Source organism: Triticum aestivum, chromosome 2B, assembly GCF_018294505.1.
Source record: "Triticum aestivum cultivar Chinese Spring chromosome 2B, IWGSC CS RefSeq v2.1, whole genome shotgun sequence".
NCBI lineage: Eukaryota > Viridiplantae > Streptophyta > Magnoliopsida > Poales > Poaceae > Triticum > Triticum aestivum.
In genome coordinates, this window is record NC_057798.1 from 45,105,264 (window position 1) to 45,177,352 (window position 72,089).

The window sequence follows — 72,089 nt, forward strand, 5'->3', positions numbered from 1 at the left end:
AGAAATCAAGAAGGAGCATCAATTGTTGATGGTTGGTGAAACCACTAGTTTCAAGAAGGGCAAGGGCAAGAAGGGATACTTCATGAAACGACAAATCAGTTGCTGCTCTAGTGAAGAAACCCGAGGTTGAACCCAAACCCGAGACTAAGTGCTTCCGTAATAAGGGGAACAGTCACTAGAGCGGAATTACCCTAGATACTTGGTAAATGAGAAGGCTGGCAAGGTCGATAAAAGTATATTGGATATACATTATGTTAATGTGTACTTTACTAGTACTCCTAGTAGCACCAGGGTATTAAGATACCGGTTTGGTTGCTAAGTGTTAGTAACTCGAAATAAAAGAGCTACGGAATAAGCGGAGACTAGCTAAAGGTGAGCTAACGATATGTGTTGGAAGTGTTTCCAAGTTTGATGTGATCAAACATCGCAAGCTCCCTCTACCATCAAGATTAGTATTAAACCTGAATAATTGTCGTTTGGTGTTTGTGTTAAGCATAGACATGATTGGATTATGTCTACGCAATACGGTTATTCATTTAAGGAGAATAATGGTTACTCTATTTATTTGAATAATACCTTCAATGATCTTGCACCTAAAGGAATGGTTTATTGAATCTCGATCGTAGTGATACACATTTTCATGCCAAAAGATATAAGATAGTAATGATAGTACCACTTACTTGTGGCACTGCCATATAAGTCATATTGGTATAAAACGCATGAAGAAGCTCCATGTTGATGGATCTGTGGACTCACTCGTTTTTGAAAAGTTTGAGACATGCAAACCATGTCTATTGGTGTATACGCATGAAGAAACTCCATGCAGATGGATCATTTGGACTCATTTGATTTTGAATCACTTGAGATATGCAAATCATACCACATGGGCAAGATGACTGAAAAGCCTCGTTTTCAGTAAGATGGAACAAGATAGCAACTTGTTGGAAGTAACACATTTTGATGTGTGCAGTCCAATGAGTGCTGAGGCATGCAGTGAATATCGTTATGTTCTTACTTCACAGATGATTCGAGTAGATGTTGAGTATATTTACTTGATGAAACACAAGTCTGAATTATTGAATGGTTCAAGTAATTTTAGAGTGAAGTTGAAGATCATCGTGACAAGAGGATAAAATGTCTATGATATGATCATAGAGATGAGTATCTGAGTTACGATCTTTGGCACGCAATTAAGACATTGTGGAAATTGTTTCAGAATTAATACCGCCTGGAACACCATAGTTTGATGGTGTGTCCGAACATCATAGTTGCACCCTATTGGATATGGTGCGTACCATGATGTCTCTTATTGAATTACCACTATCATTCATGGGTTAGGCATTAGAGACAACCGCACTCACTTTAATAGGGTACCACGTAATTCCATTGAGACGACACCGTTTGGAGAAACCTAAGTTGTCGTTTCTTAAAAGTTTGGGGCTGCGACGCTTATGTGAAAAAGTTTCAGGTTGATAAGCTCGAACCCAAAGCGTATAAAATGCATCTTCATAGGACACCCAAAATAGTTGGGTATACCTCCTAATTTAGATCCGAAAGCAATAGGGATTGTTTCTTGAATCGGGTCCTCTCTCGAGGAAAGGTTTGTCTCGAGAATTGAGTGGGAGGATGGTGGAGACTTGATGTGGTTATTGAACCGTCACTTCAACAAGTGTGTAGCAGGGCACAGGAAGTTGTTCCTGTGGCGCCTACACCAATTGAAGTAGAAGCTTATGATAGTGATCATGAAGTTTTGGATCAAGTCATTACCATACCTCGTAGGGTGACAAGGATGCGTACTACTTCAGAGTGGTACAGTAATCCTGTCTTGAAGGTTATGTTGCTGGACAACAATGAACCTACGAGCTATGGAGGGCCCAAATTCCGACAAATGGTTAGGAGCCATGAAATCCGAGATAGGATCATTGTATCAGAACAAAGCATGGACTTTGGTGGACTTGCCTGATGATCGGCAAGCTATTGAGATAAATGGATCTTTAAGAAGAAGACGGACGTGGACGGTAATGTCACTGTCTATGAAGCTCGACTTGTGGCGAAGAGTTTTTCACAAGTTCAAGGAGTTGACTACGATGAGGTTCTCTCATCCGTAGCGATGCTTAAGTCCGTAGGAATCATGTTAGCATTAGCTGCATTTATGAAATCTGGCAAATGGATGTCAAAACGAGTTTCCTTACCAGTTTTCATAAGGAAAGGTTGTATGCAATACAATCAGAAAGGTTTTGTTGATCCTAAGGATGCTAAAAGGTATGCTAGCTCCAGCTATCCTTCCATGGACTGGAGTAAGCATCTCGGAGTTGGAATATGCACTTTGATAAGATGATCAAAGATTTTGGGTTTATACAAAGTTTATGAGAAACTTGTATTTCCAAAGAAGTGAGTGGGGGCACTATAGAATTTCTGATGAGTATATGTTGTTGACATATTGATAATCAGAAATGATGTAGAATTTCTGGAAAGCATATAGGGTTATTTGAAAGATGTTTTTTCAATAGAAAACCTGGATTAAGCTACTTGAACATTGAGCATCGAGGTCTATAAGGATAGATCAAAATGCTTAATAATACTTTCAAATGAGCACGTACCTTGACATGATCTTGAAAGTGTTCAAGATGGATCAGTCAAAGAAGGAGTTCTTGCCTGAGTTGTAACGTACGAAGTTAAGACTTAAAGCTCGACCACGGCAGAAAAGAGAGAAAGGACGAAGGTCGTCCCCTATGCTTTAGATGTAGGCTCTACAGTATGCTATGCTAAGTACCGCACCTGATGTGTGCCTTGCCACATGTCTGCCAAGAGGGTACAAAGGTGATCAAGGAGTGGATCACCAGATAGCAGCCAAAATTATCCTTAGAGGAATAAGGATTGGTTTCTCGATTATGGAGGTGATAAAAGAGTTCGACCTAAAGGGTTACGACGATGCAAGCTTTAACACCTATCCGAATGACTCTGAGTAGCAAACCGGATACATATAGTGGAACGACCATTTGGAATAGCTCCTAGTGGAGCGTGGAAGCAGCATTTACAACATGACCTAGAGATTTGCAAAGTACATACGGATCTGAATGTTGTAGACCCGTTGACTAAAACTTCTCTCACAAGCAAAACATGATCAAACTCCAGAACTCATTCAGTCTTAATCACATGATGATGTGAACTAGTTTAGTGACACTAGTAAACTCTTTGGATGTTGGTCACATGGCGATGTGACCTATGAGTGTTAATCACATGGCGATGTGAACTAGATTATTGACTCTAGTGCAAGTGGGAGACTGTTGGAAATATGCCCTAGAGGCAATAATAAATTAGTTATTTTATTTCCTTGTTCATGATAATTGTTTATTATCCATGCTATAATTGTATTGATAGGAAACTCAGATACATGTGTGGATACATAGACAACACCATGTCCCTAGTAAGCCTCTAGTTGACTAGCTCGTTGATCCATAGATGGTTACAGTTTCCTGACCATGGAGATTGGATGTCGTTGATAACGAGATCACATCCTTAGAGAATGATGTGATGGACAAGACCCAATCCTAAGCCTAGCACAAAGATCGTAGTTCGTATGCTAAAGCTTTTATAATGTCAAGTATCATTTCCTTAGACCATGAGATTGTGCAACTTCCGGATACCGTAGGAATGCTTTGGGTGTACCAAACGTCACAACGTAACTGGGTGACTATAAAGGTGCACTACAGGTATCTCTGAAAGTGTCTGTTGGGTTGGCATGAATCGAGACTGGGATTTGTCACTCCATGTGACAGAGAGGTATCTCTGGGCCCACTCGGTAGGACATCATCATAATGTGCACAATGTGATCAAAGAGTTGATCGCAGGATGATGTGTTACGGAACGAGTAAAGAGACTTGCCGGTAACGAGATTGAACAAGGTACTGGTATACCGACGATCGAATCTCTGGCAAGTATAATACCGCTAGACAAAGGGAATTGTATACGGCATTGATTGAGTCCTTAACATCGTGGTTCATCCGATGAGATCATTGTGGAACATGTGGGAGCCAACATGGGTATCCAGATCCCGCTGTTGGTTATTGACCGGAGAACATCTCGGTCATGTCTACATGTCTCCCGGACCCGTAGGGTCTACACACTTAAGGTTCGATGACGCTAGGGTTATAAAGGAAGTTTGTATGTGGTTACCGAATGTTGTTCGGAGTCCTGGATGAGATCCCGGACGTCACAAGGAGTTCCGCAATGGTCCGGAGGTAAAGATTAATATATAGGAAGTGAGGTTTTGGCCACCGGAAGTGTTTTGGGGGTCACCAGTAATGTACCGGGACCACCGGAAGGGTCCGGGGGTCCACCGGGAGGGGCCACCAGCCCCGGAGGCTTGCATGGGCCTAGTGTGGAAAGGGACCAGCCCCAGAGTGGGCTGGTGCGCCTCCCACCAAGGCCCAAGGCGCAGCTAGGAGGGGAGAGGGGAAACGCTAGGCGCAGATGGGCCTAAAGGCCCACCCTAGGGTGCACCCCCTCTCTCCCCCTCTTGGCCGCCCCCTCCAAGTCCCATCTAGGGATGCCGCACCCCTAGGGTGGGAACCCTAGATGGGGGCGCAGCCACCTCCCCTCCTCCTATAAATAGTGGGGGTTTTGGGGCTGCCAAGGACACGAGAACCTCTCCCTCTTGGCGCAGCCCTACCTCTCTCCCTTCTCCTCTCCCGCGGTGCTTGGCGAAGCCCTGCTGGACTGCCACGCTCCTCCATCACCACCACGCTGTTGTGCTGCGGTTGGATGGAGTCTTCCTCAACCTCTCCCTCTCTCCTTGCTGGATCAAGGCATGGGAGACGTCACCGGGCTGTACGTGTGTTGAATGGGGAGGAGCCGTCCGTTCGGCACTAGGATCTCCGGTGATTTGAATCACGACGAGTACGACTCCTTCAACCCCGTTCTCTTGAATACTTCACCTCAGCGATCTACAAGGGTATGTAGATGCACTCTCCTTCCCCTCGTTGCTGGTTTCTCCATAGATAGATCTTGGTGACACGTAGGTAAATTTTGAATTTCTGCTACGTTCCCCAACAGATGGTGCTTGTGTTGCGGTTGAGTTTGGGCCGGCTGTCACCGTCGCTGAAGTGGCTCTGGTACTATGGTTGCGGTGCCTGTCGATATACAAGAAAGCTCATCTGTGGTAAGTTAACAGTTGCACGATAAAGAGAAAAATCGAAGCAGTACAAATCAAAATAACCTAATGAGGCTGCGGCGTCGGTAAAGAAGGGCCAGTGGAGTTGAATATGGCGTCTGTGGAGCGGGTCCGGTGCAGTGGACGAAGGCTTCGGCGGGCGCGTTGTATAGTGCTTTCGATGAGGCGGATCTGTTGCCGAGTACGAGGGCTTGTATGAAGGGCCAGCGAAGGGGCGGACGAGGGAGTCAGTGAAGGGCCTACGCTATGGTGGACAAGGGCGCCGGTTAAGAAGATCCGGTGTGGTGGACCATGATGGCGGTCAAGGAGATCTGGAGCAGTGGACAAGCCAGTCGCTGAAGCGGCTCCGGTGAAATGGTGAGTTGGCAGTTGGGGGTTCCAAGGTGCGGAAGGTAGATCCGGCGGGGTGTGAGGTCCACCGCTGCGGCGGAGGACTAGATACAGCGGCTGCCATGGTTGGGGGTCGGGGAGGGTAAGGGGAGGGGCTTTGGGGAAGAATGTTGGGGGCAAAGAGGGGGAAACAATGGAGTTACCAAAGCAGCCCTTTTCCGTTCATGTGGCAGGGGTAAAACAAGAATATCGCAGGGCTAAACTTTCGGGCGCGTGATATTTCGATGTGAGCGAGAAGTTTGGCTTTTGGCGCTGTCGGTGTCAAAACCGGCGGATCTCGGGTAGGGGGTTCCAAACTGTGCGTCTAGGCGGATGGTAACAGGAGACAAGGGACACGATGTTTTACCCAGGTTCGGGCCCTCTTGATGGAGGTAAAACCCTACGTCCTGCTTGATTAATATTGTTGATGTGTGTTACAAGAGTGGATCTACCACGAGATCAAGGAGGCTAAACCCTAGAAGCTAGCCTATGGTATGATTGTTGTTCGTCCTATGGACTAAAGCCATCCGGTTTATATAGACACCGGAGAGGGCTAGGGTTACACAGAGTCGGTTACAATGGTAGGAGATCTACATATCCGTATCGCCAAGCTTGCCGTCCACGCCAAGGAAAGTCCCATCCGGACACGGGACGAAGTCTTCAATCTTGTATCTTCATAGTCTTGGAGTCCGGCCGATCATGATAGTTTGGCTATCCGGACACCCCCTAGTCCGGAACTCCCTCAGTAGCCCCTGAACCAGGCTTCAATGACGACGAGTCCGGCGCGCATGTTGTCTTCGGCATTGCAAGGCGGGTTCTTCCTCCGAATAATTTATAGAAGATTGTGAACACCAGGATAGTGTCCGGCTCTGCAAAAATAAATTCCACGTACCACCGTAGAGAGAATAATATTACACAAGTTCAATCTGCTGACGTATTTTGTAGTGTGACGTCACACCACTACCAAGCCTTTACTCAAATTGTTTTTATTGTTCCACCTCAGCGCGTTTAGCGAAGCGGTTTCCTTGGCACGACTTGTCGAAGCAGAGATCGTGTTCCCCTTATTCCAGGATTCCCATCAATACGGACGTGGGTAACCCAACCGCTCCATTGATTGTGGCGCTTGGGAGATAAGCGACTTTTACCAGGCCGGTGGGGACACATGCTTGTGTCCGCCGATATAAGGGGATAAAGATCCAACCCTTTTACCTGCGCCTTCTTCCTCCTTGGCTTATCCAACTCCGCAAACTCGAGCTCCAGCGCCCAAGTCCGCACTTCTCACCTCAACCTTCTCCAACTATGTCCGGAGCGGGAGGCAAGTGGATGGCCTCCTCCGTCATGGAGGAGCAGATCCAGAAGTTGCACAATGCCGGATATTTGTCCAGCAACATCGCGCACCGGCTCCCCGATGAGGGAGAGCTCATCCCCAACCCCAGGCCCCATGAGAGGGTAGTATTTCTTCCCCATTTCCTCCGCGGACTGGGCTTCCCACTCCATCCCTTTGTTCGGGGACTCATGTTCTACTACGGCCTGGATTTCCATGATCTGGCCCCTAATTTCATCCTCAACATCTCGGCGTTTATCATCGTGTGCGAGGCCTTCCTCTGCATCCAGCCCCACTTCGGCTTGTGGCTCAAGACCTTCAGTCTCAAGCCGAAGGTTGTGAAGGGCAGCCAAGCGGAGTGCGGAGGCGCCATGGTGGGCAGGATGTCCCACGTTATGTGGCTGGAGGGCACTTTCGTGGAAACCATTAAGGGGTGGCAATCGGGGTGGTTCTACATCACCGAGCCGCGTGACCCTGATTGGGCAGCGGCCCCCGAATTCAGATCCGGCATCCCTACACGGCTCACCTCTTGGAAAGAGAGTGGCCAGATCTGGGGTGATTCGGAGGAGCTGACCGGACTCCAAGCGTGCATCCAAAAGCTGGTGGACAAGAAGCTCAAGCTTGTCAACGTAGTCCAGGTCATGCTCATCCGCCGGATTCTCCCGTGCCAACGACGGGGCTTCAACATGTGGGAGTTTGATCCGGCGCAGCACCAGACTCTGAGCGGGCTCTTCGACACTACGTACGAAGATGTCTGGAAAGTGCTGTTCAAGGGCGCCGAGGCTCCCGCATCCGCTATCGAAGATCGCGGATTCCGCTCACAGCGTCCAGCTGACGAGGTAAATGATTTTGTCCTTAACACAACGCTCCTTTTTCATAGTTTGAATCTATGCGGGATCTAAACTCCCTTTACCTTTGACAGGACTGGCTGGCGAAGGCCGAACGGACTATCTGTCCGGCCCCGTTGCCAGAGGACCCAGCAGACGCCCGCCTAACGGGGCTGCTGGCTCCAGCACCCCATGTGGTGCTGGAGAAGAAGGCCAAGAAGAAGGCCATGGGTACTCGAAAGAGTTCCCGTTTTCAGGTGCTATCGGATGATGAATCCGATGCCGACTCCTCCCACCAAGGCGAGGAGGAGAAGAAGAAAGCCTCTCCCCCAGCGGGGGGAGGGAAGAAAAGGAAGGCCTCCCCAACAAGGGAGGCCGAAGGGTCCAAGAAGGGAAAAACTCTTCCCCCGGACTGCTCTGCCAACGCCAGTGACGACGACGAGGACTGGCCTCCAAGGGCCAAGCCCCTGGCGAGATTGTAAGTATCCAGACTCCCGAATAACTTCAAGGTTTTTCCTTTTTGCCACATAATGTCTTTCTAATGCCGCATACAACCCTGCAGTCCGCCCAAGGATATGATCTTCCCGCTTCGTCGAGCGGGTCCTTAGGTGCGTCGGATATGGATTCTCTTCCGACTGTCTCCACCCCCCGTGACGCGGACGATGCCGAGGTGGGATCCCAGGAAGGGACCCACCAGGAGGAGGAGGCCCCGGAGGTGTCGCAGGACAACCTCCCGGACTTTGTACCGGACTCGGCCCCGGAGCCCACAGTGGCTCCGGAGTCCGGTGGGCGACCCCTTCGTAAGAAGGGCAAGACCGTGACGCCGGCTGCCTCCGTCCAACCGGAGGCGCCGGATAATTTGCTGGAGGCGCTCAATGGCGCCTCCATTGTAGAGGAACACTGCACTGTTATGAGTGCGGTGATTCAGAAGGTTCAGCTTGCCAAGAGCGGGCTGACCAAAGCCTGCAGCAGCCTTCTAACGGGCTTTAGGTAAGAATTTCAATATATATACATAATGGTACCGCATAGACAGTAGCCCCTGATGCTCGGTTCGGTGTTCGGAAAGAAAAGACGGACTGAGGATCTTAAAAAGATATACGCAGGAGTCATAAAAAATATGTCAATATGGGATTGCAGGCTACGCTGTTGACCTCCGCTGCACTGACTGCGGAGGTCAATACTTTGAAGGAAAGCCTCGAGCGGTCCGAGAACGAGCTCGGCCGTGCCAAGAAGCAGCTCGAGGAAAAAGAAGGTGAGTAATGCCTTATTAAAATTGTACCTTACAGAAAAGGATTTGGTTGCAAGAAAAATGACAAGGATAACGTGGATATTGCAGGGGCCACTAACGAGGTGGCGACCCTGAAAGAGGCGGTGGCCGCGGCCGAGCGTAATGCGGCCGTGGAGCGCACTGAGCGAGAGAAGCATGAGGCGCGGGTGGCGGAGGTACAGCAAGAGCTCCAGGCTCTCATGGAAAAACATGAGAGTTTGGAGCGTGACTCGGAGACTAGAAAGTCCGAGCTTGCGGCGGCTCTTGAGAGTACCAAAGCCGCTAAGGCCGAAGCCTATAAGGCCCTCCAAGAAATTGAGGAATTGAAGAAAATAGCGGCGGGTAAGGCATTTTTCATGCAAAGTAAGCATGTGAGTGTGAATTACCTATCACTTACCCGAATTCGGAGCTCTCCAGGAGCGTTCGCAGATCTTCCTCGCAGCGTATCCGATGCTGCCGCATTCTATCGGGCCGAGGAGGGGAGCTCGACGGAGAAGGTCTTCTGGTCTTAGTATGCTGAGGTCGGACATCCGGTGCCCCTTAGTGACCAGCTGAAGCAGTTGGTCGAGCTCCACAAGGTGGCCGAACAGGCCATGAAGGGCCTCATAGTTCGGCTGTGGCCTAAGGAGGCCGTGCCTGGGAGCTACTTCGGCCTGGTGCGGCGGCTGGTGGATGCGTGCTCGTGGGTTGAAGTCGTCAAGCACTCCGCCTGTATTGAAGGTGCCCGTCAGGCCTTGCCCGCGCAAAGGTGCACTGGGGCAAGATGGATGCCCAGAAGCTTGTGACGGACCCGCCACCAGAGGGCAAGGAGCATCGCACGCCCGAGATGTATTGTAAGAGTGTGCTGAAGGGCGCCCGCACTATTGTGGGTGAGTGCTCCAAAGATGTAATATTTGAGTAGACTCGCATTTTGTTATCATGCGCGCTAAAAACTTAGTTCATATGCACTAAGCAATGCTTGTTAATTTAAAATATTACCTTCTGTGCGGCTGTTTCTCAAATCTTAGAGATGGCAAGTCGTCGGCTTCAGCCCCCATGCCAAGAGTGCTGGGGTGTTCGGGATAAACTTGAGCACTCTTGTTCCCATTTTTGGGTCCATCTAGGGAGGCGCTCAACACATCGAACAAGGCAACCGGACTTATAATGCTTGAACACTCTCACTTAGCCATAGAATTCTATAATTTTAAATTTTGGCGAAGCCCCTAGTCTTCGGAAGGCCGAATTTGGGGCGCTATCCACGCCTGGGCCGGACAAGATCCGGCTCGTCGCTCTAAGCGGCATAAGTATTTAAGGACTCGCAAAAAACCTCTCGAACAGCGACCGGCTCTCGCCTCATCATGACGTCAGTTTTAGCTTTCTCCACTGAGGCGTTAACCCAGCTCAACTGGGCCGCAATCGCAGTGGTTCTCCCAGTGCTACCTTAGCCGATATAACGGAACGTAAGGTACCAAAACATGGGAGCCGGGCAAACCCAACTATTGACCCAAGACATGATTCGGAGCCGATGCATATAATGCTATAAGTTCGGGGTGCCGCACTTGTGAAAGTGTTCGGAATTATCACACCATGATGCGGGAAACATAAGCCCCTGGTGTATTTTAACCGTACCAAAGTGTACATATGCAACATGTCGTAAATGAACATATGTATAAGAGAGAAATGTAATTGGAAGCAAAAAGGTGCTGCATTACTTATTAAAGAAGAACTGCTGTAAGTGCAGAACGATACAAATGGTGCGATAAGAAAGGGATGGGACTGTTAAACATGTCCTCCTCCAGGGGTAGGCTGCCGAATGGTGCGTAAAACAGATTTAATGCTCGTAATGGAGACCACCTGGATATTCGTTGTAGCCTTTATCCTTCCCTGGCTGTTGCATCGTGAGTTCGGCAGGTCTGCTGCCGGATAGGGCCTCTGACAAACGGAGTCATGTGGGTGAAAAGGAAAAAGAAAAGAAAAAAGAACGACACACTTGAGAGCCCCTGGTGTGGTTGAGCCACAGTCTGGGCCTACCGTGGTCGTGCCCCTCTCCCCATGCCCATGGTATCTTCAGAGCGTAATGGTGTACGCGAAGGACCTGTCTTGACGTTTTACAGGGTCTGGGGTTGGGGCCGCACTGCTACGCATGCTCGGAACGTGCCAGGTGGTCTTGTTGTATGTTACTCTGGGCGCGCTTAGCTGTGTCCGGCCGCTTAACGGTCAGACTCGAGAATTGCCTTAAGATGCTGCATTGTACTTCTACCGCGAGAGCCGCTGTATGTTCCTCCGTGCGAAGAGAACGTTCAGTGTTTCCGTTGACCGTGATGACTCCTCGAGGGCCTGGCATCTTGAGCTTGAGGTATGCGTAGTGCGGCATCGCGTTGAACTTTGCAAACGCGGTACGTCCGAGCAGGGCATGATAGCCGTTGCGGCACGGAACTATGTCGAAGATTAACTCCTCGCTTCGGAAGTTATCCGGGGATTCGAAGACCACTTCCAGTGTAACTGAGCCTGTACAATTGGCTTCTACACCTGGTATGACGCCTTTAAAGGTCGTCTTGGTAGGTTTAATCCTTGAGGGGTCTATGCCCATTTTGCGCACTGTATCCTGATAAAGCAGGTTTAGGCTGCTGCCGTCGTTCATCAGGACTCTGGTGAGGTGAAATCCATTGACGATTGGGTCTAAGACCAATGCGACGAATCCGCCGTGGCAGATGCTGGTGGGGTGGTCCCTTCGGTCAAAAGTGATCGGGCAGGAGGACCATGGATTAAACTTCGAGGCAACTGGCTCCATCGCGTAGACATCCCTGAGTGCACGCTTCCGCTCCCTTTTGGGTATGTGCGTTGCGTATATCATGTTCACCATCCGCACCTGTGGGGGGAAACCCTTCTATCCTCTATTGTTCGGCAGTCGGGTCTCTTCCTCGTCATCTCTATGCAGCTCCTTGTCATTGTTTTCGGAAATTAACTTGCCTGCCTGCTTGAATACCCAACAGTCCCTGTTGGTGTGGTTGGCTGGTTTTTCGGCGGTGCCGTGTATCTGGCACGAGCGGCCGAGTATTCAGTCCAAATCGCACGGACCCGGAGTAGTTCCTTTGAATGGCTTTTTCCGCTGACCGGGTTTAGAGCCTCTGAATCCGGCGTTGACTGTCGTATCCTCACTATTGTCGCTGTTAATGCGGCATTTGTTTTTGTTACGACGCGGCCTGCCATTTCGGTCCTTGAAATCCGGACTGCCAGAATTTTTGCTGAGGTTGTTGCTGCGTGCTAGCCAGCTGTCCTCACCCGCGCAAAAGCGGGTCATGAGTGATGTGAGGGCTGCCATGGATTTTGGCTTTTCCTGTCCCAGGTGCCGGGCAAGCCACTCATCGCGGATGTTATGCTTGAAGGCCGCGAGGGCCTCCGCATCCGGACAGTCGACGATTTGGTTTTTCTTCGTTAAGAACCGTGTCCAAAATTGTCTGGCTAATTCGTCTGGCTGCTGAATTATGTGGCTTAGGTCATCAGCGTGTGGTGGTCGCACATACGTGCCTTGGAAGTTATCGAGGAATGCGGCTTCCAGGTCTTCCCAACTCCCAATTAACTCAGCTGGCAAGCTGTTAAGCCAAAGCCGGGCTGGTCCTTTAAGCTTGAGGGGGAGATATTTGATGGCGTGAAGATCGTCGCTACGGGCCATGTGGATGTGAAGGAGGTAGTCTTTGATCCAAACCGCGGGGTCTGTTGTGCCATCATAGGATTCAATATTCACGGGTTTAAACCCTTCGGGGATTTGATGATCCATTACTTCATCTGTGAAGCATAGTGGGTGTGCGGCGCCTCTGTACTGGGCGATATCACGACGGAGCTCAAACGAGCTTTGTCTATTTTGTTCGGCCCGGCCGGACTTACTGTGTCCGGCGCAACGGTTGTCGTCACGTACCATGGGGCGCCCACGCGATCCATAGATCGATCTTGATGTCTTGCCTTATCCTCCAATATATCTCGCAAGTCCAGAGCGTTCCCCTGTGGCCTTGTGCTTTTCGAGCGGTGCCGGGGTACGGGTCTAGTGAAGGGCCTAGAGGCCTCTCTGTCGCGACCACGGGGTGGTTGGTCAGCCGTATTGTCTCCTGGTGATGCGGGTTCATACGCCTCCTCCTCTAATCGGGGGAGCAGCTTGCATTTAGGGTAGCTTTTGGAGGGGCGTTCGAGCTCATGCTCTTCGGCCACGAGGACTACAGTCCATCTGTCGGCTAGCAGATCCTTATCAGCTCTAAGCTGTTGCTGCTTTTTCTTGAGGTTGTTTACCGTGGCCATAAGCCTGCGTTTAAAACGCTCTTGTTCGACGGGATCCTCAGGCACGACGAATTCGTCGTCGTCGAGGCTTGCCTCGTCTCCGGAGGGAGGCATATAATCCTCTACCTCTTCTTCTGCCGCTCTCTCATAAGGGCTGGCGTCTTCGTCCTCCTGCGCTGCATCTTGCTGGAGTGGGTTGTCGTCGGCACTGTCCGGTGTATTATTATCTCCGGTGCCGGAATCTTCATTCTTGCTGTGGCGGGATTTAGAGCGGCGCCGCTGACGCCGGCTCTTGGGCTGCTTCTTGGAGGGGTCATCCTCCGCTGTTCCTTCGCCATTCCCATCTTTTGGGATATCCACCATGTATATGTCATATGATGAGGTGGCTTTCCAGTGCCCAGTAGGCGCTAGTTCTTGGTCGTCTCCGGCATCCTCGTCCATACTGTCGATGTCTTCGGAGTCGTAGTCTAGCATATCGGTTAGATCGTCGACAGCGGCTACCAAGTGGGTGGTGGGTGGGCTTTGAATTTCTTCGTCGTCCACATCCCAACCGTCTTGACCGCAGTCCGGCTAGGGCTCTCCTAATAACGAGAGATACTTTAGCGAACTCAAGATGGCGCCGAAAGGTGAGTGTTGAAAGATGTCTGCTGCGGTGAACTCCATGATCGGCGCCCAATCGGATTCGATCGGAAGGGGCACGAGAGGTTCGGAGTCCGGCGAGGAGTCCGGCACCTCGGAGTCACGAGCTTTATGAGGGACAAGGTCAGTGTTCGGCTCTATCGCCGTAGAGGTTGCACCGCCCAAGGCGGTGTCTAGCCATCCGTCCTCGATCTACGCAGCCGGCTCCAAATTGAAGATCGGAGCGGGTTCGAGTGCGGCCTCCAGGGTATTGTCCGACTGCAGAGCTAAATCATGCTCGCCGTGACAGTGCGGCACGCTCGGCTGTGGCTCGAATCCATCAAGGATCAAGTCCCCGCGGATGTCAGCCGTGAAGTTCAAACTTCCAAATCAGACCTGACGGCCAGGGGCGTAGCTTTCGATCTGCTCCAGACGGCCAAGCGAATTCGCCCGCAGTGCAAAGCCGCCGAATACGAAGATCTGTCCGAGGAGAAAGGTCTCACCCTGGACTGCATCATTGATGATGGTCGAAGAAGCCATCGAGCCTATCGGTGACGACACAGAGGAACTCTCAATGAAAGCACCAATGTCGGTGTCAAAACCGGCGGATCTCGGGTAGGGGGTCCCGAACTGTGCGTCTAGGCGGATGGTAACAGGAGACAAGGGACACGATGTTTTACCCAGGTTCGGGCCCTCTTGATGGAGGTAAAACCCTACATCCTGCTTGATTAATATTGATGATGTGTGTTACAAGAGTGGATCTACCACGAGATCAAGGAGTCTAAACCCTAGAAGCTAGTGTATGGTATGATTGTTGTTCGTCCTATGGACTAAAGCCATCCGGTTTATATAGACACCGGAGAGGGCTAGGGTTACACAGAGTCGGTTACAATGGTAGGAGATCTACATATCCGTATCGCCAAGCTTGCCTTCCACGCCAAGGAAAGTCCCATCCGGACACGGGACGAAGTCTTCAATCTTGTATCTTCATAGTCTTGGAGTCCGGCCGATCATGATAGTTCGGCTATCCGGACACCCCCTAGTCCGGAACTCCCTCAGGCGCCTAAAATTATAAGTATTCTGCTCTCGTACGGCCGACTATGATAACATGGCCGACAATTTGTTTGTTTTGCACGCAAAAAAAAGTGCAAGTTTTGAAAATCAATGTCTCCAACTCGAAACTTAGATTGTCCATTCAATTCAAATATGGATCATTGAGCTACTACAAGCAAATACCATCATACGGTCCAATTCAAATGAAATTCCAAATGTGTTTATCCTAAATATGATGACAACAGCAAAAATGTGTATGTGTATGAATAAAGTGAATGATTATAAAGTTTGAACATGCCCGTATGTGTATATCTCTAGGTTTGATATATGAACTTGAAATCACGAAATTCCGGCTTAAAAAATGTACCTCCGTTTAAATGAATTACAAAAGCTAATGATGGAGTTGAATTCCAAAATTCCAATCTTAGGTTTGTAATTCTGGTGAATCAAGGTATATCACGCATGTTCAAAAGTATCGTTATCTCATAGTACAAACTGTGAAACAAATTGATCAACCATGAGTGCACAATATCTTAGTTACGCTAAAGTCCCTCAAATACAGACACCTCACTCTTTATCTGAAGTCACCCCCACCACCACCACCACACACACACACACATAGAGAATTCGTTCTCTCCCCCAGACACCAACACACGAGCACATTACCACCCCTCTCTCTTGTAAAGTCCGGACCCCAACATAGGTCTCTATCACTTTGTCTCCCGGGCATGCACACATCTCTTCCCTCACTCTCTAGGTCTCCCGCTATCTCTCTTACCCAAGCACACGCACTATGTAGAGTGTATATTTCCCATACACACAAAACGTCGCCCCCAAACGTCTATCTCCCTAGTTATGCGGTTCTCGCACACTCACCTCACACACCACCCCCACTGCAAACAAGCACACTTTGTCTCCTTGTGCACCACTCTCCTCTTTCTATCTCTCCCACATGCGGACCCGCCCCAGCTCCTTCCCTGTATACATATATGTCGTGACTCTTTGCATAGCTCCCTAATGTATAATTGTTCTCGATTTCGCACATTGTTCTCTACACCATCTATTCTAGATCTCTCATGAAGTCCCTATCACACACACGATGACTCGCTTCCCCTGCGTCTCCGTTCATAGGCCAATTTCGGACAACATCAACATTGTCTCCCTATCTATACGCCATTTATGGACACAAACGACCCCTCTCGCCCCCTCTCTTCCTCTCTCTCTGTCTCTCTGTCTCTCTCTCTCTCTCTCTCTCTCTCTCTCTCGCTCTCTCTCTCATCGCTAGCTCTCTCTTTCTCTTGCTCTCACACCCCTCTCCCACACACACACTCGATGTCTCTTCCAAATAGTCTGCTCCCCCCGCCCGCACCCGTGCTATCTCGCTACTACACATGTCACACCATTGCCCCTTCCCTTATACTAGGTTTACATCATCAGTGGTCTCTCTACGCCACATACACTCTCTCCCTGTCACACACAAACGCGTGCACAAACACACACAGACACGCACAAACACCCATTTATCTGGATCCTCATCTCTCCCCATGTCCGCATGTGTATCTCATACACTCACTCTCTAATTACGTTCATGTGTCTCCACGTTACACAACACAAAGCCCCATGTACATGTCTCTCTCTATCCTCCACACACATAGACACAAAGAATTTGTTATCATTGCCTTAGTCTCTAACATATCGCACACGCACACTGTCTCTTTCTCTCTCTCGCAAACACGCTCAACAAGGGTTTCCTCATGAATAACTTACCGTCTACTCATCAACAGTCTTGGAAGTACGGCGAACATGAGACGTGAAAAAGAATAAATCTACACGTGCTTAGACCACCTAGTAGGACTAGAGCAAGCCAAAAAGTGTGCCGCTGTCACCCCCTCCTTGTCGGCGACGGGAAAATCTTTGTTTTACATAGTCGAGAAGTCATTGTGCTAAGGCCCCACATGCCGAGGCATTGAATAGAATGTAGATGCTAGTTTACGGAAGCAAGTATCGATAATACGTTTGTATCTCCATACTTATATTTCTTCTTTTATAAAAAACCGAGTTGGTGATGATGGTACGTGTGCCATCTTGCAATATAGACCATCTGATCTATATCGACGGATGGAAATTAAACTAAAAGATACCCGCACCCCTCTCCACATTTGTAGACAAGGCCTTCCCTCGTTCATCCTTATCTCCAACAAACCTCATTGTTGAGAAATTAAGAAAGGAAGCCTCTGGAACAAACTGTCCTAGTGGCCGCTGCCGGCATCGTCAATCCCCATGCCTCCGCTCAGTCCGACCACCAACCACCACCACACCCAACTCCTCTTCACCTTATCTCATATTTCTCGAGATATCATTAGTTTTTACACATGGGATTACTCCCGCAAGGGTCAATCACAACAAGTGTTTTTATAAAAAAAATGCATCTTGATGTTCCGTTAATGCACGGATCTTGCTAGTACTCCTACACAAGACTAAGTTGGTGATGCTGGTGTGTCTGCCATCCGTCGTTTCTGACCATTAGATCTACATCTAACGATTGTGAGGTAAGTTGTTGCCTTTTCTCACCAACATCCCACTTGTCTACCAATTTGCAGAAAAACACATAATTAGTATCTTAAAACCAACCACATCCCTCCCTGACCTCACCAAAACAGCCCAAGGAATATATTATAATTGAAACATAATATACATATGTATATCAAAATTAGGGTGTTTTGTACCAAGTTTGTGAATAAGTATTATTCTAATTATGATTCGTTGCAACGGACATGAACATTGCTAGTATTTCCAACCATGTATTTTTTTTCTAGTATTCCATAGTTTTGAGTTTTCCATCAAGATATTAGTCACTCATGGTTGATATTTACTTTCAATCATGTACACATATGCACTATGTAACTAGCCTTGCTTATTGGCTTCCAAAGCTTAACTTTCACTCCTACTTACAATATGTAGAGTATTTAACAAAAAACTACCACTTTCAACCAGCCCTAGGAAGAATCTATTGTACAAAAAATAGCAAAAACATACCCAAAATTTCTTAATCCACGTCAAAAACTTCTACTACCTCCGTTTCAGTTTACAAGTCTTGCGTGTATACCTAGGTTGTCAATTTTATCACCCTAATATAGACTATATAGCACAAAAATTATACCTTTTGAAAGTAGAAACTCCATAGTTTATGTTGGTATATTTTTTGTAATATATGACTGGTATTAGGTTGGTCAAATTGACGACCTAGGGGTACGCACACGCCGTCTAAACTGAGAGAGAGGTAGTACTCCTATCGATTAGGTTCGTTTAAACGCCCATTTATGACTAGGTTGGCCCACACGTCCGTGCTGACGAGGCAGCTTAAACAAACACATTTTGTTTCACCGTTGACATGAGGGACCCACATCTGACCATCTATACTGTTATTACCCCTCAAATCATTATTTTTCCTGAACATTACTTCAAATAACTAATGCGTGTTCGTCGGTGGCGCCGGTGATGAGAGAGTTGGCCGCCGTTCCACCGGACAGGCCGGACACCGCGCTGGCCTCTGCACGGGTTGGCAGGCTGGCCCGAGCGTGACTCACGAGCGAGCAAGCCGCCGCGCTGGCCTTCGCTCGAGCAAGCCGCCGCGTTGCCATGCCAATCTAGCTAGCAAACCTTGCAGACAAGCAGCTGGACGGAGCTATCTTGGCTAGCTAGCGGCCGCGAGCGCCGGACGGAGCTGGCATCCGGGCTGCCGCAACATGGGCTCCGCACCGCCGGCGGTTTTTTACCTCGCCTTCTGCCGGCGGCGGTAGTTGCGTCCCATGGCCGAGGATGACTAGGTGGATGGGTCGGAGGTAGGAGGTCACTCGAGGATTTTGGTTGGTAAGAGCATGTATAATGGTTGATAAGGTAATCTTATCTTAAGTCTGCCACGTATGCAAGTGGTAGTAGTTTCTTGGCATTTTAGTGGTTTCTTGCATTATTAGGGGTTTCTTGTAAGGAACAACGTACGTACTACTAGCGACAAAAGGCGATTCTAGGTTGCGTTGTACTCCAACGAGTACTACTAGTGGTCGCGGGAGTGTATACCTCGTTTTGTGGGTTCGATCCCGGCCGAACGCACGACGGCCTTTTTTTAAAAATAGTACTAGTACTACATTTCGCTGCGAGCCAATATTTTACACGGGTAGTTTGAGTTTTGAAGTCAAACCGACGTGCGGCCCCACGATCTGGGTGCACTGGACAGCCTAGCCACGTGAACGGGTTTTCCTTCCCAGCATCCTATGGCTCATGTGCTCTCCCTAGCCGCACCTCGCTTGCAGCTTCCTCATCAGCTAGTAGTAGCATATTTAAATACGCGTCACCTCCCAATTAAGCCTGAGGAGACAGAAAAGCCTGGCGAGGCATTGGGAACTGTGCAATATGGCTCTGTACTCTATGTAAAGTGTTGTACTACTAGTACTCTGTACGCATGGACTTCACTCCATTATCGGCTCTACTGTAAAAGAAATTCCTCTTGACGTGTTTTTTTGAAACGGAGGCAAAAGCTTTGCTTCATCTCATTCATAAAGAAGGAACTACTAACAAAGTTCGACAAGATCCATTACACCTCCACAAATGGAAGCGAAAAGCCTAGTCTCGCTGTATCAAATAACTCAAATGTTCTGCCCCCGCAGACCGCAGTAACCGTCGCTAATAAACAGGCTGCTAGTGTGTGCGTGAGAGGAGCGGCTGAGTAGGCCAGCTACTCCTACGTGAGAGGAGCGGCTGAATATAGCACCGAGAGTACCCACTAGGCCACTACACAGGTGTACTTCCCCTGCATTGATATTACAGCGATGGTTCTACAGAACAGTAGTACCCTCCACTTCCAACTATAGCTCCTTGGCCCTGAGATTCAAGAGTTCAAAACTGGTGCACTATACTAGACTAGAAGTACAGTACATTGCACTAATACTCGTACAACCTCCGTCCTGGTTTATAGGTCCCTTTTATAGTTTGTGCCAAATTTTGACTAAAGATTTAACTAACAAAATGTTAATGCATGTCAAGAAAAATTATCTCATCGGATTCGTATTTGAACATAGTTTTAAAAATATAATGTTTGGTGACATGTGTGAACATTTTCTTAGTTTAATCTATGGTCAAAATTTGGCACGAAATACAATGGGGACCAATAATCCCGGACAGAGGTAGTAGTTGAGAAAAGTAGTACTAGTACTGCTACAGTATGAGTACGTACTCCTCCGTCAGATAATGTAAGACGTTTTTTGACACTAGTTGGCGTGTACAAAAAATGGCAAAACATACCAAAAATTTCTTAATCCACGCCAAAAACTACTACCTAGTGCCAAAAATTTCTTACTAGTGCTATTATTTACAGTATAATGCAATCCCATAACGTTCCATAATGCTAGTACTAGTTGTAAATAATAGCCTCACCCCTTCGCTGAGGAACGGTCTACAGTTGGAAGGGACGGCGCCCTGTGGTTACTACGCTCTTAGCTCCTCCTCGTCAGTTCCCCTCCCCCCGAAGAGAAGGCAGTTCGTCGCTGCTCCCATGGATTCGCCAGGCGGTTTTCCTCCTCATCGAGGCTGGGAGACCTTGGACGACGATCCTGTGGGAGAAATCGCACGCTGCTCCGACGTCCTCACCGTCGCAAGACTCGGTGCTTCCTGCACCAACTTTTTCAAGACGCTGCTAAAACAGGTTTGGGAAAATGCCATGCTTGTTGGTCTTCCATGCGTCCTCGAGGAGAAGGTTCTTCTATGGGACAATCCTTCGAACAGTCCACCACTCCCTGGCCATGGTTGCATGTTGAGTCCGATAGAGTTGCCGGCGTTGAGAGGTAGTCGGATTTTGTCTGATGAGCGGGTCAGTAATGGAGCTTGATCATGTAGTGCTTAGTTATTCCATTTCCATCCCGTAATTTCTCCGCTGCCCACCGTCTTATATATAGGTCTGGGTCGGTGCCAACGAAGATTGGCTTGCATACCTTCGGCCTGATACCACCATCATTTTGCACAACATCCACAGCAGTGCGGCCGTTCCGATAGACCCCTTCTCCACTGAGGGAGTCCTGGATTAGGGGGTGTCCGGATAGCCGAACTACCACCGTCGGCCGGACTCCTAGACTATGAAGATACAAGATTGAAGACTTCATCCCATGTCCGGATGGGACTTTCCTTGGCGTGGAAGGCAAGCTTGGCGATACGGATATGTAGATCTCCTACCATTGTAACCGACTCTGTGTAACCCTAACCCTCTCCGGTGTCTATATAAACCGGAGGGTTTTAGTCCGTAGGACGAACAACAATCATACCATAGGCTAGCTTCTAGGGTTTAGCCTCCTTGATATCGTGGTAGATCTACTCTTGTACTACCCATATCATCAATATCAATCAAGCAGGAGTAGGGTTTTACCTCCATCGAGAGGGCCCAAACCTGGGTAAAAACATCATGTCCCTTGTCTCCTGTTACCATCCGCCTAGACGCACAGTTCGGGAACCCCTACCCGATATCCGCCGGTTTTGACACCGACATTCGTGCTTTCATTGAGAGTTCCTCTGTGCCGTCGCCATCAGGAAGGATGCCTCATCCCGTCTTATGACCGCCTGTTCATCTGCCGTGTCGACGATGACCTCTCGGGTCATCAAAAGCAATCTTCACGTCAACTTGGAACTCGCCGATCAGTTAGATCCGATGGAGCTCTCCTCCTTAAAGGAGCTCTTAGATCGCATCGCCGCCCTGGGAGTCGCTACAGACTACGACCGGATTGGGCCTAAAACCGATCTGAGAGAGATTAACTCTCCCCAGGCTACCCACCACGTTGTTGTGGTAGAGGAACAATATGGTGACCCTTCTTCTTTCCTAAGGACTAGCTATGTCCGGATTCCTGACCCCTCCATGCCGGATTCCCACGGAGGGGAGAACACCACTCAAGCCATGAACTTAAAGTCAGGCAGCAGGCTAGATTTATCAGACAACGTCCAAGAACCCAAGCTTCCAAATTCGGAAGCTTCTTGGCCCCTGAGTCTTAGATCGGACGGAGTTCAGAATTTAGCTCCACCCGCGCACCCAAACATAAGCGATCTATCCCAAATCCGGCAAGAGCCCGCTGAAACAGTACATCATTACTGGGCCAGATTCCTCCTGGTCATGAACAGGATAAAGGACTGCTGTGAAGAGGACACAATTTCATTCTTCTCCATTAATTGCACGGACGAAGGAATCCTCAAAGCCGTAAGTCGTCACGAAATTACACCCTTTGCTGACTTGGCGTCCATAGTACGAAAGTACTGTGCGATGGAGAGTGCCTGGAAAACCGAAATCAAATTTTGGGATAATCCGGCCTTGAACACAACCCCAGTCCAAAGTAAAAGGGTGCATCATTACCAGGCACCTAGGTTAAATACCAAAAAGCAAAAACCCTCTAAAGGGCATGGAACCGTACTGGAGGGATGGCTCAATGGACCCTGCAAAATTCATAGTACAGAGGGCGCCATGCCAACTCATAGCCTTAGAGCATGTTGGATACTACAGCAGGTGGCCAAAAGTGGCGAAGAGCTTCTAGCTCCAGAGCACCAGCCCAGCAATACTAGTATAGTATTAACAGTCTTCAAAACTTTCGCATCAAATAATATGCGGAAATGAACACTCCGCAGCCTCGCTGAAGTCCACCATGTAGCAACAATAAATCCATGGAGTGACACGTCTGTTACCTTTAACGCCAGTGATGAACCTAAATTCCGAACAGCCCGAGCACCAGTCGCATTGGTCCTCAGTCCAACAGTGGACGGCTTTCGCCTTACCAAGGTACTCATGGATGGCGGCAGCGGATTAAACCTCATTTACGAGGAAACCTGTAACGCCCCGGATTCGATGCGCCAGGTGTCTGCCAGTTATTCGTTGTTGTTGCCATGTCATTTGCTTGCGTGTTGCATTTTATCATGTCATCATGTGCATTTCATTTTGCATACGCGTTCGTCTCATGCATCCGAGCCTTTTCCCCGTTGTCCGTTTTGCAATCCGGCGCTCCTATGTCCTCCGGCGTTCCCCTTTTGTCTCTCATTGTGAGTGGGTGTCAAACATTCTCGGAATGGACCGAGTCTTGTCAAGTGGCTGTGGTATAACACCGGTAGACCGCCTGTCAAGTTTCGTGCCATTTGGAGGTCGTTTGGTACTCCAACGGTTAACCGGGTAACCGTAAAGCCTCATTCTCTTTGCAGCCCAACACCCCTTCCAAAGTGGCCCAAAACCCATCTAACTCCCCTCCATGCTCTCGGTCGTTCGATCACGATTGCGTGGCCGAAAACCGCTCCTCATTTCGACTCTCCTAGCTCCCTCTACCTATAAAACTAGCCCCTCCCCCGAAATTCGCGGATCAAATCCCCCCAAAACCCTAATTTTCTCCTCCGCGTCGCGCCGGACATGTTCGGACCGGACCGGACACATCCTGCCGCCGTCCCTCGGCCAACCGCGTTGCGCCACGTGGACGCCGCCGCCGCCCGCCGCCGTTGCGCCTCCGTCGCCCTCCGCGCCGGCAACCTAGCCCCGCCTCTCCTCGGCGTCCCCGTGCCGCGCCGCCGCCCGTGCTCCCCGCCCCGCGCCGGCCTCCCGCGCTGCCGGCGTCCCGCCCCGCGCCGCCGCCGGTCGGGAGCGCTCCGGTCTCCGCCTCCGGCCGCGCTCGGCTCCGCCGCCTTTCTCCGCCGCCCTTCCCCGCGCTCCGGCCCGCCTCCGTCCCGGCCGCTCCGGTCGCCCCCGCCGCCGTCGCCGGCCACCCCGTCGCCAGATCCGGACGGGTGGGATGAGATCCACCTGTCCCGGAACCAAACGCGCCTCCGCCCATCCCGGATCCGCTCCGTCCCGGGATCTCCTCGTCCCGGGTTGACTTTCCAGAGGGTAAAAATTCGTCTAAGTCCCCAGATTCAGTAATTTTCATGCCATGTTCATGCCATCGTATCTCTGCATCTGTAGCTCTGCTTCACGCGTGTAATATGTCAAATTTTTCGCCTCTACGAGTACATCATTTCATTCCATTGCATAATATTCATTTGAGGTCATCTAGATGCCTGAATCATTGTTGTAAGAGTGCTTCATGATGTTTTCTGCTGTCTGTTAACAGAACGAGCTCATTTGTCATTTTTGCTATGATTGATGTGTGGATCCTATGAGGTTGATGTCTACATGTTTTTGATCTATGATATGTCTTCTTTACAGAGGTGCTTACTATGTATTTTTTAGATCAATGTGGTGACTAGCACAAGCATGCAAACTAGGCATCATGATATTACTGATTTTAGTCCCTGTTCTGCTATTATTTTGATGCCATGTAAACTTGGTGCTACAGAGAGATCCATGCATATTTAGAGATACTTCAGTAAGGATGTTTTGGACAATAGGTTATTGTCTATCCATTCATGCCCTTTGTTGAAATTATAGAGTAGTCTAGCCTGTCATTTTCATGCTCTACTTTTGCTTCAAAATGTTTCCTGGCAGATTGTTTACATGTTATTCAATTTGGCCGAGCTTGTTGTAGTTGATCCTTGCATGCTATAGACTTGTTCTTGACTTGGTTTGTTTCACAAACATGTCTTCTTGATGATGCTATGCTTATATTGTCATGCAGTGACTTGTGGTGAGTGAATCGAGCTTGTTAAGTAGGGTTCATGATGTTGCTGTTTTGCTAGGCTGAATCTGTTATTTCGTGATGCTATATAAACATGCTTCTACAAATCATTCTATGCATAATATGGAGATGTTCTATAAACATGTTTTGATCTACATGTCATTCTCTATCCATCCATGCCCCTGGTAGAATTTATTGGTTGCTGTAGCTTGTTCATTTCTTGCTCCAAAGTTGCTTCATAATGTTGCTGTCAGCCTGTTAACATTAAGTTCACTTGTTCCCATGTGTTTTGCTAGTGATCCATGCATCCTATGAACTTTTCACAAATATGCCTTCTTACTGTTGGGTGCCTTTCCATGCCATGTAATGATCTATAGTGAGTTGCACAAGCTCATCTACATGCCTTCATAATTATGTTCCTGCCATGTTTGAATCTGTAATATAACTTGCTATGTTTACGTGGGTGCCATCATATTTTTTGATCCTTCTTGGCTCATGGCCAGTAAGGGTCTTTTGATCTATGCTTTGAGTAGATTCATGCCATGCCTTTGTTTGCCATGATAAGTTCCTGTAACATGTTGTTTGATAGCTCTAAACATTGCATCGTGATGTTATTCTCTGCAAAGTCTGAAATTGTTATAACTTGCAATCTTACCATGTGTGTTTGAGCATGTTCTAGTAGTTTCTGGAGATAGCTCAGTGTTCATGTTTTGTAATGCTTTACCTGTAGATCATGCCCATGCCTTTTGTTATCATGTTGTGGTGCTGTAGCATATTGTTTTGATGCTTGCAATATGCCTAGTTGCTGTTTTGGACAGCTTGTCCTTTAAACTTGTTCCATGTGTGTGTGTTGAACCGTTGCTCCATTTTGAGTGTGCTCTATATGAAACTTGCTTAGATTTGCATGTAGTGTCATATTATCATGTTGCATCCTTGTTTTGAGGTGTTTGCTTGATGTTTGGGTGCATTTTGCATCAATGACATGTTTAACTTGTTTTGCTCATATCTTCTAGGCCGTAGCTCCAAACTAAATGAACTTTATATGAAAATTGACTAGAATCTCGTGTACATAATCTTGGTGCATCTTAACTTGTTGTTCAACAACTTCAACATAAGGTTTATTCAGATCTGGACTAACTTCGAAATATGCATATGAGGACTTACCGGAATTGTTATATGTTGTTCCCGGCCTCATTTAAACTTGCCTTGATGTGTTGCTCTTGTTTGCATCATCTATTGCCATGAGTAGCTTCATGTAGCTTTGTCATGCATCATGCTTGTTGTGCATCATGCCTTGTTCATGTGTGGTGTGTTTACTATGTTCTGTGCTTCTTTTCAATAGTTCCTGTTTCGTTGCGATCGTGAGGATTCGTTCGTCTACGCTTGGTTCGTCTTCGTGGTTTCATCTTCTTCATGGACTCGTTCTTCTTCCTTGCGGGATTTCAGGCAAGATGACCGCTACCCTGGATCTCACTACTATCATTGCTATGCTAGTTGCTTCGTTCTATCGCTATGCTGCGCTACCTATCACCTGTTTATCAAGCCTCCCATATTGCCATGAACCTCTAACCTTTGACGCCTTTCCTATGCAAACCGTTGTTTGGCTATGTTACTGCTTTTGCTCAGCCCCTCTTATAGCGTTGTTAGTTGCAGGTGAAGTTGAAGATTTCTCCATGGTGGTCAGGATTTTGGTTGGGATATCACAATATCTCTTATATTATTAATGCATCTATATATTTGGTAAAGGGTGGAAGACCCGTCCTTTTGCCTGGTGTTTTGTTCCACTCTTGCCGCCCTAGTTTCCGTCATACCGGTGTTATGTTCCCGTAGTTTGCGTTCCTTACGCGGTCGGGTGATTTATGGGACCCCCTTGACAGTTCGCTTTGAATAAAACTCCTCCAGCAATGCCCAACCTTGGTTTTACCATTTGCCTCCCCACCACCTATCCCTTTCCCTTGGGTCGGCCAACCCGAGGGTCATCTTTATTTTAGCCCCCCCCCCCCCCCCCCCGGGCCAGTGCTTGTCTAAGTGTTGGTCGGAACCGAGCCGCCTGCGGGGCCACCTCAGGGAAACTCGAGGTCTGGTTTTACTCGTAGCCTGTCTCATCTGGTGTTGCCCTGAGAACGGGATATGTGCAGCTCCTATCAGGATTTTCGGCGCATCGGGCGACTTTGCTGGTCTTGTTTTACCATTGTCGAAATGTCTTGTAAACCGGGATTCCGAGTCTGATCGGGTCTTCCTGGAAGAAGGTCTATTCCTTCGTTTATCGCGAGATCTTGTCATGGGCTAAGTTGGGACACCCCTGCAGGGTATAATCTTTCGAAAGCCGTGCCTGCGGTTATAGGCAGATGGGAATTTGTTAATGTCCAGTTGTAGATAACTTGACACCAGATCCGAATTAAAACGCATCAACCGCGTGTGTAGCCGTGATGGTCTCTTTTCGGCGGAGTCCGGGAAGTGAACACGGTTTCTGGGTTATGCTTGACGTAAGTAGGAGTTCAGGATCACTTCTTGATCATTACTAGTTGACGACCGTTCCGCTTGCTCTCTTCTCGCTCTTATTTGCATATGTTAGCCACCATATATGCTTAGTCGCTGCTGCAACCTCACCACTTTACCCTTTCCTTTCCCTTTAAGCTTTGCTAGTCTTGATAACCATGGTAATGGGATTGCTGAGTCCTCGTGGCTCATAGATTACTACAACCACAGTTGCAGGTACGGGTTGTGTGATGATCATGACGCGAGAGCGATGCTTGCTTGTGTTGAGTTCTTCTTCTGCTTCTTCGATCAGGGGATAGGTTCCAGGTCGGCAGCCTGGGCTAGCAGGGCGGATGTCGTTTGAGTTTCTGTTTGTGTTTCATCCGTACTCGGATGATGCTCTGATGTATTATGATGTTGTATTCGTGTGGCATTGTATGCCTCTTGTATGTATCCCCATCTATATGTAATGTTGATGTAATGAAATCCACCTTGCAAAAGCGTTTCAATATGCGGGTCTATCCTTTGTGGGACCTTCGAGTTCCTTTTGGATAGGGTCGCATATTGGGCGTGACAAGTTGGTATCAGAGCCTCGACCGACCCTAGGAGCCCCCTTGATTGATCGTGTAGTTTGGCCGTTATTGAGTCTAGAAGAAAACTGTTTTCGGAGTCTAGTTATATCGGAGAGTAGGAATTCTTTTTACTCCTCAGCCCCCTTCGTCGCTCTGGTAAGGAATCTTGACGTAGGTGTTTTGAATTACTTCTCTTCCCCTTCAAATTTTCTTTAGGATCATGCAGTTGGTTTTTCGATCGTTGGTTCTCAGCTCTTTTCATCCGGTGCATTTCTCGTCAAGTCGACTCGAGCCTCTTCATCATTGAGTTCTATCCTCAGTTGTTTTCTTTCCCACCCGCCCACCCCTTCTTCTTCTCGGAACCGGAGTCTGTAATCGAGAATCCATCCTACTCGTGTGAAGTCTTTGATTTCTTTCCTCAATGTTTTCAACCGGTGTTTTCTCTTCAAGTTAATCGTCGATTTCCCATTCCAAGATGATTTTGTTTTCCCGCCCTCCCACCCTTTTTCTTCCCGGAGTCTGACTCTCTCTCGACCATCTATCTCATTCGTGTGGAACCTCTTCAGTCTTTCGTAAATCTTTTCGACCGGTGAATTCTCATCTTTTTTGAGATTTTCATCTCTTCTCCGGTGGATTCAATTCCATTTTTTTTGGTTGACCATATTCTCTTCCTTCGATCAAGTGTTTTCCCTGCTCGTTCGCCTCTCTCCAGTTTATCCTTCCGGAGTGTTCAAGTCATCTCAGAAGATTCGTCTGTGTTCGAATTAATTCGAAGTTGTCACCTCATTCAAATATTTCAATTGTTCCGGTGCATCATCTATCTGTTCAACAATCCTTTTCAACGGTGTTATCTCTTCAGTGGGCCCTAACCCACAGGTCTTTTCCCAGGATCTTACCTGACTCTTGTAATTTCCCCGGAGTTATTCTCAATTCTTTTCAAGTGTGACGTAAGTATGAATTTCATCAGTCAAATGTCTTCTCCAATATCGATTTCAAATCATTTCATTGTTGGCTCAACCTCTCTGCTTTTTCATCCATCCGGAGTATTTCAGGAGTTGTTTTCCCATTTATTTCACCAGAGGCCATCATTCCAGTTATCGTTCTGTATTTATCCCGGTGCTTCTTTCAAGTGTTCTTTAATCAGCTCATTATCCCTTCGTTCTTTTGTATCTAAATCCCCTCTAGCATATTGGTTCTTCTAATTCTTCCCGGTGATTCAGTCTCTTTCATCAGTCATTTCCGAATTCTTACGGTGGTTCGTTCAAGATTATTTTTCCTTGTTTATCATATCTATTCATTCGTTCTTTCCAATTCTACCGGTGGTTCATGAAGACCTTCTCAAGTTTGTGATATGTCACTTCTCAATTCTTTTTTCAATAAGAATAAGTAATATGCAAAATCCATTGCTTGTCATCAATTTAATTTGATGAAGGATAAGCATACAATAAATCTTATTCTTATTTCCTCCAAGTGATTAATCCTTTCCTTCGGAGTTTGTTCATGATGAATAAATTCTAGTTCCAAGTGTTTTCATCTTTTCTTTTCCGGAGTTCAATTTCCTCGGCCATCTCGTCGGAACCTCCCTTTAAATCATCGCAAGCCTCATCTTATTCTTTCATCCTTCATTCTATCTCATCATCCTTTTGTTATCGGAGTTCTTCATGGTGGTTCTTCATGATTTAATTCATTCTTCAAGTGTTCATCAAGATTCTTATCGGTGGAGTTCAAGTATCTTTTCTTATCGCGTCTCGAAGCGCAAGTAATTCTTCATTTTCTTTTGAAGTGGAGTTTTGCATTTCTTCGTTCTTCTCAGCTATCCAATCATTTCCGTTTGAGGTCGGTTATCACCTCATAATTTTGAGATGTTTTCCATAAGTCCACGACAAGCTTATTCTTTCGTTGTTGATTTTCTCAACAACTCCGTTCAATTCTTCCTTCTAAGTTCTTTTCATTCAACTCTTCCAATTCTTCCGGAGGCTTTGTGTTGTTCCTCTCGTCAAGTACCATTCCATCTTCTCTAGTTCATGTTCTATTCTTTCCATTTTAGCCGGAGTGCTGCCTAAATCCTTTCAGTCTTATTCGTTTCTTATTTCGTTTTAACCGGAGTGCTTTCATAATCTATCTGATTCCAAGAGCTTTTGATTCTCGTCATTCTTGTCGTTCCTCTCTTCTTCTCGAGTGCTCTCGATTCTTTGCTTCTTCTCTTGAGTTCTTGTTTCACCTCATCTCTTTTCCCTTTCGTCTCGGTCCTAGATCTCGGGACGAGATCTCTTGTTAGTGGAGGAGTGTTGTAACGCCCCGGATTCGATGCGCCAAGTGTCTGCCAGTTATTCGTCGTTGTTGCCATGTCATTTGCTTGCATGTTGCATTTTATCATGTCATCATGTGCATTTCATTTTGCATACGTGTTCGTCTCATGCATCCGAGCCTTTTCCCTGTTGTCCGTTTTGCAATCCGGCGCTCCTATGTCTTCCGGCGTTCCCCTTTTGTCTCTTGTTGTGAGTGGGTGTCAAACGTTCTTGGAATGGACCGAGTCTTGTCAAGTGGCCTTGGTATAACACCGGTAGACCGCCTGTCAAGTTTCGTGCCATTTGGAGGTCATTTGGTACTCCAACGGTTAACCGGGTAACCGTAAAGCCTCATTCTCTTTGCAGCCCAACACCCCTTCCAAAGTGGCCCAAAACCCATCTAACTCCCCTCCATGCTCTCGGTCGTTCGATCACGATCGCGTGGCCGAAAACCGCTCCTCATTTGGACTCTCCTAGCTCCCTCTACCTATAAAACTAGCCCCTCCCCCGAAATTCGCGGATCAAATCCCCCCGAAACCCTAATTTTCTCCTCCGCGCCGTGCCGGACATGTCCGGACCGGACCGGACATGTCCAGCCGCCGTCCCTCGGCCAACCGCGTCGCGCCACGTGGGCGCCACCGCCGCCCGCCGCCGTTGCGCCTCCGTCGCCCTCCGCGCCGGCGACCTAGCCCGGCCTCTCCTCGGCGTCCCCGTGCCGCGCCGCCGCCCGTGCTCCCCGCCCCGCGCCGGCCTCCCGCGCCGCCGGCGTCCCGCCCCGTGCCGCCGCTGGCCGGGAGCGCTCCGGTCGCCGCCTCCGGCCACGCTCGGCTCCGCCGCCTTTCTCCGCCGCCCTTCCCCGCGCTCCGGCCCGCCTCCGTCCCGGCCGCTCCGGTCGCCCCCGCCGCCGTCGCCGGCCACCCCGTCGCCGGATCCGGATGGGTGGGATGAGATCCACCTGTCCCGGAACCAAACGCGCCTCCGCCCGTCCCGGATCCGCTCCGTCCCGGGATCTCCTCGTCCCGAGTTGACTTTCCAGAGGGTAAAAATTCGTCTAAGTCCCCAGATTCAGTAATTTTCATGCCATGTTCATGCCATCGTATCTCTGCATCTGTAGCTCCGTTTCATGCGTGTGATATGTCAAATTGTTCGGCCCGATGAGTACATCATTTCATTCCATTGAATCATATTCATTTGAGGTCATCTAGATGCCTGAATCATCGTTGTAAGAGTGCTTCATGATGTTTTCTGCTCTCTGTTAACAGAACGAGCTCATTTGTCATTTTTGCCATAATTGATGTGTGGATCCTATGAGGTTGATGTCTACATGTGTTTTGATCTATGCTATGTCTTCTTTATAGAGGTGCTTACTATGTATTTTTTTGATCAATGTGGTGACTAGCACAAGCATGCAAACTAGGCATCGTGATATTACTGATTTTAGTCCCTGTTCTGCTGTTATTTTGATGCCATGTAAACTTGGTGTTACAGAGAGATCCATGCATATTTAGAGATACTTCAGTAAGGATGTTTTGGACAATAGGTTATTGTCTATCCACTCATGCCCTTTGATGCAATTATAGAGTAGTCTAGCCTGTCATTTTCGTGCTCTACTTTTGCTTCAAAATGTTTCCTCGCAGATTGTTTACATGTTATTCAATTTGGCCGAGCTTGTTGTAGTTGATCCTAGCATGCTATAGACTTGTTCTTGACTTGGTTTGTTTCACAAACATGTCTTCTTGATGATGCTATGTTTATCTTGTCATGCAATGACTTGTGGTGAGTGAATCGAGCTTGTTAAGTAGGGTTCATGATGTTGCTGTTTTGCTAGGCTGAATCTGTTATTTCGTGATGCTATATAAACATGCTTCTACAAATCATTCTATGCATAATATGGAGATGTTCTATAAACATGTTTTGATCTACATGTCATCCTCTATCCATCCATGCCCCTGGTAGAATTTATAGGTTGCTGTAGCTTGTTCATTTCTTGCTCCAAAGTTGCTTCATAATGTTGCTGTCAGCCTGTTAACATTAAGTTCACTTGTTCCCATGTGTTTTGCTAGTGATCCATGCATCCTATGAACTTGCTATTTCCATGCTTAGCTTCACAAATATGCCTTCTTACTGTTGGGTGCCTTGCCATGCCACGTACTGATCTGTAGTGAGTTGCCCAAGCTCATCTACATGCCTTCATAATTATGTTCCTGCCATGTTTGAATCTGTAATATAACTTGCTATGTTTACGTGGGTGCCATCATATTTTCTGATCCTTTTTGGCTCATGGCCAGTAAGGGTCTTTTGATCTATGCTTTGAGTAGATTCATGCCATGCCTTTGTTTGCCATGATAAGTTCCTGTAACATGTTGTTTGATAGCTCTAAACATTGCATTGTGATGTTATTCTCTGCAAAGTCTGAAATTGTTATAACTTGCAATCTTACCATGTGTGTTTGAGCATGTTCTAGTAGTTTCTGGAGATAGCTCAGTGTTCATAGTTTGTAATACTTTACCTGTACATCATGCCCATGCCTTTTGTTATCATGGTGGTGTTGTAGCATCTTGTTTCGATGCTTGCAATATGCCTAGTTGCTGTTTTGGACAGCTTGTCCTTTAAACTTGTTCCATGTGTGTGTGTTGAACCGTTGCTCCGTTTTGAGTGTGCTCTATATGAAACTTGCTTAGATTTGCATGTAGTGTCATATTATCATGTTGCATCCTTGTTTTGAGGTGTTTGCTTGATGTTTGGGTGCATTTTGCATCAATGACATGTTTAACTTTTTTGCTCATATCTTCTAGGCCGTAGCTCCAAACTAAATGAACTTTATATGAAACTTGACTAGAATCTCGTGTAGATAATCTTGGTGCATCTTAACTTGTTGTTCAACAACTTCGACATAAGGTTTATTCAGATCTGGACTAACTTCGAAATATGCATATGAGGACTTACCGGAATTGTTATATGTTGTTCCCGGCCTCATTTAAACTTGCCTTGATGTGTTGCTCTTGTTTGCATCATCTCTTGCCATGAGTAGCTTCATGTAGCTTTGTCATGCATCATGCTTGTTGAGAATCATGCCTTGTTCATGTGTGGTGTGTTTACTATGTTGTGTGCTTCTTTTCGATAGTTCCTGTTTCGTTGCGATCGTGAGGATTCGTTCGTCTACGCTTGGTTCGTCTTCATGGTTTCATCTTCTTCATGGACTCGTTCTTCTTACTTGCGGGATTTCAGGCAAGATGACCGCTACCCTGGATCTCACTACTATCATTGCTATGCTAGTTGCTTCGTTCTATCGCTATGCTACGCTACATATCACCTGTTTATCAAGCCTCCCATATTGCCATGAACCTCTAACCTTTGACACCTTTCCTATGCAAACCATTGTTTGGCTATGTTACCGCTTTTGCTCAGCCCCTCTTATAGCGTTGTTAGTTGCAGGTGAAGTTGAAGATTTCTCCATGGTGGTCAGGATTTTGGTTGGGATATCACAATATCTCTTATATTATTAATGCGTCTATATATTTGGTAAAGGGTGGAAGACTCGGGCTTTTGCCTGGTGTTTTGTTCCACTCTTGCCGCCCTAGTTTCCGTCATACTGGTGTTATGTTCCCGGAGTTTGCGCTCCTTACGCGGTCGGGTGATTTATGGGACCCACTTGAAAGTTCGCTTTGAATAAAACTCCTCCAGCAAGGCCCTACCTTGGTTTACCATTTGCCTCCCCACCACCTATCCCTTTCCCTTGGGTCGGCCAACCCGAGGGTCATCTTTATTTTAGCCCCCCCCCCGGGCCAGTGCTTGTCTAAGTGTTGGTCCGAACCGAGCCGCCTGCGGGGCCACCTCGGGGAAACTCGAGGTCTGGTTTTACTCGTAGCCTGTCTCATCCGGTGTTGCCCTGAGAACGAGATATGTGCAGCTCCTATCGGGATTGTCGGCGCATCGGGCAGCTTTGCTGGTCTTGTTTTACCATTGTCGAAATGTCTTGTAAACCGGGATTCCGAGTCTAATCGGGTCTTCCTGGGAGAAGGTCTATTCCTTCGTTGATCGCGAGAGCTTGTCATGGGCTAAGTTGGGACACCCCTGCAGGGTATAATCTTTCGAAAGCCGTGCCTGCGGTTATAGGCAGATGGGAATTTGTTAATGTCCGGTTGTAGTTAACTTGACACCAGATCCGAATTAAAATGCATCAACCGCATGTGTAGCTGTGATGGTCTCTTTTCGGCGGAGTCCGGGAAGTGAACACGGTTTCTGGGTTATGCTTGACGTAAGTAGGAGTTCAGGATCACTTCTTGATCATTACTAGTTGACGACCGTTCCGCTTGCTCTCTTCTCGCTCTTATTTGCGTATGTTAGCCACCATATATGCTTAGTCGCTGCTGCAACCTCACCACTTTACCCTTTCCTTTCCCTTTAAGCTTTGCTAGTCTTGATACCCATGGTAATGGGATTGCTGAGTCCTTGTGGCTCACAGATTACTACAACCACAGTTGCAGGTACAGGTTGTGCGATGATCATGACGCGAGAGCGATGCTTGCTTGTGTTGAGTTCTTATTCTGCTTCTTTGATCAGGGGATAGGTTCCAGGTCGGCAGCCTGGGCTAGCAGGGTGGATGTTGTTTGAGTTTCTGTTTTTGTTTCATCCGTACTCGGATGATGCTCTGATGTATTGTGATGTTGTATTCGTGTGGCATTGTATTCCTCTTGTATGTATCCCCATCTATTATGTAATGTTGATGTAATGATATCCACCTTGCAAAAGCGTTTCAATATGCGGGTCTATCCTTGGTGGGACCTTCGAGTTCCTTTTGGATAGGGTCGCATATTGGGAGTGACAAAACCCTTCGAAAAATGGAAATAGACTGGAGCCGCATTGAGCGAAGCAGCGTAACCTTTAGAGGAATAATCCCCAGTCGGGAAGCATGCTATACAGGAAAAATCACACTGGATGTGGTGTTTGGCACGCCGGATAATTACAGGTCCGAGGAGGTCAAATTCCAAGTGGCCCCATTTAGCAGCGGATACCACGCTCTATTAGGGCGAGAGGCATTCACAATTTTTCAAGCTATACCCCATTACGGGTACATGAAGCTCAAAATGCCCGGACCCAACGGAATCATCACTCTTGCTAGTGACCCGGACATAGCACTCCGCGTCAGAAACAAAACAGCCGCACTTGCCCTTGAGGCACTATCCGAAGCCCTAGCGGCCGAGGAACTCACTGCGCTGCGCTCCACGGTGAACTGGGACGATGTGATACTCGACAAGAGATCCAAGTCCACCTCTTTTAAACCGGCGGACGAAATAGTCAAATTCCTAGTCCATCCAACGGACCCTACAAAAACGGCCTCCATCGGGGCACAATTAAACCCTGATGTAGACGCCGCACTACGAGAATTCCTACGCAAAAATTGGGACATCTTTGCCTGGCACCCTTCAGACATGCCAGGAATCCCACGCCGGCTGGCCGAGCACAGCCTAAATATCCTAAAAGTATTCAAGCCAGTCAAACAAGCTCTTCGGCGCTTCTCCGAACACAAGAGACAGCCATGGGAGAGGAACTAGCCAAACTATTGGAGGCCGGATTCATTAGAGATATTAAACATCCGGACTGGCTAGCAAACCTGGTAATGGTACCAAAGAAGGACAAATCCTGGCGCCTGTGTCTCGATTTCAAGGACCTTAACAAGGCTTGCCCAAAGGATCCCTTCCCCCTTCCCCGCATCGATCAAATTATCAACGCTACCGCAGGACACGATTCATTGTGCTTCCTCGACGCATACTCCGGCTACCACAAAATTAAGATGGCAGAGCCAGACCAAGCCGCAACGGCATTCCTCACTCCATACGGCCCATTCTGCTTCAATACAATGCCCTTCGGGCTCAAAAACACCGGCGCAACATATCAGCGCATGATTCAGACATGTCTGGCAAACCAGATCGGCAAAACAGTGGAGGCATACATAGATGATGTGGTCGTCAAATCCAAGCATGTCGAAACTCTAGTAGATGACTTGAGGTTCACATTCGACAATCTCCGAGCATATGACATTAAGCTCAACCCGGAAAAATGCGTTTTCGGCGTACCAGCTGGAAAGCTCTTGGGCTTCATCGTATCTGGTAGAGGAATTGAAGCAAACCCAGCCAAGATCCGAGCTCTGTCACAATTGGATATCCCAAAAGACCTCAAACAAATACAAAAATTGACTGGATGCATGGCGGCTCTAAGCCACTTTATCTCCCGCTTAGGAGAAAAGGCATTACCCCTTTATCGCCTCCTGCGGCGCACTGAACACTTCGAGTGGACGGATGCCGCCACGGCCGGACTCGAAGAAATCAAAGCCATATTGGCAACAAATCCGGTCCTGGCCGCGCCCAACACAGGCGAACCAATGCTATTATACATCGCGGCAACCCATCAAGTTGTAAGCGCGGTGCTCGTTGTCGAACGAGAAACGGACGGACACAAGTTCCCTCTCCAAAAACCAGTTTACTATGTGTCCACTATCCTAACTCCATGCAAGTCACGGTACCCGCATTATCAAAAGATAGCATACGCAGTGTTCATGGCATCCCGGAAGCTGCGACACTACTTCCAAGAGTGTTCGATAACAGTAGCCTCCGACGTACCTCTTAATGACATTATAAACAACCGCGACGCAAAGGGCCGGATTGCCAAATGGGCCATCGAGCTCCTCCCGTTCGACATAACTTACACGCCACGGCGAGCTATTAAGTCGCAGGTTTTGGCCGACTTCATCGCCGAATGGACTGAAGTCGAACTCCCTAAAGAGTACGGCGCATATTCCAACTGGATTATGCACTTTGACGGCTCCAAAATGTTGGCTAGCCTGGGGGCTGGCGTTGTTTTGACGTCCCCAACTGGAGATACAGTCCAATACGTACTTCAGATAATGTACGCGGACTCCAACAACGCAGCTGAATACGAGGCCCTTCTCCATGGTCTCCGGATGGCAGTCTCCATGGGCATTCAGCGCCTAGAGGTCCGCGGGGATTCAAACCTCGCGATATCCCAAATAAATGGAGACTTTGATGCCAAGGGTCCGAAAATGGAAGCTTATCGCAACGCCGTCCTAAAAATGTCAGCTCGGTTTGAGGGGCTCAAATTTCACCATATAGCCTGGGAGAACAACCAGGCAGCAGACGTGTTGGCACGCATTGGCGCAAAGCGCGATGCCGTCCCTCCCAACATCTTCCTAGAGAGGCTTTTCAAGCCATCCGTATTATGAGAGGGAGAGTCCGGAAATAACATCCCAGACCCAACCACAATACCCCACACCGAACATTCTGACATAGTTGGCGGCCCTGCCAACGAAATAACACCGTCAGCCCACACAATAATGGCAGACACTGCCCCATGGACAGAACCATTCCTAGCCTACCTAACTAGGCAAGAACTTCCCTAGGACCAAAACAAGGCTCGCTGCATAGTGCGGCGATCTAAAGCCTATAAGGTCCATGAGGGAGAGCTTTATAAGAAAAGCACAACCGGAGTCCTTCAAAGGTGTATCTCCGAAGAGGAAGGGCGGAATCTTCTGGCTGAAATTCATGCCGGACTCGGCGGGCACCATGCCGCAGCCCATGCCCTTGTAGGCAAGGCCTTACATACATGATTTTATTGGCTGACGGCCCGGGCAGATGCTCAGGACTTGGTCCAACGATGCGTCGGATGCCAGCTCTTTGCTAATCAAAGCCACATGCCACCTACCGCCCTCAAAACTATACCCATCACCTGGCCGTTCGCGGTCTGGGGGTTTGATATGGTTGGACCCCTTAAAGGAGGAACCCACAAGAAAAAATACCTATTGGTCATGGTGGATAAATTCACCAAATGGATAGAGGCATAGCCTGTTAAGACGGCCGAATCCGGACCGGTGATAGACTTCATATCAGGGGTAGTACACCGTTACGGCGTCCCCCATAGCATCATCACTGATAATGGCACGAACTTCACGGCCGACGAGGTCAAACTCTGGTGCAAAAACATGGGCATCAAGCTCAACTACGCTTCAGTCTATCACCCTCAAAGTAACGGTCAAGTCGAGCGAGCAAATGGTCTAATCATGAGCGGCATTAAACCCAGACTAGTGTGGTCCCTCAAGGAATCTAATACGCACTGGGTAGAGGAGCTCGACTCTGTACTCTGGGGGCTGCGGACCACGCCGAATCGCACTACCGAATTCACACCATTTTTTATGGTGTACGGCGCAGAGGCAGTTTTGCCCTGCGACATAATTCATGACTCACCTCACGTGTGCATGTACGAAGAAAGAGAAGCCAAGCTCGATCGGCAGGACAGTTTGGACGCCTTGGAGGAGGAGCGCGACGTGGCAAAAGCCCGTTCCGCATTCTATCAACAGCAGGCTCGAAGATACCAAAGCAGAGAAGTACGGGCCAAAGCTTACAATGTTGGCGAATTAGTTCTACGCCTGCCGGACAAGAAAAAGGACAAACTCAAGCCCAAATGGGAGGGTCCCTTCATCATCGAACAAGTCCTAACCGGCGGAGCGTACCGTCTGCGGAACGCATCGGATAACCGACTGGAGCCGAACCCATGGAATGCAGCCCACCTCCGAAGATTCTACGCCTAGCGCCGGACTCTGGGTTTGTCTCCTTCCTCCGTCTATATTTTATACTTTAACTGTCTTTTATTTCTCTCCTTCTCCCTCCTTTTTTCTGAAGCCGTTGGAGGCTTGTTTGTGCACTGTTCGCACAAACTTGACGCGTTATCCGCGCTCAGTATACCTGGGGGCTTCTTTAACAGAAGCTTATTTCTACGGGCTTTATGCCCAACACATGTGTCACACTTCCGCATGTACCTTTTATTCACCATTATATGCATCAATATGACTTAAGTTTTGGCCAAGCTGGGTTGCCTGGCTCCTGTGCTTACCCCTACGTTCCCGATTGTTCGGCTAGGTGGTAAAGGGAGTACCTCTGCGATTGTTACCGCCGGGTCAGCCGGACGTGTACCTCAGACTGGGTGAAGCCGAAAGCTAGCGTTCTTAAGGGAATATTCGGTCGGTGAACTAAAAGACGATTTCTTACTTATTCATTTATCTGCCCCCAGATGTTTTTCTACTTTTTTCGCAGTCCGGACATGCACTTTAGGGCATGCCTCCCAGGGAAAGGAACCCCTAAAGGAACTATTCTCCCTGGAAGATGTTTCTTACTAACCATGTAATATAACATAACTAGTTGGGCACTTGTCTGATAGAGCACTAATGACCCCTACGCCTGGTCTCCACGCATGCCCCGGTTCTTACATAACCGCGAGGGTATTCGGACACACTCCGGACTATCGGGTCCCGAGGTTGAAGCGAAAGGGTCTGCTATGACAAATGATCTACAATCCGGCTAGAAGGCATTTTACATGTCATTTTTAATTACATAGTCAAATTGACTGATTGTATTCCTCTTTAATACCATCTAATAGGCTGTATAGTTTACAGTCCCGCTGGGAATACTTTGCGGCCAACTCTACTTGGCCGTACACTAAGCTCACAGGGATCTCCTTCCCATCGAGCCCCACAGGTCCGACCTCGGCCATGTGGTTTGGGTCAGCCTTCGTGTACCGCGTCTTCACCATGGCCTAGGCCTCCCTGGCGCCTTGACGGCAGGCCGATATCTTCCATAGGCGGAAGCGCCGCCGTGCTCCCTGAAGCCTCTCTGCAATCTCTCCAAGGCCTTCGGGTAAGGAGATGGATGGCCACAAGGCCTGGGTGACGTCTCTCATCACCTGCCGAACTCGTTCGTGTAGTTGCAGCAGCTCGGGAAGTAGGTCACCCATTGAACCGGGCATTTCCTCTGTAGAACGACCTGTGAGCATACCTACAGACATATTTCTGTTAGTCGACTTCCTCGCCGAACTCTTCTTTTCAAAAAATCTCGCTCAAGCACTTACTATGAATGCCGCGACGAAGCCGCCGATTCTCCTTAATGGAGTCAGACAGCTGGGCTCGAACATCCTTTAGTTCCTCACCCAGCTGGGTGTTGGCATCTTGGAGATTATTTTTCTCTTGCCTCACCCTTGTAAACACATTCTCGCCGGCCTTTAACTGGCGCAGGAGATGTTGCTTGTCCGGATCTAGTCCGGCGCCATCTGTAATATTATTGTCAGACTTATACACACGCCGCACTTCACAAACTACTTATCTTTCGAAGTATATATTATCGGAGGGGGTCTCTGTGGCTCCCCCTGGGGCGGCTAGTGCGGCCTCAAGCTGGGCCTTGCACTCTTCAAGCTCCTGAGACAGTCGGGTATTCTTTTCCGTAAGATCCTGCATAACAAATGACCCTTAAATCAGTTCTCCTAACTATTTTAAGTCTCGGGGGCTACTGGCATATATAACTGTCAAATCTCCTCACACGTATGTCCTTTACATACTGCTACGTGGCTCTGGCTAGACCATCTTGAGCGGCACGGAGGTGTGCGTCTCCCGAATTGAAGGCGTTCAATGCCTCTTGGGAGAAACATGCGTCACGAAGAACTGTCCGGCAGCGCCTGTGATTCATGGCACTCTCCACCTCGGAGTTGGTGGCGGACAATCCGTCAGCATCCTCTGTCGGAGGAGCATCCGACGCATGCCTCGTGTTCACCTCCACTTTCGGACCTGGCGTTGGAGCCTGGCTGGCAGAGGCTCGATTGGCCGTCTCTCCGGACACAGTCCGGCGAGCGCTCTTTTTCCTGAAAGGAGCACCAGCGTTAATATACCTTCCCGGAATCAATCCCAGGAATATGGTGACACGCCTTACCATTGCGGCTGCGTTTCAATCCGGACCGCACTTCTTTTTAGCCTGCGTGGCCATGCTGCCCCTTGTTGGGTAGCCGCTGCGGGCTCGGCCTCCCGCCTCGAAGGCACCCCCTGCGAAACACCATTAATATACGGTGATCAAAAATAAGCACAGATGGGTCATTATCAAAGTACTGGGGCTTCGGTCTCAGTTACCTGCGAGGCTAGAAGTATTCCGGGGTAATCGGCCATAATGGCGACCAAGGAATTATCGATGCTTAGTTGGTGAAATACCCCATGAATCAGCTCCACCAATATGTCTGGATCCTCTTGGGAGGCCGGATCGAGGAACCATTCCGGATCCTCGGGCTACGGAGGCGGTCTGTTTATATCTTTTACGGCCCGACGCAGTTCCTGCGTCGAACTCACAAAATGAGATATATAACCATGGGAGTACGGATCGGACGCGCGAAAAAGGAGATGTTCGCTTACCCAGCTTCGGGGATTTTTCATAGAAAATCCGTTCAATGGACTGACGCGCAGAAAATCCTCCTCTTCCCCCTTGTACAGCGCGGACAAGATCTTCGCCAGATCGACAAACGATCTCGGCCCCTTACGGCCGTGACGGGTGGCATCGTCCTCCCTGTTGAAATCCCACATGGGGTGGCCCCTATACTGGAGCGGCTGCACCACCCGCATAATGCATGTGGCCATGACACCGATCATGGTTAGTCCGGAATGAGCTAGCAACCTTATTCGGCTCATCAGGTAAAGGACATCCCTGTCACTGTCCCTCTGGGGGCTCCGTGGACGCCAACTTAGGCATTTCTTCAAGGGAGCATTACTGAACTCCGGGAGGCCGGTCTGAACGGGATCCGGTAGCGGGGCGTCCTCTATATAAAACCATTCCGAAGGCCAGTCTTCGGACGCCTTCTTCGGGGTTCCGGATAGATATCCGGTCCCGGCGATGCCCCATAACTCGGCTCCGCCCACTTGATATATAGACCCCTCATGAGAATGGGGTACGAGGCAGAATAATCTCTTCCACAGCACAAAATCAGCCTCGACGCCCAAAAATAGTTCGCAAAGGGCCACGAAGCCCGCGATGTGCAGAATGGAGGCAGGCATAAGGTGGTGCAGCTGGAGGCCATAGAACTCCAGGAGCCCCTAGAGAAACGGATGTATTGGAAATCTGAGTCCTCTTATCAGATAAGAGACAAAGCATACCCGCTCTCCTTTGGAAGGATCGGGGACGCTCTCCGCTTGGTTTACGCCCTTATAGGTGGCGAGTCTGGCTCGAACCGGAACCATGAAGGCTGGGGGAAGAAATCCCTTGGTTTGGAGCGTCACTAGCTTGCTATGCGGGACTGAGCACCTCTTCCAATCCCCAGGCCGGGGGCTGGGAGCGAGAGAGGAGGACCCGCGTCGACTGTCCATGATGGAATGGATTTTTTGTCAGAGGCGCTCCGATGAAAGCTTGCGAAAGGGGGATGGTGTGATTCGGATCTAGATCCTCGTCTCTTTTTATAGGCGGCTTATTTGCGCAGCTAGGGGGGAAAAGGTAAAAATACCCTGGCTTTTGCATTCGTTCGACACGTGGAAGATGGCCATTATTGGGTGTGGAAGCCAAGGAGCGCAACATTTATCAGAAGCCGGACACTATTCGACAAGTATATGGAATTTGGAGAAGAACCCGCCTCGCAATGCCGAAGACAATCTACGCGCCGGACTCGTCGTCATTGAAGCCTGGTTCGGGGGCTACCGAGGGAGCCCTGGATTAGGGGGTGTCCGGATAGCCGAACTATCACCGTCCGACGGACTCCTAGACTATGAAGATACAAGATTGAAGACTTGGTCCCATGTCCGGATGGGACTTTCCTTGGCGTGGAAGGCAAGCTTGGCGATACGGATATGTAGATCTCCTACCATTGTAACCGACTCTGTGTATCCCTAACCCTCTCCGGTGTCTATATAAACCGGAGGGTTTTAGTCTGTAGGATGAACAACAATCATACCATAGGCTAGCTTCTAGGGTTTAGCCTCCTTGATCTCGTGGTAGATCTACTCTTGTACTACCCATATCATCAATATCAATCAAGCAGGAGTAGGGTTTTACCTCCATCGAGAGGGCCCGAACCTGGGTAAAAACATCATGTCCCTTGTCTCCTGTTACCATCCGCCTAGACACATAGTTTGGGAACCCCTACCCGAGATCCGCTGGTTTTGACACCGACATCCACCATTGGGATCGGCCTTCCAGACTGGCTGGGCTTGAATATGTATGATGATGCCTACATGAGATTGAAGAAGATAGCAATTGCGGACCCGCCGACAAAGCGACGCGGCTACGATGATTACTATCTCATCGCGGTGTTCAACATAAGGATTGCCATCAATGCAAGACACAGTAACGGCAGAGGCTGGCGCATGTTGGCGGCGGAAGATTTGTACCGCTACACGTTTGAAGACGCCGTGCGCCATCTAGGCCGCATCTTCGCGGTGACAAGCCAGGTGACTTGTTTCATCTGATTGCCATCCTACGATACGGGAGATTACCAACGGGATGCAGAAACCATCATTTGTATCCCTAACGGTACTCCATTATTTTGTAGTGACTAGTCATCCCCCGATCAAAATAAGATCGCCGATCCTGGATGTGCATTTGCATCCGCGATTCGGTCTAACCTGGAACCTTGTAGCTGACTTTGGCATATTGGGATCAACTATCTTAGCAGTCGTTACCCATGGTACCACTGATGTGCAACATGGTCACACAATCTACCATGATCGGACCGTCACCATCTACCCAGGTATTCCATTTTTTAACCCTCTCGCCTTCTCTTTCATTGTTGTACTAGTAGTATACTTAGTACTACTAGTAGGAGTACTTTTTACCTTGGAGGACGCGTATAGCTAGCTGGGCCCTTGAAGACTTGAACCCACTAGCTACCACCATTTTTGTTTTTCCATGTCTTGCTATATCATCCATGTAGCCAAGAGTGGCTATATATAATATCCGGTTATTTTACTTCCTCTATACTGGAGTAGTACTATTTGCTGCACAGTATTACTGGCAGCCATATTTGAGCACAACATTATTATGCATGGACCTTGATTATGTACGTCACCATGTGTCCAGATCTGGGATGCCGCGTGTACCAGATGAACGGCGCTGAGTTCGACCCCCGTGATGCTACGTGGGTGCCGAGGAACACTCTTGGAGAGTACTCGCTTTTCATCGGGGACAGCTACCCCATTGTGAAGTGGATGCCACCTTCCGTGCACGACATGGAAGGCCTGCTGTTCATGAAGCATGGTTGTGTCTTCATTGCGCACCGCCGGATGAACGACATGCTGGGACACGCTATCCCTGATTTATGCCGCTTCAGCTTGGATGAGTCTCCATCATGTGGAACCGGACTAGAAAGCTGCGACAATGATTCCCGTTGCCCACCGCTATGGATCGTGCCATCCATGAAGAACACCTGGGACTGGAACCTGGAGGAGGACATGCATGTAGCCCATCTATAACGTGTAAGTGGAGTACGGTAATTGTGAACGGTAGCGCTTTGAATATATGTAGACTAGTCGTGCACAAATTTATCACATGAATTGGAGATGAACTTGTGTAGCATACTGGCATTTGTCCTTTAGAATATATTACTTGTAAATGTGTTATGTGTACGTGCAACTTGTGTGGTTGTTGCACGGGCTCCAACACACTCTTTGAGAAAAAAAGGTGGCACAGCTTTGGATATACGTGACGTGGCGGCATCATACAGTAGCATCGTTCGCTATAGTTGTAGTACACTCCTACTAGGATGACAACTCCTATAAAACCTTGAGCTTGGCTCTTTGCCTCTTCGGGAGGTTCAACAGTTTGTACTCGTGTGAACCTTGCACTTGCCTCTTTGCCTCTTCGGAAGGTCCAACAATGATGATACTATAGTACAATATGCGTATGGCAATCTGACACCGATTGAACTGCTGCACGTCCACCGCGAGGGCGAGGGCGAGGGAGAGGAAGAGGGAGAGGGCGCTGTAGTCAAAACCCTCTCCTCGTCCTGCGAACCACCGCGCGCGTGGGCGAGGGAGAGGCGTAGTAAGCAAGCTTCTCCTCGTTCGGCGAGTTGCCGGGACACATCAAAGCAATACTAGTACTAGTAGTAGTCCATAGTGCGTCCTTTCCGATTAATATGGCTTAATTTGAAATGAGAAAAATACACTGGCGGTCAATGTATGTAACAATACGCTCTTTACGGTCACTATATATAGTTTTGCGTCGATTATACGATCACTAGCTCATCGTAGAGCATCGTATTGCACCCTGCTGACCGGCCACATAGTCGACGTGCCACTTTGTTGACTGGTTAAATTGTCACCTGGTTTCTGGGTCCCACTTGTCAGTTGGCGGAGCAAAGAAATCAGTTAAATAAAACTTTACGCAGGCGCCACACGAGTCCAACCCTTGCGCCCGAACCGCCCTGGCTGTGTATGTGAGTGCATGCAAGTGTCCTCCCTCCGCCTTCCAACAAAGAGTGTACATCGGCTATAAAACAAAGAGTGTAGTAGTACATGATGTACATCTACACATCCAATGCATTTAGCCTTTAATCTAAATCGATATTGATTGACTAATGCACCAACTTGTGTTGTAGGTATGGGCTACATGTCTATCCTTAATTACAGCATGCAACGACCTTCATTTAATCTTCTTATCTCAATGGTCGCATGCACACATAAGTCTTCTACTTTTGGGCGTTAATTATACCCTGGTCAATGTGTAAATCTCTAAATGTACAGTCTTTCACGGAAGTAGGGAGTAGGTTGAGCACTTGAGCATGAGCGTGTGTGTTACATCGTGTGTTGTGTGCCGCATGGGTGCATGAGTGTTGCATGCGTCCACGTGGAGTACGTGTGAGTATTGCATGTTGCATGCATGCATGCATGCATGGGGCTTACTCCCTCCCATTGACATGTTCATATTTCAAACTTCCTCTGTTCCCTCCATATGGTGATACTCCCTCTGTTCCCAAATACTCCAGTACGGAGTAAAAGCCTCCCTCTGTTCCCAAATATGGAGTATTTGTCTTTCTATAGATTTCAACAAGTGACTAGGTACGGAGCAAAATGAGTGAAGTGAGCGTAGAGGCATAGGGATACTGTAGAAAGGTAATCCTCGCGATCCATCATTCCCCATCTCGGTCAGAGAGAATTATTCAACTAGTCTTCGCAATGAAGTGACAATACACGCTGCAGCAGATGGGACATGTAATTAATAAGTTGAACCAGCGGGTTGGTGTTACTAAATCAGCCTTACCTTGTACTGCCATCATGTTTGCCAGTAGAGCACGCTTCCGCAAATACGCCTACGTGCCTGTGTCCTCCATTAACTGACATATGGGCCCTCTTGTGGTAGACCCACATGTCATCGGTGTAACTATTTACACTCCGGAGGACGGTGCCTATATCCTGGTAGTAGTACTAGTAGAATTGAGATTTAATGCACTTTCTTCCCCGTCTTCCACTCTTCTTCCTCATCTCTTCTTCTTCCTCCTCTCTTCCCCATCGTCAGGCGCACACCATTTACCCCCGCTCACTGCTCGCCCGCTCGCGCCATCTTCCTTGGTAGCTCGCGCGTACCATATCCCCCCGCTCACTGCTCGGCCACACGAGGAGAAGCTTCTTCGCTCGCCCGCCCAAATCCACTTCCCCGCTGGCTCGCAGGCACCGAAAACCCCAATGGCAGAACCGACTGACACGCAGAGCCGCGATTGGAATTCCCTCCCTGATGTTCTCTTGGAGCAGATCTGTAGTCGTATGGACCTACTCAGCACCGTCCGTCTGGCCGCATGCTCGGTGTCTTTCTAGCGTCTACTCGTCTGCAACCGGCCGGCTCTTTTCAAGACACCCTGTTTGTTGATGCCCGATCCTCGCAGGTGGCCCAGGCACCGACTTGACGATCCTACGGAGGTTGCCGTGGTGCCCCTCGACATGCTACCACTACCCGTCCACCTGTCCTTCATGCGCGGCCACTACTGGGCGGGCATGAAGGCCAACTGGATCGTCCTCATCCACCACACCGGTAGTCCGTGGCGTCTCATGGATATCTACACCCAGCGAGAGATCACACTTCCATCATTGGATACCGCCGACATCGAGCCTCGCAGCCCGGTGGACACTCCTGCCTACTACGCACGAGATGCGTCAAGCTTTTGGCTCGACCTATATTTGCAAAAAGTTGTAATCTGCAAAGTGCCCACACCATCAGAAGACTACATGGATTACAAGCTCATTTCCTTGTTCAACATGGGATTAGTCTATCTGGAATCCGATCGCCATACATGGTTATGGCTCATCATCAATCCTGTTGAGGCAACATTTCTGTCTGATGCTATAGTGCACGATGGCATCGTTTACGCGGTCGACGCACAGATTGGCTGCCTATACTGGTGGAATCTATCGTCGTGTAATTGTTCTATCTCATCTCATCTTTACCTTATGAATACGACTGCCTATTCATTTGTTACAAATTTAGAATGCATAGCATGTCTATAACCACATCATTGCTATGTGTTCCTCTCATTTCCTAGATTTTTATGACCACACATGTTATTGTTAGAGTTGATATGAGAACAATTGGCATCTAATGATTGTTAGAATACATATTATGAGCATAACATCATGATTGCTATATGTTACTCTCGTTTACAAGATTTTTATAACAACGCATGTTATTGCTTAGAGTTGATATGAGAACAGTAGTAGTAAGTGCTATGGTAGAATATGAGTAGGCGCTGTCATAGCTGTTTTCCTCTCATTGTTACATGATGTTTGAACCATGACATGTTGCTAGAATATGAAAGCCATTGGCTTATTTTTTAACTTGGGGTATGATTATGACCACGGCATTGCAATTCTCTGTCTATGATATGTGTCACTGTTATAATAATCTTAATTCCACACATACTCTGAACATGATTGTTTATTTTTGTCCTTTTGGTCTCCAATTTGAATTGTTGCAGCAGACGCAAATGCGCTGGCCTTCATGATTCCAGGACCTGGAATCATACCAGCCGATGGGTGGTGGTTTATCGCTCGTTCAGCTGACGGCGGTCATTTGATGGTCATTCGCACGTACCAAATTTACCAAACCATTACATCAAACCACATGCAGTACAATGCATGGGGCGTTCGTGACATTGATGGCTATGGCTGCTTCGTGTTCGAGAAAGATCCCAGCTCCGTTGGGCCAGGCGTATTCAACTGGAGGCGGGTTTACAGCCTCGGCAACCACTCCTTGTTCCTCGGGCTCAATTATCCGATCATCCAACCAATCATCGATCATATCACCGGCGATGATTACTGTGCTATGCAACTTCCATTCGCGAGGGGGGGCTGTGTTTACACATCATACCATGGGTTTCATGAATCACCATATCCAGAGATTCGTCGACACAGCTTGTTGCCAGGTAATCTTCAGTGTGTGAAAGGCATCAAGCTTCAATGCGATGGATGGCTTTTGCAAACCCGACATGCGGCAATGTGGTTCATGCCAACAGCAAATATGCACAACTTGATTCGTGCTGATATCTAGACTGAGCCATGTATTCTGCTGCTGTAGCACGACCCTCTTTTGTTGGATATTATGTACTGTTGTTAGTTTGAAGCACTCCTCTGGTTTGAAGGATAGATACCTTCTGGGATCAAGTGCATCCTAACTCACCTGCGTAGGATGTACTGATAATGATGATGGAGATGTTGTGCAGAAGCCATATATATACATATATATCAGTTAGGCTTCAAGTGCGTACTTGTTAGTTAAACCTATGTATAAATTGTGACACTAAATACGACTAGTAAGTAGTACAGTAGCAGTACTAGTATACGTCGGTCAAATTATTCATCATGTCCACACATTGAATTGACGTGACAACACGCTGCGCGTGAGGTGACATAAGAATCCCGGCGGCGTGTTCGGGTATTCCGGACTTCAGATTTGGAGTACCACTTATCTGTCGAAATCTTTTTTTTTCGAAACGGAGGCAAAAGATTTGCCTCATCCATTAAATAAGAGGAGAATAGAGTTTAGAGTTTTTACAAGCGCCCTTGCAAAATGGCATGGCAATTACTCTCGTACAACTGTCGAAGAAGCGCGAGTTTTTACTCTGTCGAAATCTTTCATCATTCACTTAAAACAGTCGATTGGTCATACATTGAGTACCATATAACTGGAATTACCGATGCAAGTCGAAGAAGGATTGGCCGGTGCTGCCGGCTGGCGTCAAGTTCGATCCCACGGATCAGGAGCTGATCGAGCACCTTGAGGCCAAAGTGAGTGTTGACAGCGCGAGATTTCAGTCTCTCGTCGATTTGTTCATACCAACCATGGACAGCGAGCACGGCATATGCTACACCCAACTTGAGAAACTTCCAGGTAAGACACCGATCGGCCGTCTACTTGCACAAACATATTCCTTTGTTTATAGCTCTATTTTTCTTTTTAGACACATACCTGGTGAAACAATTACAATTTGACAGTTAATAAAAAGTGAAACAAGTGACTGCAACATGCCAAAGGTGTTATGAAAATGCCAACTAGGTACACTAAAACCTGTATTCCACAATACAGCAGGTATCACACTGCGTGGCCTAGGGAAGCATTTCTTCCAGTGCAATTCCACGGCGTTCAAAAGGGGCACGTGGACGCGTCGCAAGATACAGTCGGAGTGCGGCACGCACGCGATGTGGCACAAGACCGGCAATACCTTGCCTGTGATGGTCAACGGCCGGCAGACGGGCAGCAAAAAAGGTTCTGGTGCTGCACACCAACAAGAACTTCGACCAACAGAGGACCAACTGGGTGATGCACCAGTACCACATCGGGGACCCGGAGCAAGAGAAGGAGCGGGAGCTAGTCCACTGCAAGATTTTCTACCAGACAAACACTAGGGCCAGGAGTAGTTTGGTATAGGTAGTTGTACAACCTTGTCGTTCGCAAGTTGGTATTGTTGTTAACGATATTTTGGTATGAACTTTTATTTGCTTCCAACCATCATGCCGAGGGTCGACGTGGATATAAAGCTGAATCATTTGTTTCGAAACGAATCCTCAGGCACCTGATTTTTATTTGATGGCTAGCATAAGCACCCGCCATTCGAATTCCCAGTTCTGCATTTTTTTGAAACAAGTGCATGCACTTATTATCACGATAAAAAAACAATATCAATGTTGCGTCCCAGTTATCAGTCTGTGCTTGCAGAATTCTCTCATTTATTGAGCACGTATATTGTTTTTTCAGGTCGAGCAAGTTTCAACTAGGCTGTAGACTAACCAGGGTTGGTTTTGTTTTTAAGAGGCCTAGCCCATGACGACAACGGGGCACAAAGATCCAGCAGGTAACTACTGGCCTCTGGCCCACCAGCATTAGTTATATTTTGTCTTACAACATCCGCAGGCAGTTTTGTTACTGAATCAAACACATAGCTCAGTTCTATTTTCCTCTTGAAACGCATGTCCTACATCCGTTTTCTAATCTCTACCTATAGTTTTACTAGTTCATATACACGTATCATTATATTGAAAACACATAAAATTCCCTTTTCATATTTACATCCTTATTTTTGTTGTTTTTTCCCACCCAGCACTAATTTTTTTACCACTGGTTTTCCCTTAAACCAACTCAATTGTCCCACGTCTTATTTGCTTACAAAAACAAAACGATTTTTTTGGCAAATCAATAAGTTCTTAAAAAAATGTTTATCATTTTGGGATTACAGCATTTTGGACTCCACCAAAATATGCAAAATAAGGTTGAACTTTTTGACCGTGGTCCTGGGCAGAAAATGGGCTGTAATAAATTACTTAAGAATTAGCAAATGGGCTGCAAATTATGAAAATAGCAAATGGGCTGCAAATTGTAAAAAATAGCAAATGGGCTTTATATTGTCTGCCACAGATTTGGAGGCTAACTTGTGGGCCTACTAAGTTCATGCGTACATAAGATTTCTTAAAAAAGAAACTTAGTCAACAATCGACTCTACCAGCGTCAGACCGTTAGATGTCAATCTAATGGCAATCGTGCTTCTTCAGTCTCTGATCTTCCTGCCCCAGCCGCCCAAACCAGCGCCGCCGGAACCGCCTGCTCCCGCCTCCCGTGGCCGGCAGTGCTGCCGGGCAGGCCTCACGGCACCATCATACTCGCATCCCTGGCCTGTCTATCCCTCTACTCACCCACACCTCCTTTATTTTCCGGCGACGGCAGCCGAACCAGTCAACCCTCATACTCTCCACCGTGTGGGCAGCCACTGTCGTGTCTTCGTCGGCTCCCTGTCGTTCCCTTCGTAGGCCTCGCTGTCGTCCACCACCCTGGTGCTCTCAGCGCGGCATGGTCAACGATGTCCATCCAACGGTCGTAGTGCTTCTTCAACCTTTGGTCTTCTTGCCCCAGCCGCCCAAAGCAGCGCCAGTCGTGTCGCATGCTCCTGCCTCCCGTGGCCGGCTGTGCTGCCGCGGAGGCCTCACCGTCCCCATACTACTCCCACCGCTGGCCAGGCCATCCCTCCACTCACCCACTCCCCCTGTTATTCTGCGGCAACGGCAGCCTCACACCGCAGTCGAACCAGTGAACCATCGTACTCCTCTCCGCGTGGGCATCCACTGTCGCATCTTCCCCGGCTCCGCGTCTTCCCCTTCCTAGGCCTCGCCGTCGTCCACCGCCCTGGTGCTCTCGGCGCGCGTGGTCAATGTGGTCAACGACCGACTTCCATTGAAAGAGTACTGTACGTGGAGAGGCTGACATCTGGGTCCACGGCAGCCGCAAGGAAGTGCCTCTTTATTACACGCAAAATAATTATTCCTCCACCTGACAGCAGGGACCCACCGGACGGGCCACCAGTATTTTGCGGAAAAAACGTTTCCCCCTAACTGCGTGACCCACCGGACGGGCCACCATATTTCACGAAAAAAAACGTTTGCCCCTGACTGCTGGGACCCACCAGACGGACCACTGTATTTCGCAAAAAAAACGTTCCCCCCGCTGTCAGCTCGGACCCACCGGAAGTGCCTCCTTATTACTCACAGAAAAATGAATACTCCCCCTGCTAGCTGGGACCCACCATGGTGGGAGGCTGACTTGTGGGCCTACTAAGTTGACGGGGACAGAGGGCTTTGTCAACTTAGTCAATGTGAACAATTCTAGCTCCATTGACCGTACAATGTCCATCCAACGGCCGTCGTGCTTCTTCAATCTCTGCTCTTCCTGCTCCAGCCGCTCAATCAAGCGCCGGCAGGACTGCCTGCTCCCTCCTCCCGTGGCCGGTTCTGCTGCCGCGCAGGCCTCACCGCCCCACCGTACTCCCATCGCTGGCCTAGCCATCCCTCTACTCACCCACAAATCCACACCTGCTGTTATTCTCCGCCGAGGGCAGACGAACCAGTAAACCCTCATACAATCGTACTCCCCTCTGTGTGGGAAACAACTGTCGAGTCTTCCCTGCCTCCGTATCATTCCCTTCCTAGGCCTCGCCGTCGTCCACTGCCCTAGTGCTCTTGGCGCGGCGTGGTCAACGTGGTCAAGGAACGGCTTCCATCGGACGTGGACTATACGTGGAGAGGCTGACAGCTGGGTCCACGGCCGCAGCAAGGAAGTGCCTCGTTATTACGCGCAAAATAATTATTCCTCCACCTGACATTTGGGACCCACCGGCAGGGCCTCTGTATTTTGCGAAAAAAATGTGCCCCCACCTGACATGTCAGACCCACCAGCTATCTTCGCACGCAAGGAAGTGCCTCCTTATTACGAACAAAAAAATGAATGCTCCCCCTGCCAGCTGGAACCCAGCATAGTGGGAGGCTGACTTGTGGGCCTACCAAGTTGACGGGGACGGATGCCTCTGTCAACTTAGTCAATATGAACGATTCTAGCTCATATTACCGTACGATGTTCATCCAACGGTCGTAGTGCTTCTTCAACCTCTGGTCTTCTTGCTCCAGCCGCCCAAACCAGCGTCGGTCGTGCCGCATGCTCCTGCCTTCCGTGGCCGGCTGTGATGCCGCGGAGGCCTCACCGCCCCCTACTACTCCCACCGTTTCCAAGACATCCCTCTACTCACCCACACCCCCTGTGATTCTGCGGTGACAGCAGCCTCACACCGCAGCCGAACCAGTGAATCCTCGTACTCCTCTTCGCGTGGGCATCCACTGCTGCCTCTTCCCCGGCTCTGAGTCGTCCCCTTCCTAGGCCTCGCCGTCGTCCACTGCCGTGGTGCTCTCGGCGCGGCGTGGTCGTGGTCAAGGAACGACTTCCATCGGGCATGGCCTGTATGTGGAGAGACTGACAGCTGGGTCCACGGCCGCCGCAAGGAAGTGCCTCCTTATTACGCGCAAAATAATGATTCCTCCACCTGACAGCGGGGACCCACCGTACGGGCCACCGTATTTCACGAAAAAAATGATTCGCCCCCCTAACTGCTGGGACACACCAGCTACATCTTCGCACGCAAGGAAGTGCGTCCGGGAAAAAAACGATTCGCCCCCCTGACTGCTGGGACCCACCAGCTACATCTTCACACGCAAGGAAGTGCCTGACAGTCGGGACCCACCTGGTCGAACTGTACGTAGCGTTGTCATTCTGGTACGAACGTGTACGTACATATTGGTCGATGTAGAGGCGCACACATGTTGTAGATGTAGAGGCGCGCACGTGTTGTAGTAGAGGCGCGCACGTAGCTTGTACACGTACGTACAATGGCGAGGGTGCAAGAAAGAAAATATGGCCACGTACGTACATACGGGCAGGGTCTCTAACGCCTATCGCGCATACGTACATGGCCGGGTCGGAACGGAGAAACAACGTCGTCGTCATGTTCATGGGGAGCCAACCGGCTGGGTCGAAACGAAATGCATGGTCGTGTTCATCGGGAGGGCTTGGATGGAACAGGCGATGGAAACGAGGCCTGGCGTACCGCACAACAGAGGAAACGGCCTTGTGTTCGACCGGCCACGTTCGAAACGGGGTCCTGTTGATCGGGAGGGACCTGGCGTACCGCAAAACGGAGGAAACGGACCTCCTACGGTTGAAACGGGGGTCCTGTTGATCGGGAGGGGTGTGTCGTACCGCAAAACAGATGAAACGGACTTGTGTTGGAGCGCTACAATCGAAACAGGGGGGAGGGGTGTGGCGTATCACAAAACAGGACTCCACGGGATACTGTTCATCTCCACCGTCGACCTCCTCTAGCCTCCATGGGCTACTGTCGACCTGCTCTAGCCTCCACGGGCTCCTGTTCATCCAGCCTCCACTGCACGCTACTCCACCGGCTACTGTTCAACCACCCCTCCACGGGCACCCCTCCACCGTCTACTGTTCATCCAGCCCTCCACACCACGGGGTCCTGTTCAACCAGCCCTCCACGGCCACCCCTCCACCGTCTACTGTTCATCCAGCCCTCCACACCACGGGTTCCTGTTCATCCAGAGGCAATGCCACCGCTCACTGTTCATCCAACCCCCCCCCCTACAAAGCTCACTATTCATCCCAGAGGCAGCATCGATCGGCTTTAGTTAGCAGCAGTAGCGAAGAAATCGCTCCATCGGGTTCAGTTAACAGCCATCGATCGATCGCTCGGGTTCAGTAATGCGTAGCCTGCAGTGCAATTGCTCGGGTTCAGTTAGAGCCCAACGCCTCGCTCGGCTTTAGTTAGAGCCAACTCCTCACACACACACACGTACGTACGAGAGAAACGCGCATCGCTCCGCCCCCGACCTCCCACCATAACTGGCAACTCCCCAAAATTTTCCTCCCCCTCGCTTCTACCACGGTTTTTTCCGTCATGGATGGCCCAAAGAATGTCATGCAGCTGCGTCTCCGGCCCGCCCAGGACAAAAAGCCCATTTTCTGTCATGATTTTTTGTCATAGAAGTAGGAGCCCACCACATCTATGATGATACCGGGTTTTGTCACAATTATCGTCATAGAAGTGTCATATGTATGACAAAAAAAATTTCGTTCAGCCCAAAATGTCACGGATGTGTCTTTTTTGTAGTGAAACAAGCTAGAACTCGTGCTTGAGCTAGATGGGGATTTTTTTGGGGTAGAAGATGAAGTGTGTGGGTGCTGGCATAAGTAGAGGGGAGCCACCAGGGGCCCACGAGACAGGGGGCGCGCCCTATAGGGGGGCGCCCTCCTCTCTCGTGGCCTGGTACTTGCCCCTCCTGCAGTGATTTCAGTGCCTAAAATCCTCAAATATTCCAGAAAAATCATACTAAATTTGCAGGGCATTTGGAGCACTTTTATTTTTGGACTATTTTTTAATGCACGGATAATTCAGAAAACAGACGGATAATACTATTTTTGCTTTATTTATTCTAAATAACAGAAAGTAAAAAGAGGGTACAGAAGGTTTTGCCTTCTAGTTTCATCCATCTCGTGATCATCAAAATGAATCCACTAACAAGGTTGATCAAGTCTTGTTAACAAACTCATTCCGAATAACACGGAACCGGAGAAATTTCGAATAACACTAAGTTACCTCAACGGGGATATGAAAATCCCCAACAATAAGAATATCATACTTTTTCTTGACAGTAGGGAGAGGAAATTCAAAACCTCCAAAAATAATAGTTGGAACTTTTTCAATAGAATTGATGCTATGAACTTGAGATTGTTTCCTAGGAAAGTGTAGCGTATGCTCATTACCATTAACATGAAAAGTGACATTGCCTTTTTGCAATCAATAATAGCCGCTACAGTATTAAGAAAAGGTCTAGCAAGAATAATAGACATACTATCGTCCTCGGGAATATCAAGAATAACAAAGTCTGTTAAGACAGTGACATTTGCAACCACAACAGGCACATCCTCACAAATACCGACAGGTATAGCAGTTGATTTATCAGCCATTTGCAAAGATATTTCAGTAGGTGTCAACTTATTCAATTCAAGTCTACGATATAAAGAGAGGCATAACACTAACACCGGCTCCAAGATCACATAAAGCAGTTCTAACATAATTTCTTTTAATGGAGCATGGTATAGTTGGGACACCTAGATCTCCAAGTTTCTTTGGTATTCCACCCTTAAAAGTGTAATTAGCAATCATGGTGGAAATTTCAGCTTCCGGTATCTTTCTTTTGTTTGTAATGATATCCTTCATATACCTAGCATAAGGATTTCCTTTCAGCATATCAGTTAAGCGCATACGTAAGATAATAGGTCTAATCATTTCAGCTAAGTGCTCAAAATCCTCATCATCCTTTGACTTGGATGGTTTAGGAGGAAAGGGCATGGGTTTCTGAACCCATGGTTCTCTTTCTTTACTGTGCTTCCTAGCAACAAAATCTCTCTTATCATAACGTTGATTCTTTGATTGTGGGTTATCAAGATCAACAGCAGGTTCAATCTCTACATCATTGTTTTTGCTAGGTTGAGCATCAACATGAACATTATCATTAACATTATCACTAGGTTCATGTTCATCACCTGATTGAGTTTCAGCATCAAAAATAGAAATATCATTGGGATTGTCAGGTGTGTCTACAGTAGGTTCACTAGAAGCATGCAAAGTTCTATCGTCTTTCTTTTTCTTCTTTTTAGAAGAACTAGGTGCCTCTAAATTATTTCTCTGAGAATCTTGCTCGTTTCTCTTAGGGTGGCCTTCAGGATACAAAGGTTCCCGAGTCATTCTACCAGCTCTAGTAGCCACTCTAACAGCAAAGTCATTTTTATTGTTTAATTCCTCAAGCAAATCATTTTGAGCTTTAAGTACTTGCTCAGCTTGAGTAGCAACCATAGAAGAATATTTGCTAACGCGGTGAAGTTCATCTTTAACTATAGCCATATTATCACTTACACGTCCTATCTCAAAAGCATTATTCGTTAACTCTCTACCAACATAAGCATTAAAACTTTCTTGTCTAGCCATAAAGTCATCAAATTCATCTAAGCATGGGCTATGAAATTTAGTAGAGGGGATTTCAACTTTATCATATCTATAGAGAGAATTTACCTTTACTACCTGTGTCGGGTTATAAAGACAATATGGTTCTTCAACAGGCGGTATATTAAGACCATGTATTTCTTCAATAGGAGGTAAATTCTTAACATCTTCAGCTTTAATACCTTTTTCTTTCATTGACTTCTTTGCCTCTCGCATATCTTCAGGACTGAGAAATAAAATACCTCTCTTCTTTGGAGTGTGTTTAGGAATAGGCCAATTGGTTCAGGAATTGCCTCAGGAATTTTCTCAGGAAGAGTCCAATTATTTTAATTAGTCAACATATTATTCAATAGTATTTCAGCTTCGTCGACTGTTCTTTCCCTTAAAACACGACCAGCACAACTATCCAGGTAGTCCCTGGAAGCATCCGTTAGTCCATTATAAAAGATATCAAGTATTTCATTTTTCTTAAGAGGATAATCAGGCAAAGCATTAAGTAACCGGAGAAGCCTCCCCCAAGCTTGTGGGAGACTCTCTACTTTGATTTGCACAAAATTATATATTTCCCGCAAGGCAGCTTGTTTCTTATGAGCAGGGAAATATTTAGCAGAGAAGTAATATATCATATCCTGGGGACTACGCGCACAACCAGGAGCAAGAGAATTATACCAAGTCTTAGCATCACCCTTTAATGAGAACGGAAATATCTTAAGGATATAAATATAGCGAGACTTCTCATCATTAGTAAACATGGTAGCTATATCATTCAACTTGGTAAGATGTGCCACAATAGTTTCAGATTCAAGGCCATAAAAAGGATCGGATTCAACTAGAGTAATAATCTCAGGATCAACAGAGAATTCATAATCCTTATAAGTAACACAGATATGTGAAGTAGCAAAAGTAGGGTCAGGTTTCATTCTAGCATCACTACTGGAATCTGGCACTTTGCCATCTGCCATGACAGATGGCAAAGGCATGGTCGGCGGATGGCAAAGGCTTTGCCATCTGCCAGTAGATGGCAAACAGTTTGTCTGAAACCCTGCCGGTAAAGGCTTCTTTGCCGTCTGCTGGCTGATGGCAAAGAGCCTGTGGCTTTGCCATCTGCTGGCAGATGGCAAAGCCTCTTAACGGGGTTAGCCCCATTAGAAGGCTAACGGAATACTTTGTCGTCTGCCAGCAGATGGCAAAGGTTGCATGCTTTGCCATCTGCTAGCAGATGGCAAAGAGCTTTGCCATCTGTTGGCAGATGGCAAAGAGCCCAAATAGGCCAGCCCAAATTTTACATGTAGATGACATGTGGCCTCTTTGCCACCTGCTAGCTGATGGCAAAGCTCTTTGCCATCTGCCAGCAGATGGCAAAGTGACTATATTGCCCCATTTAATTTTGTTTTTTCTTATATCAATTCATTTTCACAGAAATCAAACACAAATATATTTATATGACCAATATAGCATATTCAACACATATTACCAATAGTCATGAACACATATGTATCCAACACATGTTACCAATAGTAGCAAGTTTCATCCGTACATATACATAGTTTCATCAATATTACACAGTTTCATCCATAGGTAGCAAGTTTCACAAGGTCAAAACAAAAACTAAATACAAGCACTCCATCAACCCAAGCTTCTGTGATCTTAACCAAATCTGTAAAATGGGAAAGAAGAAAGTTAGAAGAAGAAGACTAGAAGAAGAAGATTATTATGATGCAACTAAAATGTGAAGATTATTATGATGCAACTTATATCTGTAAAATAGGTCTTTTTGGAGCTAAGTATGGTTATTATGTCATTTTTGAGCTAGCTAAGCATACTAAGTCATTTTGTTGTAAAACATGCTAAGGTCATTCTAGAGCTAAGTAAGCTTATTATGTCATTTCGGAGCTAGCTAAGCATGTGAAGTCATTTAGGAGCTCAAATATGTCATTTCTTAAGCATATTATGTCATTTTAGAGTTGGCTAAGCATATTAAGTCATTTTGGAGGAAAAGATGCTAAGTATAGGTCATTTTAGAGCTAATCTAGGTTAAATAGGTCATTTTTAAGCTAGCTAAGAATATTAAGTCATTTTGGAGGAAAAAATGCTAAGTATAGGTCATTTTAGAGCTATCCTAGGTTAAATAGGTCATTTTGGAGCTAATTAAGCTTATTACGTCATTTTTGAGCTAGCTAAGCATATTGAGTCATTTTGGAGGAAAAAATGCTAAGTATAGGTCATTTTAGAGCTATCCTAGGTTAAATAGGTCATTTTGGAGCTAAGTAAGGTTATTGTGTCATTTTTGAGCTAGCTAAGCATATGAAGTCATTTAGGAGCTAAAATATGTCATTTCTTAAGCATATTATGTCATTTTAGAGCTAGTTAAGCATATTAAGTCATTTTGGAGGAAAAGATGCTAAGTATAGGTCATTTTAGAGCTATCCTAGGTTAAATAGGTCATTTTTAAGCTAGCTAAGCATATTAAGTCATTTTGGAGGAAAAAATGCTAAGTATAGGTCATTTTAGAGCTATCCTAGGCATGGATTTTGAGTCGCTTGACTAGTCGCGACTAGTCGACGACTAGTCTATGAGTCGCAAAAATATGGTCGACTTAGCTTAGTGTCGACTCGCGACCCTAAGTCATGACTAGTCACAACGCAGCCTCAACTTCTTCCGAGCCACTGCCCCAGAGCGACTCGCATGAGTCGCGACTCAAAAACCATGATCCTAGGTTAATTAGGTCATTTTGGAGCTAATTAAGCTTATTATGTAATTTTTGAGCTAGCTAAGCATATTAAGTCATTTTGGAGAAAAAAATGCTAAGTATAGGTCATTTTAGAGCTGGACTAGGTTGAATAGGTCATTTTGGAGCTAAGTAAGGTTACTATGTCATTTTGGACCTAGCTAAGCATATGAAGTCATTTAGGACCTAAAATATGTCATTTCTTAAGCATATTATGTCATTTCAGAGCTAGCTAAGCATATTAAGTCATTTTGGAGGAAAATATGCTAAGTATAGGTCATTTTAGAGCTATCCTAGGTTAAATATGTCATTTTTAAGCTAGCTAAGCATATTAAGTCATTTTGGAGGAAAAATGCTAAGTATAGGTCATTTTAGAGCTATCCTAGGTTAAATATGTCATTTTGGAGCTAATTAAGCTTATTATGTCATTTTTGAGCTAGCTAAGCATATTGAGTCATTTTGGAGGAAAAAATGCTAAGTATATAATTATGTCGCTAGTATCCATATGGCAGAGAACCCGGGCCGACATGACTAGTCATAGAACCAAGGTGGCACAAACGTACAGGGACAGGCATACATGACCCAGCAATGCACGTGTCGGTCATCAGCAAGTGCAACCAAGTCGTAGCAAGCTACAAGGACTTCGTTGATACACCGCGTGACATTTCCCGTAGGGACAGACACAGGAGCAAAGAAGGACACATGTCGGTCAATCCATGTGTTCCGGAGCAGTAGCGAACTACCATGGCTCAGTGGAAGCACTAGGAGGCATTTCCCTGTATGGAATGCTACCAAAGGCACACGACTAGGTGTCGAATCCCACACATATAATGCATTTCAAACATACACACATTATGCACGATATGTGTAGATACAACATGGCATCACAATAAAACTCTATTAAGCAAAACACTTGGAAAACTTACCTTCATCACGGAGGTGTAGGTGTAGGACCGGTCGCGCCAGTGGTAGACGGAGAAGGATCGGTCAATGCTTGTCGGGAGTTACGTTGCACTAAAGATTATTTCCAATGTATCGTTAGCATGATGCAACTCAAATGTGAAGACTAGTAACTAATGACCGTTCAAATGAAACTCACCGTGCCCGCCGGAGAAATGACTGGCATCGGCGGAGGGGTCTGGCCGTTCTTTTCGCACATGGACTGCACATTTGGTTTTGACGAGTCAGTCATATTAGTTACTAATGAAAGGAACATTGCGTGCATGATTTAGCTAATATGCAGAAGAAACTTACCACGAAGAGATTGTACATGGCCCGGTTAGCCGAGTCGTTCCGGTTCCTCTCCTCCTCCAACAGCCTAGCCATCCTCTCCTCATTCTCCCGATTACCATGAAGAGATCGTACATAACCAAGCACTCTCTTAAAAAAGCCATACTGAAGTCAAGTATTCAAACTTCCGAAGTTAGCTGTCGTTCAGTTAAACATAAAACCCAAACATTCCAACTTCCCAGTTTAGCTACCGTTCAGTTTCAGGAAAGAAAAGAGTTACTTACCCACAAAAAGAAAAAGGAGAAAGGAGTCAGCTAGCTTTCTTGCAGACTATACGTACATGTGAAACATAGAATTAGGTCACGCAAGTTATACAACAGGCCAAACATATCTTTAGAAAACAAAATAAAGTAAAATAAAGTAACAGCCAACAGATAATCTTGAGCAGATGCAGCAGAGTGAGCTACAATATGAAAAAACCACTGCAACTATGTAAGCCACAACACCCATACAAATACATGAAAACATCGCCACACTTCGCCAACAGCAAACCGCCTGATGCCTATGTATTATATATAGGAGTGGAATGAAGTAATCCAGATTTAAAATAAATATAGGAGTTCGGGAGAGATAAAGTTGAGTTGTTATAAATACTGCAAATGGGGTTGTGTGTATGTGTAGGTTCGCGTCAAGGCACACAACCATGAGATGAACTATGTTGGTATTTTTGTATTTGCGCAGTCTAGCCTTACAAGCCACACTGAATAACAATGAACAGAGTAAGATTACTGGAAATGTACTGAATGCATAAATTGCAAAATATGTGCAGATCTGTCTAAGGCTTGGGAAATGTTTGTTGTTTTGGTTATTGGAGCTGCAGAACAGTAGGAGAATTAACCACTTAATTACTACTAGAGTTTTGTTCATCTAAAAAAATAAAATAGTGCGAGTTTTTTGCCAGGAGCTTCAGGGCACAAATAAGTTATGGGGCAAGACAATTGTATGAGTAGTACTGTTTTGCATTGTATTTGTAGGGAGGCAGCGCTGCTGTTTAGCATGGCATCTGCAGTCTGAAGAAAGATGGGATCAACCAGAGTAAGGTGAATGAATCCACAGTCCAAACCAAGAGAAAGCTACCATTCGTACACTATTCCATTTCATTAGGTAAGGTAAAGGAGCCAAGTACATTGCTGACCTGGCCAAATTCAGACACATAGTTTAGACAGAATTGACAGATTTTTCTAGACAAATTCAAACATGTAGACTAGACAGATTGTGTCATATGTAATAACTCGGCACCACCAAAAACCTTGGCAGATTTGATTTGATTTGTTACCCGTACTACAACAAAATGAGGGAGTGCTAAATGATAGTGACACTAGGTTCATGTCATATTATATTATCAAGTAGATGTTCACAGGAGCAAGAACAACAATCTTAGTTTTCATGAAGTGGGGCAAAATGTCACAAGAGATTGGATTGAACTGATGTATCTTCCATGAAAGGTTCAGTCCAAGAAAGCTTACCTTAGATACCTCGAGGCAACTCTGCCATTTCACTCCGAAGGAACAGCTCGGCGCAGAATTCAGTTCTCACAACCAACGGCATCAACAAGCATTTAGCAAACATCAATCAAACCATCAGAACACGTCCAACATCCAAGCATCAACATGTCTTTCTTCACACCGGAAATTACATGTCTGTGTTGTTCCATTTAAAAGACAACATCTAGTCAGGGCACAATCCAGCAGCTAACTATCGATAAACATACACGGCCTATCTAGCTGGTGAAATTGGTGACGGCCTTGGTGCCCTCGGAGACGGCATGCTAGGCAAGCTCGCCGGGGAGGACGAGGCGGATATCAACTTGTTTAAAGCAAAGATATTAATTCACCTCTTATGACAGTGATGTAACTGAGTATCGTAATGGATATCAACTTCACCTCATATGACAATAATACCATAAAACCTTTACCTGGAAGAAGAAATAGACAAAAATATGCCTCTGAAGCAGAAATGTACCTTCATAATTTTTCCACATCCACTGCATCGAGAATAAGTAGATTCAAGACTCAATATACCCCTCTGGATGAATCTGTTCATAAGACAATATTTTGAAGGTCAGCAAAGTAATCTCCAAGTGACATACTCTACTGGGCTATCTAATCTGGTTCGTGCAACAATGGGTCATGTGCTAACTGCAGCTGCGACCATGAAAGAGCTTCTGTAACACAGGGGCGGCCAAGATGTTGGAGATGGCTTCCGGAGGTGGAGACGCGGCATTGATGAACCAAGGAGGCCGGAGGGTCGAGCAGGATTTGGGGGAGATGGTGACTTACCAGGCTAGGGATAAGACGGAGGTTGCAGCCATGGCACGGCGGTGCGGCGCATCGAGGATGCTTCGGTCGAAGGCGGCGGGCTAAGGAGGCTGCGGTCGACGGCGGCGGGCTAAGGAGGCCGCAGCTGGCGACGGTGACGGTGCATCGAGGAGGGGGCGGCGCCGCGGGGAGGGGGCGGCGCCGCGGCCTGGAACGGTGGAGGGACGGGCGCAGGGGCGGGCTGCGGTGGCGGGGAGGGGCGGGGGAGGGCTGCGGTTGCGGGGAGGGGCGGGCCAGCGGCGGTGCTGGGCGGTGGCGGGCCGGCGGCGGTGCTGGGCGTCGTCTGGAACGCGGGGCTGGGGCGCGCGGGTGCGGTGGTGGGTGGGTTTTTTTTGAGATAACGGTGGTGGGTGGGTGAGGTGGGGAGAGAGAGAGGGGGTGGGACTGGGCTGGGAGAGACAGAGGGGGGTGGGGCCGGGCTGGGAGAGAGGGGAGGAGATTTTTTTTAGAAGAAGAGAGGGGAGGAGATAGTCCGACTTCTTTGCCATCAGCCAGCGGATGGCAAAGGCCCATATCTTTGCCATCAGCCAGCTGCTGGCAGATGGCAAAGAGGTGGGTTGATAGGTCGTCCAGCACTGGACCCTACCCACCTCTTTGCCATCTGCCAGCGGATGGCAAAGATTCTTTGCCATCGGCTGGCGGATGGCAATGAACTGGCTGATGGCAACTAGGTTCTTTGCCATCTGTCAGTTCTTTGACGTCTGTTTTTTTAAGCAGATGGCAAAGACGTTCTTTGCCATCCGCTGGCAGACGGTAAAGAGCTGACTGATGGCAAATTCCCTGTTTCTAGTAGTGCATTAAGAGACTGCTGCTTCCATTTAGCTAATAATTTCTAAAGATCAGATCTATCATTGCAAGCAAAGATTTCCCTAGCAGCTTCTTCATTCATAACATAACCCTTAGGAACAACAGGCAATACATAATCATTGGGGGAACGTTCATCATCACTATCATCAATAACATTTTCAATATTTTCATTCCCCCTAACTCTAGCAAGTCGTTCATCAAGAAATTCACCTAATGGCAAAGTAGTATCACGCACAGAAGTAGTTTCATCATGCATAGCAGAAGTGGCATCATCAATAACATGCGACATATCAGAATTCATAGCAGTAGTAGGTTCAGGTGTCGCAAGCCTACTAATAACGGAAGGAGAATTTAGTGCAGAGCTAGATGGCAGTTCCTTACCTCCCCTCGTAGTTGAGGGATAGATCTTGGTTTTAGCATTTTTCAAGTTCTTCATAGTGATCAACACATATAAATCCCAAGTGACTCAGAGTATAGAGCTATGCTCCCCGGCAACAGTGCCAGAAATTAGTCTTGATAACCCACAAGTGTAGGGGATCGCAACAGCTTTCGAGGGTGAAGTACAACCCAAATTTATTGATTCGACACAAGGGGAGCCAAAGAATATTCTTGAGTATTAGCAGTTGAGTTATCAATTCAACCACACCTGGATAACTTAGTATCTGCAGCAAAGTGTTTAGTAGCAAAAGTGGTATGATAATAATGGTAACAGTAGCAACAGTAAAGATAAATGTTTTTGGGTTTTTGTAATAGTTGTAACAGCAGCAACGGAAAAGTAAATAAGCGAAGAACAATATATGAAAAGCTCGTAGGCAATGGATCAGTGATGGATAATTATGCCGGATGCAATTCCTCATGTAATAGCTATAACATAGGGTGACACAGAACTAACTCCAGTTCATCAATGTAATGTAGGCATGTATTCCGTAAATAGTCATACGTGCTTATGGAAAAGAACTTGCATGACATCTTTTGTCCTACCCTCCCGTGGCAGCGGGGTCCTAGCGGAAACTAAGGGATATTAAGGCCTCCTTTTAATAGAGAACCGGACCAAAGCATTAACACATAGTGAACACATGAACTCCTCAAACTACGGTCATCACCGAGAAGTATCCCGATTATTGTCACTTCGGAGTTGTCGGATCATAACACATAATAGGTGACTATAGACTTGCAAGATAGGATCAAGAACAAACATATATTCATGAAAACATAATAGGTTCAGATCTGAAATTATGGCACTTGGGCCCAAGTGACAAGCATTAAGCATAGCAAAGTCATAGCAACATCAATCTCAGAACATAGTGGATACTAGGGATCAAACCCTAACAAAACTAACTTGATTACATGGTAAATCTCATCCAACCCATCACCGTCCAGCAAGCCTACGATGGAATTACTCACGCACGGCGGTGAGCGTCATGAAATTGGTGATGGAGGTTGGTTGACGATGACGACGGCGACAAATCCCCCTCTCCGGAGCCCCGAACGGACTCCAGATCAGCCCTCCCGAGAGAGATTAGGGCTTGGCGGCGGCTCTGTGTCGTAAAACGCAATGAAACTTTCTCTCTGATTTTTTTCTCTGTGAAACGGAATATATGGAGTTGGAGTTGAGGTCGGTGGAGCTCCAGGGGGCCCACGAGATAGGGGGGCGCGCCCTAGGGGGGGCGCCCCCGGTCTCGTGGACAGGCCCTGGGCCCCCTGGTGTATTTCTTTCGCCCAGAAATTCTTATTAATTCCAAAAGGTGCCTCCGTGGATTTTCAGGACATTCCGAGAACTTTTCTTTTCTACACATAAAACAACATCATGGCAGTTCTGCTGAAAACAGCGTCAGTCCAGGTTAGTTTCATTCAAATCATGCAAGTTAGAGTCCAAAACAAGGGCAAAAGTGTTTGGAAAAGTAGATACGTTGGAGACGTATCACCCACCCGTGTTAAGGCATCGACTCGAACTCAATCCCTCTCCCGTTTACTACCCCATGGCCCCGCACATCGTAGTACTCCTACGAACCCTATCCGCCGCACACATCATCGGTTTTCTTCAAGAGGACGAGGGAGAAGCAGATTTGTAGTGGTGGCTCCTACCCTAGGGTGCCCTAGGTAGCTGCCACACACATCATTGGTTTTCTCTTTTCTTTATACTCTTGCACCCTAGAGAGAAATGATGGTTGCTCTGTCCGTCCAGCTTAATGTGGGAAAGGTGGGGCTTTGTAATTTGACCCCTCATCGCTCATTTACTACTACTGCGGCATTACGAACGGGGTACCTCCAAGTCCAACCGCTGCTCCGAACTGTGATTTGGTGCATCACACGTGGAACAAGACGGTGGATGAGCCACATGTCAGCCAAAGGGGTCCTGTTAAGTGTGTCGCCATTTCGTGTGCGAACTGAACCTGCTTGAGTTGCTACGCCAACACGACAGGAGTAGCATACGACTTGGTTTTGCTCCTTAGCGAATCCCGACTATATTGATCTAAAAAGATACTACTCCCTCCGTGTCGGTTTATAGGGCATGCATGTAGTTCTAGATCATCAATTTGACTAACTAAATATGAGTTACTATGTCACAAAAAGTATAGCTTTGGATTCTTAAGCGGCTGTAGTTTCTAAACATATATTGTTCATCACATAGTACTATATAGCTAGTTAAATTCTCAACCTAGAATGACGTGCATGCCATGTAAACCGAGACGAAGGTAGTAGTAAAATGAGGTGATTTTACCGAGCGGTGGGCGGGGGAGCATGGCCTGTCATGCGGTCCCACGTGTCATGATGTACCAAGGCGATGTGTGTCCCTCTTGAGGCAGAAGCAATACGTTGTTTTCTTGAAGGAAGGAGATGATGGCGAAGTGGATTCAGCGAAGTGTGAAATAATGGTTGCTTCGTCCGTTTGGGAAGGTGCGGCATTGTGATTTGACGTCTCATTGCTCATTACTACTACTGGGGCGCTACGACTGGGGTGCATCCCCCCTCCCCCCTGTTGTTTTGCATTGTTATTGGGTGCATGACACGTCGACCCGGTTGCTATATGGCCCACATGCCGGCAAGAGGAAGTACATAATTCATGAAAGCTAGTCTCCACTCTTTTAGTACGACGGAGGAGTACAAGACACGGCTTGGTTTTTGCTGCTTCGCGCGATCCATTGATACAAACCCGGAAAGAAAAAGGTGAGGGCAGGTGTTTTCCCACACGGCAGGCAAGGTAGTTTGGCATAGTCTGTTCGAGGCAACGAGGCAGGAAGGGAAACAAGAAAATAATGGTTGAGCGACTTAGTTTTGGGAAATCTGATTTTATGGAGTACGTACCCACTATGGAGGTAGTACTATTTACTACTCCCTCCTTTCCGGTTTATAGGGCTCATATAAAAAAATGGTTTCCCTCCTTTCCGGTTTACAGGGCTCAAATATAAAATCTCATCAACCAAGGCATTTTGTGAGTGGATGAATGTATCTCGTACTTTCTAAAACTACTCAAATTAAACTCATGCATTAAGTTGGATTAATTGCACTGCATGCATGCTTGGCCACTAGATGAGTTACATGCATTGGTGTGTTCCTTTTTAATTCTTGCATGCAAAGATTTAATGCATCTCAAAAACTAAAAATAAGATGAGACGAGCCCTTTAAATTGGAAAAACAAAAAAGTTGAAATAAGCCCTATAAACCGGAAAGGAGGGAGTACTAGTAGTACCATCACATGTTTGGATTTCGAGGTTCACTAAATCACCCAATGCAAGCAGTATCAAGAGAAAACTCACCAATGCATGTAGAAGTTCATGGAAATTTAGTGTTCATGCATGCATTCGTTGTCATTAATGCATCGGTAAACATAACTTCTTGAGAAAAACAAGGGTACTAATTACTTGTGCAAACTACGAAATTAATTCCACCATTAACCGTCTACCTTGGTTGGAGAGATTTTGAAATTGAGCCATGAACCGGAAAGGAGGGAGTAGTAACATAGCCTAGGGGTATCTTGCTGCACCACGGGGACTCCAAGGAAATTGTTGTAGTACTACTACTCCTACTACTAAAATACATATGTTTCAAACAATATGATAATCTCTCTAACCAAGATAGGGACCAGGAGTAACAGAGGGAGTAGTAAAATTTTCTCCTCGTCCCGCGAGCCACCGCGTGCATGGGCGAGGCAGCGGGCGTAGGCATATTAAGCAAGCTTCTCCTCGTCATGCAACTCTGCGAGCCACCGCACCCGTGGGAGGAGATGGCGTAATAAGCAAGCTTCTCCTCATTCTGTGAGTTGATGAGACACATCAAAAGTAATACGTAAAGGGCATCTCCAGTGTATAGAGCCTTGCCTCTAAGGTAGGCCCCACATGGTTTGCCTCTTATCAAATGAAAAAACCACAATGTATAGAGACTCTAACCAGTCTCAATGGTGGGCCCTAGCAGAAATTAAAAATATATTGATTAGCAACACATTTGTCCAATCAGTACTATTTCTCTTGTACTCCTACTTTCTTATGCTTCCTAAGGCTGACAATTGGGACCAGATGGATTGTTACATTGTTAGAGGCAGCCTCTAAGGTTAGACACGATGCTAGCTAATATTTTGTTAGAGGCAGTTCATGCAATGTATAGAGGCCTGCCTCTAAGAGCAGAGAGGGCTTAGATGAAACAAAAAACATACATTATGGATGCCCTAAGTTCCTACTTTCCGGTCTAAATGACTCAATTTAAAATCCACAATGCATCCATAATAGATGCTGAGTGGTGGAATAAGTTTGTTACTTCCAAAGTTCGCAAAAGTACTGAGCATGCGAGATGGTGAACGGAGGGAGTACGATACCATTAGTACTACAGTTCTTTTAGAAGGGTTGTAGTAGTCCCTCCCATTCACATATTCACATTTCAAGCTTCAATAAAAATGTTGTGTGCAAGGATTAAGAAGAACCTCAGCAATGCATGTACTCCCTCAATCCACATAGGCTATAAAATGCGTTTTGGAGGCTAACTTTGACCACATGTTCGAGCAATAATATGACATCCAACTTACACAAATCTTACCATCAAATCCGTACATGGTCATTATACTGCTAACACATGCATGCGTTGCAATTAGTACTTAGATAAGGTAGTAAACACTCACTATCTAGTAGGAGTAGTACTAGTAGTACTCTACACTACTACTACTATGAGGCCATCCTACTGTGTCCCGGCAGAAGACCGAGGACACCGATTATATGTTCATATTTAGATTTGTTTTCACACAGCAAAATATCCATGAAAACAACACATGGCAAAATTTCACGGCGAACGGCGGATTTAAATATGCTGGGAGGGGTGGGGCTGGGAGAGGCTGTTTGGATCTTGCCCGAGGTAGCAAAAATATTGGAGACCCTTTTGTCCACCTATGCCTTTGCCACTGATGAACGAGGAAGAGCTCGGGTGCTCATGCATCCTCCAGCATGCGCGTTGGAGAGGAGCTCACACGAGCTGTGCTTTTTTTGTCCCACCACGCCGCCCGAGCCGGCCGCAGACCGACCAGTGACCGCAAATTACGCCATCCAACCGTAGCCGCACAAATTCTGACAGCAACTCAACCAACTGGACAAAATTCATGCAAACACGACGATATTTCATATAAACAATGACAGAATTCATATAAAATACCGAATTTTTATAGAAACATGATGGATTTCATTACATTCAAATCAACTAAGCGCTACTACTCCTGAAAAGCACATGTATAATAATACCTAGCCTAAATGGTCGTCCGCCGACCATTTCTCTTCCTTGTGTCCGGCAGCACGATCACCGGACTGCCGGGAGCCCCGGAGGTATATGCTTTAGTGCAAAGGACGGCTCGCTTCCCACCGCTCAACTGACATTGTTTGCTGATGCCAAAGCTGGAGTCTGAAGGGGGTTCTCCGCTTCGACGAAGGCCCTCACAACAAAAGGATATGGCAAGACACTGGTTGTGTACACCGGCGTCGCCTCCGCGGTGGCCTTCATGGGACCCATGCGGCGGTGGCCTCCCATGTTCTACTTCTCCTTGATGATGGCGGCGGAAGACGCTGGCCACCAACTCGTCGCTCTCTGCACATCCGGCTTCTGTCTCTGCTTGCATGGCATGGCCGCAGGCATGGGAGTCTCGGCCACAGAAATGGGAGACGCGGTATCAGACACGGGAGGTGCGGTATGAGGCGGCGGCGTGGCCGGCAGCGATGACGCCCGTGCTCCCTGACGTGCCGGCGTGGAGCAGCTCGCCGCTCCTCGTCGAGCTAGCCTGGGAAGTCAAGTTGTTGAACCGCGCGCTGGCTTGGGGCGGCAACTGGATCCGTCGGCTGAGGGGAGGGAGGTGGATTAGCGAGCTGCGTAGCTCATATCTGGCAGGCTCGTCGGGCCACCCAGCCGGCTTGGATGCTAGATAACTACTCTTCGTAAGCCATTGTAATAGTGGACAAAATGGTGAAGGAGGAGATAAGGGAGCGGTGGAGGGGTGGGATTCTTTGCCGGCGTCTGGCCTCGTTTAAATAGGAGATTAAATAGATGGCGGACGGGAGGAGCTCGGCCGGTGTTGCGCTTAATGTCGGCCCGGTCATGAACGGACGTGTGTCCAGAGTGGGTTTCTCGGCTTCCACACTGGTTTCATGCAGGCGTGTTCAGCCGGGCGTGCAGCGAGCGGCGCCCTCGACTCTAACGTACGACACCGTGCCATTTTCCATAGACGTGGGATCGTTGGGTTGCTGGCCTGCATGTTAGTGACCCAACGCAGGCAGCGCATGACAAAGGGGCTTTTGGTGGGCCAGGGCGGTCAAAAGCGGGCATTTCATAAACCGATGATTGTTCATTGAGTGTGACATCATCTATTTCATGTAGATAAGCCTACTATATAATGTAAGAGAATTTTAAAATTTTCATATATATGTTGATAGCCCGTTCGATATGTTGTGATTCATAAAGATTGCTGCAAACATCAATGTTCTGCTTATCACAGATAAGATTGATTAATACCCGTAACAATCCATGTCCTTAACAAAGGGTGGATGCACGTATAGGTTGAGCGTGTGTCTTGCATCGTGTGTTGTGTGCATGCAGGCGTGCGAGTGTTGCGTGCGTGCATGTGTACGTTTCAGTGTTGCATGCATGTGTACGTGTGTGTGTTCGTGAGTGCATGTGTACATGTCAGAGTTGCATGCATGCGTGCGTGCATGTGTACATATGCGTGAGTATTGCATGCATGCATGCAGGCGTTGCGGGCGTGTTTGTGCGCATGTGTGATGAGTTCGTATTCACCACAGTGGCTCGTGCGTGCATGCAATTAAAACGGCCGGCTCAACATATCATCACAAGACGATCCTTGTCCGCTGTGGTAGGGTGCGGGCTGCCAACCAGAGGTCTCATGACTTCGAATCCCTACCGATCATTGATTTATTACCATTTCTGTCTTTCATATACGCGCTGATGGGTGGGCCCTATGGTAATGTGCGGTGCTGAATGTGGACCGCTTGACTGGTTAATTGATCGTTGCATAAACAAATTACGGAGCTGTATGGTGAGCCAGTGGCCGTATGATCACCATAAAATTTATTTTATTAACACAGTGCAGACTCAAACTACCATTTCTTTCTTTCATATACACGCTGACAGATAGGCCTCACGATTACGCGTGCTGATGGTGCAACAGTAGTTGCGCCACATGGAACGTTTGACTGGTCAATTGATGGTGTAATCAAGAAAATACGGAGTTGTACGGGTGAGCCAGTAACCATATAATCATGATATGTATTTTTTTAACACAGTATAGATGCAAGCGCTCATATATACGCGCAAACACTCACCACTATGAGTGCACACACGCAGACTCTACCCCTATTGGCACCTTCGAGAGAGTGAGCCAGCATATGATCTTGAGATTTTATGAAGTCACCATAGGTGCCTCGTAGTCGAGGGGAATGTCTCCTCCCACTGAACGCACATTGCGGGAAAATATTGAAATTAATCCAAGATAAATGCGATCACCAGGACTTTAACCCTGGTGGGCTGGGGAAACCACTATCCTCCTAACCATCCAACCACAGGTTGGTTAGCACCACAAAATGTATTCGGTGACCGTGATGAGCTTATTCTGAAGTCTAGTGACCATATCGTGCTTTCACTTCAAATAAAATGACCGTAAGTGTTGTCAGCAAAATACGGAGTATGCATCAAATACAATGTCTGTCAGTGTCATCAACAAAACGAGGAGACGTATCGTGAGCTAGATCCATATGATCACCACAAGAATGTAAACGGTGACTGTAATGAGCATATTCTGAAGTCCAGTGATCGTATAGTGCTTTCGCTTGAAATACAGTGACCGTCACGCGTGAATGTGTCAGGGGCATGTATACTTTTAGAGGGCCGAGAGATAGTTTGTATGCGTACGTGAAAGCGGTGTAGAAATAGGAGGGTGTCCGGTGGAGA